General features: G+C 42.9%; 2 protein-coding genes across 2 annotated transcripts; both read right to left on the bottom strand.

Moving 5' to 3' along the window:
- Positions 1 to 21,715: 21,715 nt before the first annotated feature.
- Positions 21,716 to 59,707, bottom strand: LOC124095270 (zinc finger protein 844-like). The gene is made up of 6 exons (XM_058580641.1): positions 59,626 to 59,707; positions 52,507 to 52,592; positions 24,330 to 24,456; positions 23,806 to 23,851; positions 22,292 to 22,329; positions 21,716 to 22,005 (listed from the first exon to the last, which is right to left on the bottom strand). The coding sequence occupies exons 1-6, from the start codon at positions 59,705 to 59,707 to the stop codon at positions 21,839 to 21,841; spliced, it is 546 nt and encodes a 181-aa protein (XP_058436624.1). The 3' UTR covers positions 21,716 to 21,838.
- On the bottom strand, positions 22,200 to 23,095 carry LOC131424322 (zinc finger protein 844-like). Its single transcript, XM_058580640.1, has one exon. The coding sequence runs from the start codon at positions 22,967 to 22,969 to the stop codon at positions 22,319 to 22,321; it is 651 nt and encodes a 216-aa protein (XP_058436623.1). The 5' UTR covers positions 22,970 to 23,095; the 3' UTR covers positions 22,200 to 22,318.
- Positions 59,708 to 72,089: the final 12,382 nt, after the last annotated feature.

The following is a 72,089-nucleotide window of genomic DNA, read 5'->3' as shown; positions in this document are numbered from 1 at the left end:
AATCATCCAGCAAGCCAGTCTCATCAGTAAAAGTACTGGGTTTTAACTTCAATGTCTATAACTTTATTGTCTTTTATCCCTTATATTTAATTGGGGTCTTCCCTGTAGGTGATGGCTTATTATCTCAAATTAATCTAGGTTGTGTGTTCTTGAAGTAGTACCTCTGAAAAACCTTAAGAGTCAGCAGTTATTGAGTTTACAAGGAAAATAAAAAATGAAATTACAAGAGAAAAACATGTTCATGGCTGGGCATGGTGGCACACACCAGTAATTCCAGGGGTTTGGGCAGCTGAGACAGGACGATTGCAAGTTCAAAGCCAGCCTCAGCAACAGGGAGGTACTAGGCAACTCAGTGAAACTGTCTCTAATAAAATTGGGCTGGGAATGTGGCTCAGTGGTTGAGAGTCCCTGAGCTCAATTCTCCATACCAAAAAAAAAAAAAAAAGAGTAAAAACATGTTCAGTGTATATACTATCTCTCTTGAACTTTGGCTGCCTTATACTTTATATCCCTGTTTGAGACCATGGTAATCTTTGTAAGAAGCATCAATCTTCAGAACGCAACCTTAAATGAACAGAAGTTTGGTCTGTTTTGGAGCCATTGCAACATGTAATAAGGTGGAAGGCAAGGCCTTATCTCAGGTAAGTTATGGCTCTTGATAAATTTTAGGTAAAATGTTTTAGTTCTGAAGCTGATTTTGTCTCTTAAATGTCATTTTACAAAGTTTGTACATATTGTTTATTGAGTCTATATGACCATTAGTTAACATAACATTGTATTTAAAACATGAATTAGAGAAAGACTAAGAGAGCTTTTAACTTTCCTTTTGTGTGGATATGTGCATTAATGTTTTCATGTTTTACATTACCTTTAAACAGATTATGCTCTCCATATTTTCTTTTAAAAATGCATTTTAATACCAATTCTAGTGTGAAGAGTAACAAAAACTTGTATATATAATGTATTGATAACAGTTTACTTTATCCAGCTATAAAACATTAAATGAGATGAATTAATATCAATCCAATTTGTTTTTTCTATATAAGTGTGAGATTTTTGTTACAGATAATTTTGGTTTGGAGAATATTAATGTGGCAATGTGTTCTCCTAAGCCTTACATTTAATTAAGTTTAAATTTCAAAGCACAATTTAGAATTTAGAGAGTATGGTAACAATAATCATGGGTCTGCATGGGTTAACAAAAATCAAAAGATACCCTGAAGTTTCTTATACATTTAGGAAACAGTGTTAATGATTATAAATTGATTTAGTCAAAGTAAACTGATATGAGTCAGATCTTCAAATAACAGTGTGGCCTTTTTATGGCCATGTATAAAAGAAAGTACTTAGGGTTATCTTCTGGTAAACTTAGTGCCTGACTGTTTAGACTCTGTAACATATAATTGAATAAATATCTGTATACTTAGAATTTCTTTCATATATTTTACTTTAGACAGACCAACCTTAATTGTAACATTATATATTTATACAGAGGATTGTTTAAAGATGAGATAGTGAAACATCTTTCTATTAGGCAGGTTTTTACTTATAGGTGGCCCATTCAATCAGATATTTAAGAGACTGCTGATAAGATCAATGTAATATAACTCTCATCCAAAAGGGCCAGTAACAGATATGAAAAACAGATAAATAAGAAAGGATTACCAAACCCAGTGCTTACAGGGAAGAGAATGTGAAACAAGAAATTGTACATGATGTTTTCCTTAGCTTAGATAGTGAAGGATACACAGCATGTGGAGGAGTGGGTGCCACTGCACCTGGCTCAGATACCCCTTGCCCAAGTCAGGAGTTCAGGAGTGTTGACCTTCAGGAGCCTAAAGTCTGGTGACATTGGATCCAAATAAAACAGTATCCTATCATCCTGAGAGTATTTTAGAACATGCATGAAAGTAGAATTTTAACCCATGCTTTCAGTGAAGACCAGAAAAAAAGCAATCTTAAGCAACAATTTTAAAAACCATATTTATGATGTTTGTCCCATTTATGTTAATCTGATTTATTCACTTTTAACTTAGATTACTCATGAAAACCAAGTTTACCTAACATTTTAAGCCACCTTTTGATTCTGGGAGGGAGCACAGGTATATCTAGAAACCACAGGGGGAAGTCTAGAGGGATTAAAAGTGGAACTTGTCAACATTAGCCTCCCCATCTCAAGTCTGTAGCCTGGCATGTGCCTATAACTAGAGTTTCCCTGGGTTCAGACCATGATCTGGAATACTTTAGTTAAGGGACTCAAGTCTTTGATTGCACTAACACTGGTATTGGGCCCATTCTCAAAGGGAGGTCTGGAGCATGCCTCTGTGACTGTCAAACCACATCTTGTACCATGCAGATCTGGTTCTCTGTACATGCCCATGGGATATCTCTGGGATTTCTCCAGGATTCCAACAGACCTGTGGGAAAGCTAAGAGAAAAGTTAGAGATAATAACCCCATTACTGCAGTTCCAAAGGCCACAACCAGTGGGCATCTCCTCACTTCTCCCTGCCTGACACTAGTTTCTTTTCATCCTCAGATATCACTTATTAGTCTCTGTTGTTACTTAGTGGTGTAATCTAAGCCATGGTTCATTTCCTAGGAGTGCTGTTCTATTTCCATTCAGTCTCAATTGTTCAATAGAGCACAAAGACACATAAACAGGTCATAAGTGGTATGATTCTTTCCTTGCACCCATTCTGTGATCAGTTCTGCCATGTCCTAGATGAGATGTCTAATTTCTCAACTTTATGGTCCCTAGACACAGGGAGTCCAAGATGTTCTGTAAACACTTGTAGCCTGTGCTTCATTGAGGCCCTTGCTGTATCCCTTGATAAAAGTGCATTCCCTATGGGTACCCAGGTTTCACAACAGTGCAGCTCCCAGACTTGTGGATGTAGGCTTCCTTTTTTTTTTCTTAAATTATTTATTTATTCAAATTTGTTATATATGCTGGCAGAATGTAATTCATTTTACATTACACATATAAAGCACAATTTTTCAAGTCACTGGTTGTACACAAAGTATTTTCACACCATTCATTTCTTCATACATGTACTTAGGGTAATGGTGTCTAACTCATTCCACCATCTTTCCTACCCTATGCCCCCTCCCTTCCCCTCCATCCCCTTTGTCCTATCTAAAGTTCCCCCATTCCTCCCATGCTCCCCCTCACCATTGCCATTGTGAGTCACCATCCTCATATGAAAGAAAACATTCGGCCTTTGGTTTTATGGGATTGCCTAACTTCACTTAGCATTATCTTCTCTAACTCCATCAATTTACCTGCATATGCCATGATTTTATTCTCTTTTAATGCTGAGTAATATTCCATTGTGTATAGATACCAATGTTTCCCTATCCATTCATCTACTGGAGGGCATCTGGGTTGGTTCCACAATTTAGCTATTGTGAACTGTGCTGCTATAAACATTGATGTGACAGTGTCCCTGTAGTATGCTGTTTTTAAGTTTATTGGATATAAACTGAGGAGAGGGATAGCTGGGTCAAATGGTGGTTCCATTGCAAGTTTTCCAAGGAATCTCCATACTGCTTTTCAGATTGTCTGCACCAATTTTCAATCCCACCAGCATTGTATGAGTGTGCCTTTTCCCCACATCCTCACCAACACTTATTGTTGTTTGTATTCTTGGTAGCTGGCATTCTGACTGGAGTGAGATGAAATCTTAGAGTAGTTTTGATTTGCATTTCTCTAATTGCTAGAGATGTTGAACATTTTTTCATATATTTGTTGATTGCATATCCTCTTCTGAGAAGTGTTCGTTCAGTTCCTTGACCCATTTATTATTAGGTTTTGGTTTTGGGTTTGGTTTTTTTTTTTTTTTTTGTGTGTGTGTGTGTGTGTGTATGTGTGTGTTAAGATTTTTGAGTGCTTTATATATCCTAGAGATTGGTGCTCTATCTGATGTGCTTGTGGTAAAGATTTGCTCCCATATTGTAGGCTTTCTATTTACCTCACTGGTTGTTTCTTTTGTCAAGAAGAAATTTTTAGGTAGAATCCATCCAATTTATTGATTCTTGGTTTTAATTCTTGTGCTATAGGGGTCTATTAATGAAGTTGGAGCCTAGTCCCACATGATGGAGATTTAGGCCTACTTTTTCTTCTATTAGGAGCAAGTTCTCTGGTTTAATTCCTAGGTCCTTGATCCACTTTGAGTTGAGTTATGTGCATGGTGAGAGATAGAGGTTTGATTTCATTTTGTCACATGGGATTTCCAGTTTTACCAGCACCATTTGTGGAAGAGGCTACCTTTTCCCCAATATGTTTTTGGCACCTTTGTCTAAAATGAGATACTGAAATTATGGGGTTTGTTTCTGTCTTTTATTCTGTATCATTGGTCTACAGGTCTATTTTGGTGCCAATACCATACTGTTTTGTTATTGCTCTGTAAGGTCTAGTATAGCAATGCCACCAGCTTCACTCTTCTTGCTAAGAATTGCTTTGGCTATTCTGGGTCTCTTGTTTTTCCAGATGAATTTCATGACTCCTTTTTCTATTTCTATGAGGAATGTCATTGGGATTTTGATTGGGATTGCATTGAATCTGTATAGTGTTTTTGGTAGTAATATTGTTTTTGACAATATTAATTCTACCTATCTAAGAGCAAGGTAGATCTTTCCATTTTCTGAGGCCTTCTTTAATTTGTTTCTTTAGCATTCTGTAGTTTTTATTGTCGAGGTCTTTCATGTAAGGAATAATAATAAAGAGAGACAGAGACAAGATGCAGAGGCAGGGAAGGTGGCAGAGTGGCTGGGAGACCAAGCAGTCAAACTTTCTTTACATCAATAGGTAACATTAGGTCATTAGTACCATAACCACATTATTGTTTAGAGTATCAGTAAGGTTGCTTATTTTGTAGTTACATTTCACAGTTATAATATGCAATGTTAGGAGCTTCGTGCAGTTCTCAAGAAAGTCCATTGTCTGAAGTCACTGTTAGGTGGGCAGATCCAGGAGCAGCGGAGCTTGGTGAAACATTGTAGTTATCAAGCAAGTAAGTTCCTTTATTCCCAGGAGTTATGTGCCTAAGATTAAGGTGGAAGCTGATAAGACTCAGCATAGAGGGCATTACCATAGCAACTGGGCATCCTATGCCTTTGCACAGAAACTTTCCCAGGCACCAAGCATGCCACAGCCCTGAAGTCATCAGGGACCCCAATCCCAAACACAGAACTCCTATAATTTCACCTCTTTCATTAAGTTGATTCCCAAGTTGTTGTTGTTGTTGTTGTTTTTGAGGCTATTCTAAATAGGGTGGTTTTTTTCAGTTTCTCTTTCTGAGGATTTGTCACTAATGTACAGAAATGCCTTTGATTTATGGGTGTTGATTTTGTATCCTGCTACTTTGCTGAATTGATTTATTCGTTCTAGAAGATTTCTGGTGGAATTTTTTGGGTCTTCCATGTATAGAAACTTATCATTGGCAAATAGTGATAATTTCAGTTCTTCTTTTCCTATCTGTATACTTTTAATTTCTTTCATCTGTCTAATTTCTCTGGCTAGGGTTTCAATAACTATGTTAAAGAGAAGTGGTGAAAGAGGGCATTCCTGTCTTTTTCCAGTTTTTAGAGGGAATGCTTTCATTTTTTCTCCATTTAGAATGATGTTGGCCTGAGGCTTCACATAGATAGGTTTTACAATGTTGAGATATGTTCCTGATATTCCTAGTTTTTCTAGCATTTTGAACATGAAGGGGTGCTGTATTTTTTCAAATGCTTTCTCTGCATCTATTGAGGTGATCGTATGATTTTTTTATCTTTCAGTCTATTGATGTTATGAATTACATGGATTTCCATATGTTGAACCAACCTTACATCCCTGGGATGAACTGTACTTGACTGTGATGCACTATCTTTTTGAAGTTTTTGTATTCAATTTGCCAGAAACTTATTGAGAATTTTTGCATCTATGTTCATTAGTGATATTGGTCTGAAGTTTTCTTTCTTTGATGTATCTTTGCTTGGTTTTGGAATCAGGGTAACACTGGCCTCATAGAATATGTTTGAAAGTGTCCCTTTTTTTCTATTTCATGAAATAGTTTGAGGAGTATTGGTGTTAGTTCTTTAAAGGTCTTGTGGAACTCAGCTGTGTGTCCATCCAGTCCTGAGCTTTTCTTGGTTGGTAGGCTTCTGATAGCATCTTCTATTTCATAACTTGAAATTGATCTGTTTAAATTGTGTATATCATCCTGATTCAATTTGGACAAATAATATGACTCTAGAACTTTGTCGATGCCTTCAATATTTTCTATTTTATTGGAATACAAGTTTTCAAAAAAATTTCTAATTATCTGCTGTATTTGTTTTGTCTGATGTGATATTTCCTTTTTCATCATAAATGTTATTAATTTGAGTTTTCTCTCTCCTTCTCTTCATTAGCAATGGCTAAGAGTCTATTTTATTTATTTTTTCAAAGAACCACCTTTTTGTTTTGTCATTTTTTTCAATTGTTTCTTTTGTTTCAATTTCATTGATTTCAGCTCTGGTTTTAATTATTTCCTGTCTTCTATTGCTTTGGGGGTTGATTTGTTCTTATTTATTTAGGCCTTTGGGAAGTAAGGTTAGATCATTTATTGGTTGACTTTTTCTTCTTTGAAGGAATGTACTCCATGCAATGAACTTTCCTCTTAGAATGGTCTTCATAGTGTCCCAGAGATTTTGAGATGTTGTATCAGATTAATTCAGGAAGGAATAAGATTCTTTCTGCCTAACAAAAGTCTTATATAAAAATCTTCAAATATTTTTCAATATTTTATTAGACTTAAAAACAAATTAAAAATGAGTCCTGGCTCCAAAATCTTCAAGAATAAACTATTTCTTCTGTTTCCTTCTTGCATTTCTGCTGGTCAAAATATCTAAATTCACAAATCAAGAAATAGCTTTAGGTCTGGAAATATAGCTCAGTTGATACAGTGCTTGCTTGCCTTGCATGCACAGGCCCTGGGATCAATCAGCACCACCCCCCCACACACACACACACACACATAGTTTTATGTTCTCTTATAAAGGAAAGATTAAATTTATTTATTATAAGGTAAAAGAGAAGTTTTCTCTGCAGAGATTTACAATATTTTCAGACATCTTAAAGCAAATCTGAAGAATTACTCTATACAAGTATAAAATCTTTTCCTTCCCACAGATTGCTTTACCAGCCCAGGTCACACTATTTTCTAAGAGTCATTAAAGATTAACAAATTATATTCCATGCTTTCATAATTATGTCAAAGTGAGTCCTATTGTTATGTATAACATAAAAAAATTAAAGTTACCCTGATCCAGAGAAAGTTCTCTTCATTTCTTACTTCATGCCCACAGTAGAGCCAACAATATGAAAACTGATTCACTGAAGCATTTTCTCTCCGGGGCTGCAGCTCTCATGTTTTCTGTGAAGCACCTCTGTGAATTCTGCTTCTCCTGAACCTATTCAGGTGAAAATTTTCAGCAGGACTCTTCCTTGAATATGTATGTGACTTCAGGTCAGGGGATGAAACTGTCATAAATTGTTACTTGCCAAAAACTCAGATGATTAAAAAAAATTCCCATTGCCTCAATGACACTGGTTGCAAAGACAGGTGTTCTCTAAACATCAGAGATGGGTGGGGAGGAAATGAAACCAATATCCTTCTTACTGTGGGACCACAGGACTTTCTTTCTACATTGAATTAAAAGGCAGGTTTAGATGAATACTTATGGGTGGTTACTGATGACATCAGTTGGTTGTACTTGGTAGCAAATACACTGAATCAGCACTACATAGTACTCAGTATACCAGCAACTCTGGACTGTGTCTACAAAGTAACACACATATTCAATACATGGATACCTATAATATCTATACAGTCAGCTCTATGTATCCATGAAATTAATTTCCTCAAATTCAACTAACTATGGATTGAAAATATTCAGGGGAAAAAACTGTCCATATTGAACATATTAAAACTTATTTTCTTATCATTACTCCCCAAATAATACAATACTACACATACTTAATAGCATTTGTGTTAGTTACTGTAAGTAATCTGGCAATGATTTAAAGTACACAGGAGAATATGTGTAGGTTCTATGCAAACACTGGGCCAATTTATAGAAGGGACTTGAGCCTTCATGGAATTGGAATCCACTGAAATCCTGGACAGATTCCCTGGAGTACCAAGGGATGGCCATACAGTTTTATATAATTATACATCTATATAGAGTGACTTTAATAACTCAGTGGGATCCAGAGACTATGAAGAGAATTTTTTCTGCTCCATGACATCTTTAAAGTAGGCACTTACACACACACACACACACACACACACACACACACATTGCTCTGTTTAGTCAACTGGGTCAAAGACCCATGATGATTGTCCTCTTGTTTGCAAAATTACAAGTACTCTAAAGAGGATCATGAAGAACCTGTCTGCCCTCCTCTTACAATTCAGTTGTTGACTTTATTTCTTTCCTGCCATCTATGACCCACGCAGACAGCTAAAATAGAGGTCGCTCAGTGAACTTCCTAAGGCATCAAATAAAACACAGACACACAATTTACCTTTAAATCAAGCTCCTGAATGGCTCCTCTGCCCTCAGCCTCAAGCTCCCCAAACAGAAGAGCAAGGAATCTCATGAGAGAGAGAGAGAGAGAGAGAGAGAGAGAGAGAGAGAGAGAGAGAGCACGGTTCTTGGAGTGGACTTTTATTGGGGGGACTCTAGGTTCATTAAAAATTTCCATCCAATGAGGTCAAGGGGGGCAGGGTTCCAAGGACAGGGGAGGTGACTGAATCCCTGGGGATGTAGAAAGGCTCGCCCAAGCACCAAGACAAAATACATTTGTGTTTTTTCTACCCTCAAGATCAGGCTACCGACTCCGACTACTTAAAAGCAGCCAGATCAGGGGGTGACCCACAGTGCCTCAGCCGACCAGGAGGGGAAGCAATACTGGTCACATGCTAGGCCACCTCCCACCCTTTCCAAAGAGCTGTAAGATGACACCCAGAGCCTGAAAGTCTCCTGTTTTTAAGGAAGGAAGGTTCTCCATCTTCCCTCCTGTTATTTCTTAAGGAAGGAGGATTATAGGGTCTCCATTGAGTGATTCACTGCCCTGGTCTCAAAGGCTGTGGTGAGAAACGAGGTTAGGATTACAAAACAAATGTAATCTGGGACATAAGGAAACGCAGGAATTCTGGCCATCAGCCAAGCACTTCCTGGCAAGCCCCTTCTAGGGGTTCTCACTGACAAAAATATGAGACTGGGGCCTGGGGAAGAGGTAAAGGAGAAAACAGGGAAAATTTCAAACAGGTTCTTAAAAGGAAAATATTTTGAATGCATGTGTCCACATTCAAAGCAGGTTGAGAATAAGTTTGCGACAGCTGTTTAGTCATAGTTTGGAAGTCAGAACTTCCAGGTCTTTGCCAACATTGGTCTGAGAGTTCAGGCTGTTTGGGTCTGGGGTGGTGGACAGGTGACTACTAGGCTAGTGTGGTCAGTTCTGAAGGGGTCAAGCTAGTCATGTTTCTAAGGCAGGTTAGTCCAACTTGTAAACAGTGGGAATCTGTGTGTGGTGGCACATGCCTGTAATCTCAGCTACTTCCAACTGTGCAGGAGGCCAAGGCAGGAGGATCAAAAGTTGGAGGCCAATTGAGTAACTTAGTAAGACTCTTTCTCAAAACAAAAAATAAAAACCTTTGGGTCTATAACTCAGTGGTAATAAAATGTCTGTCTAGCATGTACAAGGCCCTTATCCAATCCCTAGTAATGCAAAGAAAAAGATAAAGCTGCAGCAGGAAAAGATGAGGAATCTAGATAGGAGGGGTGGGTGAGGAGAGGAAGACTTAGAGAAGAAGGACAGACCTCAAAGAAAGCCAGTGTCACCAGACACTTAAACCAAAGGCAGAGCCACTACTTTCGCGTGAACAGCTCAGGCTTGTTCTGAATGAGCACCGACCTGCCACAGGCCTTAGCACCAAACCAGATGCCTCTAGGTCCCCAGTGGATTTTGTTTCTGCCTGGGATTCTTCCAGTGTCCCCCGATGATTAGGGAACATGGTATCATGGCTGGGAGGTGGGAAGAAGTGAAGGAGGCTGAGGGCAGAAGGACCCACCTTTGACACAGGTATTGTTTCTCAGCTGATAGCTCTGAGGGCAGTCACACACCAGGTCCCCAGAAGGGAGAACACTGCTGGCCACTTCCACTGGACACCTGCAGCTTCTACTTCTGTTGGCCTTGGGCAGGCACAGCAGGCTGCAGGGCCTGGACACAAAGGCATTGCCTCCAGGAGAAAAGATACACAGCAGCATGCTGGGTTAGAACACGGCATGCTGTGCCTCCTCTCCCTACAGATGGGCGCCTCCTCTGCTCAGGACCCTGGGTCAGGACCTGACCCACACAGCCATGGTTTCTCCAGACATGCCTACCACATCAGCTCCACTGCACTACACAAGCCATGCATGCGGCACATGTTTCTCCTGGGAAAATGGAATTGGGCCTTTAAAAGCATAGAAAGCCATTAGGCATCCAGAGCTGGAAGAAGGGGTACAGAGTAGGTGTCAAAATCTCTCAAGCCAAAGCACTCTGGAGAAGCACTCTGGCCTGCAGATAGGAGACTTATGGGGAGAAAAGGGAACACCAGGGCCTCAGAAAAAGAGCATGGCTTTGCTACTCGCAGCTGCGGTTCCTCTAAGGCTCCCCTTCATCTCCCATCTTGGGTTCCTTACTGCCTCCCTTGATTCTGCCAATAACATTTTCCACTTGAGCTATGTTGAGTGGGTTCCTTCGGATGCAAAGGCCCTTCTTTAGAACAAGCATGTGGGTAATGCTGGGGCCTGGACAGAATTCCAGGTTGCCCTTATCAACTCCTTTGTGCCAGAGCACAGCTGAGGAACTAAATGAAGAACCAACCAAAGTACTCATTAGCCACCATCAAACAAACCCACAAAAGGACTAGAGTTGATCTATTTTAATATGTCCAATTTTTCCCCCTGGTTCAGCTTAGCAAATAGAGTGACATTTCACAAAAATTCCATCACTGCACTTGAGAGAGGCTATGTGAATAAACAAAAATGGCAAAGGTGTTTTCTGCTCCCTACACCTTTCCAGAGGGTAAAGTAGGGAGACTGCATAACCCACTTTAACAATTGGAAACATGACACAACTATGGGATAACACAGAAGCCAAAGACTTGTGAAATGTATGTTGCTTTATTTTGAGTTTTCATGTTAATTATGAAAACAAGAAAATAAACATTAAAACTTTGATAAAACTCAACTGCCGATTGTTCCATTGTGAGATCTAGTCAGACACCCCAACACCACCTTTATCATACAACCAAGTAATCTGCTTCCATCCAGTCAAGATATTCCAAATAAGCCCTGCCCAAAGAGTGAATGACAATATGGGTGATGATATGGGTAATGATACATTTGATAGCTTTGGATGTGTTGATTTTAAGTGACATTACAAATAAAAATAAAAGCAGCAAAGTTACTTTGATTCTAAGACAGTAAGAGACATTGCTAAATAGATAAAATAAGCACACTCAGATAAAGAGAGAGATCCATGTGAAGAAACATTCAAAAAACCTTCAGCAAATAACTTAGTCGATCATAAAAACACAATTACCATAATAGAATATCCAAGTGACCAGAGCAGAAGTACCAGTCAGCAGCTCTCCCTGGTAGTTGGTGAGCATCAACTGCTCTTTAGCTCAAATCACAAACCCATGGCTATAAAGGGGGATTCAAAATTGACTCTGAGCCACTACTAATGAGAAACAACTAAAAAGGGACGTAGAACATGTTCTTTGTATTCAGAGACAACATACCACTCAATTTTCCAAGACAATGAACAACAACAAAATATGATGCTATTTAAACATACTCAACTGTAGGATGATATTTTCATGTGGACTGCGTCTCTAAAATAATGTGATTAACATTTTCACATGCAGAGCAAATGTTCCTATGAAAACAAGGAAGCGCTGAAAGCACAGAACCCAAAATAGGGTGTCCTATTTCAGGAGGCCAATCCCGGCCAAGTTGAATGACACTGCAGGCTGTGAGGCAGTATCCAGGAGCAAATGCCAAACCAAGCCCTGCAAGAGATCAGCAGGGAAGGAGCACCTCAGCTACTATGAACCACAGAATAGAAAATTTGAGTATGAAAATTTGGAGAGAATGTGGCAGAGGATGGAAGAATTCAGCAGAGTCCCACTGCAGCCACAGACCCTTCTACAGGATGCCAACTGCCCCAGGTAAGCAAGGTATGCAGTCTGAAAACCCCTGGCCTCATGGGAAGAATGCACAGGTGAGAACTACGATCTTTAAACACGTCCCCATAGGAGACCACACACCTCCAGGTGTCTTCATGGGCATCTTCAGTACGTTTTCAGATTTCTCTGGTGGAAAATTCCTCCTGAACCAGTTTTGGAGCCAAAAATGCTATTCTCTCACTTAAGTATCTGAACACTTGGCAATTATCAAAATCAAATCTACACCAAATAATGAATATTCACCCTCATTACTAATGCTTAAAAGCCTGCAGTATCTGAAGAATCACAAGGTCTCTAAAATACCATAAGATATTGCAGCATTGATTTAATATATCAAAAATTGTACAAAATAACCTCTTTAAAGAGAAAATTACTTTTTACAAATAATAAATTCCACTGACACTCCTTGAAAATTAATCCAGGATCAAGACAAGAAATGTATTCACTATTAATCAAATATCTCAAGTTAATGAGTGTTCCAAGTCAACAAATATTTTATCATAAACCAGAATCAAGCAAAATTTAGTATTCTAATTTACTGTCACATTGCCAGAGTACTGCTGTTCCAGCCACAGACAGTAGAGGGACAGAGCCTGATGGTTTCAGTGAAGTTCAAGTTTTGAGGTCAACTAGGTCACGGCTCAAATCTTACCACTTACTGAGGGTGTGACCTGGACAGGTTACTAAACCTGACTTTTATGTCCTCATCTATAAAATGGGACTATTCAGAGTACATAAGGACTTGGGGAAGACTGAAAAAGCCCCCAAAGAACACCAGTAGGTACATATGAAAGCAGTCCCTTGATGAATGTGTTTATAATTATTTTACACTTGGCTAACAGAAAACCCTGTATTAGGAGCAGATACCAAAAAGAATATAGAAGGACTGGCGTTGGGGTGACCAGTATGCATCATGAATATGCGGTCAGTCCCCTCTGGGTGTCTGAAAAAGGCAGGCAGGTTAGAGCAAGCAGCTGGAGGCCGAGAGGCACCCCATGTACTCGGCAGCACTGACAGCCAGGGGCTGCTGCAGCAGGTGGCTTCACACAGACTGCCCGTCTCAGGGCCTAGACACTTGTTTCTCTGGCCTTGTGTGCCGATGTCCTGGAAGCCTCCTGCTCACAACCAAAGGAAAAGAGAATTGCAAAGGAGGTGAAGATGGGAGTAGAGATGCAGTCACTGGCACTGGGCCAAAGGGATCAGCCTCAGCTGGCGCACAGCCCCAAATGTGGCCCACCTGCCAGCACACATTTCCCTTTGAACCGGTCTTTTCTCGATCCAGGTGCTATCCTAACCCACAGAATTGTTGTGGGGAGTGCAAATGAAGGTGACTCTTGAGGGTCAATCACACCTAAACTGAGATTCCGACCTGTCTGTCCAGCACCAGGAGATCACATCTGTACCTGCTCAGAGCATACACTCCCTCTCCTGCCACTCCTGGGTGCTGGGTGTGACACATGTCAGCTGGACATGGCTGGGATGAAATGGTCATCAAGAGGGAGGATGGCAGGAACAAACTCCAAACCAAGCCAAAGAGAGGTCAGCAAGCAGGAGCACCCCAGGGACCAGGAACTTCACCTGAACATCGTGCTGCAGAAGCTGCTGCATCACATCAAACACACGTTTATAAGCTGGTGGAAATGGAGCCTCCCTCTTCTGCACTAGGTGACAACTTACACAAATGCAGGCCCGGGAGGCAGAGCAACAGGGCTGGCTTCCTCCCTTAGACAGAGGCCCAGAGATTTTAATCATGGCAACTGAAAAGCAAGATTCCTGCATCTCCTCCAACTCTAAAACTGGTGTCGCTTCCATTTAGCAGCACAAATGTAACAAAGCCCTGCTCCTATACTAAGAGAATGTTTTCAGAAAGCTAATGTATAGGTAAGGTTTCATTTTCTCACTTACAGACCACTGATTGGGATACCAGCACTCCCCACCTCCATCAGGAGGGCACTTGATAGTCTCCAAAGGGTGTTCCCGTGCCGGCTTCCTTGGTCCCAGAGGGATAATAATAATATCTATAATCTTATTATTTTCCTTGTCAATTTTCTCTTAGTACAGGATAAGCCAAGACCCATAAAACATTAACAATCCAGTTAAAAACAGAAAACCTAGAATTTTGTCCATGAAGGAAAGTCAAGATGTTACTTAATCCTATAGAGACAAGAGGGATGGCTTAAAGGGACTGATATTCTCAGGAATGCCCTGATCTTTATATCATCAGTATGGCTGGAGATAAGCAAAGCTAAAGGGTGGATGAGGAAGGCAAGAGCCTTCCTCCTAGGAGTCTCAGCCTCCAGTGCCAGCAGGTGAAAGCTTCATTTAGCAGCTCCTAAAACCTTGACCGACAGGTCACGAAGACAGCAACCATCTCCACCCATGGTAGCTCTCCCCTGTCCTGCTCCTCCCATCTTTCAACAAATGTGAGTTGAGCACCTACTAAGGGCTAGTCACTGCTACTACAGAAAGAAAAAAAAACAGACACAATCTTTTCCTTCATGGGGTTTAGAAGTTGAGGGTGGGGTACAGGGGTGGCAGCAACCCAGAATGACATTTAGCATCACAACAGAGGTAGGGGGCTCAATGGGTATTCGACTGTCTGAGCCCCCAGCCAGCGCTGCTCCCTGGACATGTGCCAAGTGGGATTAAGCCCACGCTGGCTCTCCCAGCTGCCACAGAAGCCACACCACCAATCAGTGAGGGGCTGAGGGCAGGAGGAGGGTGTATTTACCCACCAAGCACCAGCACTCTAGGCAGGAAAAGAAATTAAGATGTCATCAGGAAGAAATTAAATAATGTGTATATTGTCATGACAGCAAAGATGCAGGCTGCCAGGTCCTGCTCTGAGTGAGATTGCCCACACACAGGCCCTTTCCTGAGATCAGCGCTGGGGAGACAAAGGAAAAGACTCTGCCTGACCAGTGCTCTTCCTCTTGTAGAAAGTCTTCATGTTCCTCCACCCTGTGAGCTGGCTTGCCAGAACCTCCATTTGGGACCTGCTGTCTGGAAGTTCAGAATATTCTGAGCTGTGACCAGTTATCCCGGTAAGTTTCATTCTAGAAAGAAAGCCTTTCCCTGTTAGTCCAGCTCTTTGGTGTTTATTCTGAAGCCTCTAAAAGAACAGGAGCTCCCCTATCCAAGGAACAACTAACAGTTATTGTCTGAATGACTGGTCTGATCAAAATTCCACTTGAATGCAAGCATCAGGGTTTTATGCAAACCTCACCATATCCACAAAAGAAACTCTCAGAGAAGCATTCAAGTTTGGCCACAGCCAATCTGCTCAGTTCCAAACCTGCTTCCCAAGGATAGACAACTCTTCTGTCCTCTAGAGTGAAAACAGACCTGAAAGGCAACATGTGTCAGGGCGCTCATCTCCAGTCAGTAGGGAATGAAGTGAGCAAACTCACAAGTCATGAGAGACAGAGCCAAACTGAGGATCCCAGCACTGGAGGCCAAGCTTGGAACAGTCCTGAGAAATTACCTAAACTCTCAGCCTTTTGAATTGTGAAGAGTGGTAACAGCCAGGACTCTGGCACCTCTATCTGGTATGGGCTGAAGTAAATTATTTCAAATTTAGAAAAGAACAGACTTCCTAGGAGTCAGCATCTCTGCAAGACCCTACAAGTCCCCAGCTCTGGACCTTAGTAGGCTCTTTACCCTCTCTGGCAGATTGCCTGACGGTGGAATAAATAAGGTCTCGCCCTGAAGACAGCAATGGCATGTGAGTTGAGCACCTACTAAGGGTGTGGGAGGTGGTCCAGAATGACTGAGTGCTGCTGGCCACTGAAAGTAGTCCATTTAATGCAGTCCAGGTAGGCACCGTCCAGTAGATCCATTGGTCATCCACAGAGATGCTGTTGGGCCACTTCACATCTCTGAAATGAGACGATGAGCAGCAGAGCCATCCATGTTGCTCTGATAAATCTCAGGCTTCAGGTCCCCCCAGTCAATCCAGAACATCACCATGGTCAAATTGAGCATAAACCACATAGCTCATTAAAATGGGAGAGAGGGGAGCTCAAATACTACTCTCCATACAGGTAAGAGCTTCCTCTAGAACAATCATTATTTAGTTATCAGTGATCATAATATTTGAAACCACTTAATTTGTTGACCAAGAAATTCCTCTACTAGAATTCACTTATAGTCAAATTAGGCAAAGATAATGCACAAAGAAAATGTACATGTACGTATATTGATCTAAGTGTTAATTGGTGCAGGAAGTGATACAGTACACACTATAGAACACTACAAAACCTGGAAATCTATGTGTTCACACCAAACTATCTTCAGAACATATGCTTTTTAAAAGTCACAAAACAGCAAATATACTGATTCTATTTGGTACACAAATGTGCAGCAGGTGGGGGAGCCTGTGACTTAAGGAAAAAGCTTGTACATGGGTAAAGTTATTCTAAACCATACATAAGAGACTACTAAACATCACCATCCCTAGTAGGTATAAAAGGGCGAGGGATTAAAAAGCACAGAGAAACTAGGCACAGTGCATTCTGACTGGAAATCAAGGCAGGTTTCCCAGACGGCCTAGAACCAGAGTCATGAAGATGCAGAGGGTGCCTCTGTGGGCAGAGGCTGATAGAGGACTTGGCAATGTGGGTCTCCTAAGAAGCTCAGAGGGATTCTAGCACCTCCAAGACTTCTAGCCACACATAAGTAAACAAAGGACAGAAATAGCAATATCAAAACCACTGAGGGGGCTGGGGATGAGGCTCAAGCGGTAGCGCGCTCACCTGGCATGCGTGCGGCCCAGGTTCGATCCTCAGCAGCACGTACAAACAAAGATGTTGTGTCTGCCGAAAACTAAAAAATAAATATTAAAATTCTCTCTCTTAAAAAAAAAAAAACAAAACACTGAGGTAGCACTTGGTAGGCTCCAGGCCCTCGGCATCGTGTTTACTTCTGTCAGAGTCCCTATGAGGGACACACTGTAACCATCTCCTCTACAGCCAGGCTGAGCTCAGATGCCACAGCCTTCCTTCCCAGCCATGTAATCACACCACCTGCACTTATGTTCTGTGACACTCATCACAACAGAATTGGTTTCTTTATTTTTCGTTTTGGTCCTCACAGAAACTTAAGGTCTATCAGAACAGGAACTTGCAGGTCTCGCTCAATGCATATCATTAGAACCTAAGATGAGAGCTGCCACATATCATGCACCAAAGCACTTGTCAAATAGCTGAGTTAATAAATGAGTCTTCACTTGACACATGGAGAAACTGAAGCTGAGGAAGAGAGTCCCTTGCACCAGAGCACTTAGCTGGCAGAGTCAAGCTTGAACTTGGAGCTCCTCTCAGGGTTTCTTTGGTCTCATAACTTCACCTGGCTCTGCATCTTTCTGCTTCTACTGTACTTCCCACTCTGAGAGCCTGTGAGCTATACTTCCCACGTAGCACCAGTACGATGAGCGACAGAGGCAGCGCCCTAGCCTCAGCACTTCCTTCAGGAATTGGTGCACCTATGTTCCTCAACCCAATGGTCCATGTCCCCCACTGCTGTGCTGGACCAACAGAGGTGACCCAGCTCCACAACACATGGTGACAATTATTTGCATATTCATGACAACTTGACCTCAAGGGTTATAATCCTCCAAGAGGGCAGGCTCTTTATTCTGTAATCAATGACAAGCCAAATGCCTACACAGGGGCCTAGTCCTGAAGTCCAGCTACTCAGGAGGATGAAGTGAGCCCAGGAGTTCGAAGCCAGTCCTGGAATGTCAGTGTCAACCTGGGCAACTTAATGAGAACTTGTAAAGTAAACTAAAATGGCCTGGAGGTGTAGCTCAGTGGCAGAGCACTTTCCTACTTTTCAGTCTCAAACACCTCAAAAAAATCACTGTACCCCAGGTGCTTTGGACGCTGAGACAGGCATGTCACACAGAGGTGTCTCCAGAGAAAGGTCCTAAGAGATCCTTAGTGAAGGGAGAACATGACTCAGGACCAGTGGGGCTCTTGGCACCCAATCAGAGGCACAGAATGAGGTTTATTTAGGAAGTAGAGACACATTCAAGGGAGAATCTGGACTACCTCCAGGGTGAGAGACATGACTTGGGGGTTCCTGGCTCTTCTTTTAAAGAATACTTGGTGAGGGGTGGTGTGTAGAATTGATATTATCATGGCGATCTCGGGACACTGTCTGGTGGTCTGGCCAATCTCAGAATCCTCAGGCTCACAGTGTCTTCATTCTCTCATTAAAGTTCCCTAAATTGTAGGTTCCTCAAGATATGTATCTGACTTTGCTTAATCTGTTTGTTGGAGATTAATCAGTAGTGCACAGAAATTTCCCAGGAATTTGGGAACAATAGGCTTGGAGGAGACAGGCTTAGGGATAACAAGGTTGGGAAAAGAATGCAGAAGTTCTGAATTAAATTCTCATTCTCTTGTCCTTCCTTTTGTATCCTTTCCACCAATTTCTTGTTTCTTCTATTCTGCCTCATATAACCCTGGGTAATTTAGCAAGAGCCTGTCTCAAATAAAGTTGTTTTTTTTTTTTTTAAACAAAGGGCTGGGGATGTAGTTCACCTGCAGAGCCTTGCCTAGCAATGCACAAGGCCCTGGTTCAATCACTAGCAAGGCAAAAAAAGAAAAAGGAAAACCATGAAGAGGAATCACCAGTGGCACCCAAAGAGCTCCTGATGCGTTCAAGGAGAAGGAAGCAAGCCATGGGCCAGACATGCACACCTTGTGATGCTGTGAAGAGGGTAACCCTGGGCATGTCATGCACACACCCACTAAGGAAGCTGGCAGGGGCTAGCAAGCTGCTCATCTTGTCCACTGCTCTGCTCAGTGCTGTGAACAGAACCATCCTCAAAAAAGCATGCCCCCAAAACCCAAACAGAGGCAAAGAATTTATCTAGAAAGATGCACACAAAATTCTGGAGGGGACCAATGATAGGATCCTCAACCATTCACCTGTAGAGGAGGGGGCATGTGCACATCAGCAATCAGCACAAGCCTGGTAAGGTTTTGCATCTTGTTTGCTTTCTCAATCCCAACTCAGTACCCAGAGGTGGAAGAAATAAGAGTAAGAGGGGCCAATCCTGGTGATGTGCACCTGCAATCCAGCAACTCAGGAGACTGAGACATGAGGATCTAAAGTTCTCAGCAACTAGGGAGACCCTGTCTCAAAAAAAAAAAAACAAAAAGGGATAAGGATTTTGCTCAGTGGTAAAGCGGCCCTGGGTTCAATCCCCAGTACAAAGAAAAAGAAGGAAGAGGAGGAGGGGGAGAGGGAGGAAGAGGAAGAGGTGGAGGAAGAGGAGAAAGGGGTCAGATGAGGAGGATGGAGGGGTAGGGAAGAGGGGAAGTGGGGGATGAGGAAGAGCAGAGAGTGGAGGGGGCTGGGGGAGTGCTGGAGGTGGGGGTACCTGAGGAGAGGTGAGGGAGAAGAGTGCCAGGGAGGAGGACAGAGAGAGAACGGCTGGGTAAGGTACTCCTCCTTCATTTCTTGCAGGCCAATCCCTTTCTCAGTGTGCAGAAGCCAACTCTCCAGGAGAGAGCGCAGGACAGAAGCCTCGGCCTTGCCCAACTGAAATCAGTGCTGTACCCCCGAGTGACAGCCAAGCCGGGAGCCCGGCGAGGTGCGCCCCCCTGTAACCCCAGCGCCCGTGGTTTAACTCCCCCAACTAAATTAACCAATAAAGTCAAGCAAGCGCTGCCCAGTGTCGGGCAGCGCGGTACAGGGGTGTTACCACCACCCGCTGCCACACCGGATGGACTGGCACAGCTGGCGTCCCCAGCAGGTGCCCTGCAATAGGCGCAGGAAGGACCAGGAGCCGTGGGCTGGGGCGCTGGGCGATCAAGGCTTGGGCGAGCAGACCTCAGACTACGAGCGCATGGACTGGGCACTGGGTGAGTGTCGGGGAGCTGGACTTCCCAGCCAGACACCTTGAGAGGGAACGGGAGGCAGGGGAAGGAATGAGATCGCTGCAGCCAATGTGGGCTCGAGGGTCACCATGGCGTGCGTCTCGCCGCCCTCTGGGGGTGATAGCCACCTAGCACGGGTGGGAAATGCCCCTGCCCTGAATTCCGCGTTGTTGGAGAGGAGCGCACAGGCCTCTTGGAGGAAAATACATGGCCTGGGATAAGTCTGCGCTCTTATCGCTCCCAGGTCGCTTCATCGCAGAATCTGCTGGTTCCCTTTCATCACTGTGATGGATGCATCTTGGAAACCCCTGCGGGGCATGGACACCTCTGGAGTCCGGAGCCCGGTCTAGGCACAGGGAACCGTCTGTCTCACCGGGTTCCGCCACCACTTCTAGGACCTCTGCAGGAGCAGCCCCAGCACCCTCCTACCTTTTAGCCCTGGATTTCTTCAGTCAACCTTTAGAAAAAAAAATCTAGACATGGTGGTTTAACTGGGATCCTCACAAAATCTCTTTCACAATTCATGTTCCATAAATGCTCTGCAAGACCTCTGAGGTTTCATGACCTGTTTAAACCTGCAACTTGCTACTTATGCCAGAAGTTTTGCCCTGTATGCCTCTGCCCCTCCAGGAACAATCCATCATTCTACATTAGGTTTATGTGGAGATGTAAACAGACACACCACACACACACACACACACACACACACACTCAACAACTTTTCCATGAATACTTTCATGTTATTGAAGGTGACTGAGAATATTAAATTATTTCTCTTTTTATTTATTTATTTATTTGCATTCAATGGGCTTTTCTACAATACAATTACTCTCAGGTTTAAAACAGAACCCAAAAATCAAGTCATTTCACGTTTTTTTCTTTAGTAAGGATTGTTTTCCTGCATAAGTTGTTTGATGTTTTAAAATGTTACTGTATCAAGCAAAGGTTTTCCCACATTGTTTACATTCACAAGGCATTTCTCCAGCATGAGTTCTTTCAAGTAAATAAAAGTGACTCAATGTAGTGAAGGATTTCCCACACTGCTTCCATTAGAAAGGCTTCTCTCTAATGAGTTAATTCACACATTTGAAGGTAAGCAGAAGTACTGAAGGCCTTCCCACATTGTTTATGACCACAAGGCTTTTCTCTTTTATGAAATTGTTCATGTATGTGAAGGCAAGAGGAACTACTGAAGGCTTTCCCAATTGTTTACATCCATCGGGCTTTTCTGAAGAATGAGGTCTTTCATGTCTGTGAAGGTGAGAAGATCTATAGAAGGCTTTCTTCCATTATTTACATCCATAGGGTGTTTTTCCTTTATGAGTTCGTTCATGTGAATGAAGCTGACTGGATCTACCAAAGACTTTTTTACGTTGTTTACATTCATAGGGTGTTTCTCAAGTTTGAGTTTATGTATTTAAATGTAAAGGAAGTAGTGAAGGCTTTTCCCAATTATTTACATTAATAGGGCTTCTTGACAGTGTCACTTTGTTTAGTCTTTGAAGATAAGAAGAAGTAGTGAAGGCTTTACCACATTACTTACCTTCATAGGGCTTCTCTCCAGTATGAGTTCGTTTATGTCTTTGAAGGTAAGAGGAACGTCTGAAGGCTTTCCCACATTGTTTACATTCATAGGGCTTCTCTCCAGTATGAATTCGTTCATGTTGCAATTGGTAACTCAAACAAACAAAGGCTTTCCCACATTGTTTACATTCATAGGGCTTCTCTCCAGTATGAGTTTGTTTATGTCTTTGAAGGTAAGAGGAACGTCTGAAGGCTTTCCCACATTGTTTACATTCATAGGGCTTCTCTCCAGTATGAATTCGTTCATGTTGCAATTGGTAACTCAAACAAACAAAGGCTTTCCCACATTGTTTACATTCATAGGGCTTCTCTCCAGTATGAATTCGTTCATGTTGCAATTGGTAACTCAAACAAACAAAGGCTTTCCCACATTGTTTACATTCATAGGGCTTCTCTTCAGTATGAGTTCGCTTATGACTTTGAAGGTAAGAGGAACAACTGAAGGCTTTCCCACATTCTTTACATTTATAGGGCCTCTCTCCAGTATGAATTCGTTCATGTGTTTGAAGATGAAAGGAATAAGTAAAGGTTTTCCCACATTGCTTACATTCATAGGGCTTCTCACCAGTATGAATTAATTTATGTCTACGAAGGTAAGAAGAACAACTGAAGCTTTTTCCACATTGTTTACATTCATAAGGCTTCTCTCCAGTATGAGTTTGTTTATGTGTTTGAAGATAAAAGGAATAAGTAAAGGCTTTGCCACATTCCTTACATTCATAGGGTTTCTCCCCAGTATGAATTCGCTGATGTCGATGGAAGGAAGAACAATATATGAAGGCTTTCCCACATTGTTCACACTGATAGGGTTTCTTTCCATTATGAGTCCATTCATGTGAATGAAGCTGACTGGATGTAGCAAACACTTTCCCACATCGTTTACATCTATTAAGCATCTCTCCAGTATGAAATCGTTCATGTATGTGAAGGTAAGAGGAACTACTGAAGGCTTTTCCACATTTTTTACATTCATAGGGCTTCTCTCCAGTATGAGTTTGTTTATGTCTTTGAAGGCAAGAGGAACGACTGAAGGCTTTCCCACATTGTTTACATTCATAGGGCTTCTCTCCAGTATGAGTTCGTTTATGTACTTGAAGGTAAGAGGAACAACTGAAGGCTTTCCCACATTGTTTGCATTCATAGGGCCTCTCTCCAGTATGAATTCGTTTATGTACTTGAAGGTAAGAGGAACGACTGAAGACTTTCCCACATTGTTTACATTCATAGGGCCTCTCTCCAGTATGAATTCGTTTATGTACTTGAAGGTAAGAGGAATGACTGAAGGCTTTCCCACACTGATTACATCTGTAGATTACCTCTCCAGTATGAGATTGTTGGTATTTTTGAAAATATATGGAACAACTACATTCTTTTCCACATGTCAGACATTCATAAGATTCATTTACAGTGTGCACTGATGCTTGTCTTTGAACACTTGTACAAGAAATTAAAGATGTTTTGTTCAGTTTAAGTTTATATGGCTTCCCTCCATTCTCCTCATTCTTACATGCTTTCTTTGCAGAGTGAGATATAACGTGCCTATTAAGGAAAAAGAGATATATGAAGACTTGTCCAAATTCTGATGAAGACTAGGCTTTGGAATCTCACTAAAAGTTCTTCCACAATAAGTGCCTGTTTATATTTTTCCAGAACCTACCATATGACTTCTGTAAAAACATTATATGGAAACATTATATGGCTCATTAATGCTTTTATATTCATTAGTTGATTTTACACTTACACTATTACCAGTGTCAGGGAAAGTATTACTTTTCTGTCATGTCCAAACTGTTTGAAACTAAATGTAAGGATGACTTTGTAACATTGATTCTCATAGCTAGTACCAAAACAATGGTATCAGGACAGCATTTTTCAACATTGTCAACAAATGACTTATTTTTGAAAACACTAAACATGTATCTTACATTAAAGCTCATATTTATGGTTAAATAAGAATAACTATAATTCATATCATGGGTATTTTATCTACTTGTTTGTAAAATTATAGGACATGTTACAATTCCCTCCAGACACTCTGTTTCCTCTAGTGGACACAATTACCTTAGATCTCTCATGGGATTTCTGTTCTCATCTTCCCATTTGTCTCCTAAAATGTAGACATGAAACAATCATTATGAATTATCAAGATTTCAGAAGAAAATTATGAGGTTAAAACTATAAACAAACCTAATGCAAAAATGAAAATGAAGAAAAAGGAAAAAGAATATGCGATTTATGCTGCAGAGTGCAAGACATTAGGCCCAATATATTCCCCATGCATTATCATTCCACATTCCAAATTCATGAGAATGGAACTCCCACTTGCCAGGCCTTGGGGCCAATGCCTGTAATTCCAGCAGCTTGGGAGGCTGAGGAAGAAGAGTCTCAAAGTCAAAGCCACCCTCAGGAACTGATGGAGGCCTTGTCTCTAAATACAGTACAAAAAAAGGGATATCGATGTGGGTCAGTGATTAAACACCCATGGGTTCAATCCTTGATTTGGGGAAAAACAACAACAACAACAACAACAAAACAATCTCCCAATTACTCAGTGTTTGGTTATATAATGAAAAAAGCATCCTTACGTATAGAAGCCAGGTTGCTAAGGACTTCCTGCATCACATCTCTGTAGAGATTTTTCTGGGAAGGATCCAGCAAAGCCCACTCCTCCTGGGTGAAGTTCACAGCCACATCCTCAAAGGCCACCAAATTCTAAAGTATTCCAGAAAAGTGTAGTGCAGGCCAGGAGAGATTGACAGCATTAGGGCTCTATTCTCATCATGTAGGATATTCTCACATTTCTGTGGTCTCCAAATATTTATTCTATGATTTTGTCATCAAAACATGTACTCTTATTGTGCACTCACTTACCTAAACAGAGGGATTCCAATTTAAGGCCTGAACTATCCAGAAAAGCATCAGCAGAGCAAACACACCCTTCTTGTTGTAGAGTCCAGTGAGTAAGGCATGCTCCTGGTCACCCCTAAATCCTCTGCAGGTTATCTAATACATGGAATATTGAAGGTCTCCTACTTCATGTGCAGAGAAGATCTAACATTAGTATCCTGAGAGTATCTACCCTAAGAAGTCCCTACTGATAAAGCTTGGCTTTTTCTAATAGAGAGAGCTAAGGACGTGGAAGGCATCCCACCAAACTAACCAGTAACACTGGTCATAGTGCTGAGACTGTAGGTAAACATACTCATTACTGAACCTCCGGCCTTCCTTCAGAAATCTTATTATTTTGTTCCACTGTTACCTTAGAACCTAAAGAATCACCCATCTGAAAATAAACAAGTGAAAAAACAAACCCTATACTCAAGGAGATTTGGAGCTTCCTAGTAGACAATATTTAATCCAGGTAGTCACAATGTGTTCACTGGGGACTGAGAAAAATTAGAAGACCACAACTTGTTTACTCCAGACCAAGTCTAAGCAAGCAGCACACAAGAACAATAATTCTTAAACAACAAATTTTTAATAGTACTAATAATATCAAAGCAGAATAGGGTAAGTGGAAAGATGCATGTGTCGTAGGAATAACTCAGTGTCAACAAAGGTCACCTCTTTCAAATGATAGCCTTACAGAATTTTAGAAATCTCCAAAATAGACTTCATAGTGGTCAAGAAGTAATTTGCCAAGCCTAGTAGGTATAAAAAAATTGTGTAACAATTGTCAACATTGTCTGAACCAGAGACTGCTGGTTTTCTAACACACAGTGAGGAGCCACACAAAAATGTTTTCTTCACAAACATGTTTGGTCACATAGGCCACATATACAGGGTTGTCTGTAGTAAGGGGACTCTGTGTGTGCAGTGATGCTGGTATAACAACTAATGCACTGTCAACTGCAGGATTTGGTAAAGCAACATGCTGGGGAGGTTTGTGGCCCAGGAACCACTGATACCACAGAGCCTAGGTGTATAAGAGGCTGTGCCATCCAGGATCATGTGAATAGAGAGATGATTGTGCAATCATGAGGTGGCCTGGTGGAGGTCCACAGCAATCAGCACAGTGTCTTCTGTGTCCCAGCACCTCTGGAGGGACACAAAGCCAAAGAGTTCTCAATATGTCTCAAAATATAATGAAGTCTAAACTGAAATTCAGCAAGAGTTTTCATCAACTTGGCATGTTTTTACTATAAATAACTCTAATGTCTTTTTTTTTTTTGGTACTTGGTGTTGAACCCAGGGAAACTTATCCACTCAGGCACATCCCCAGAACTTTTTAATATTTAGAGAGGAACTGTTGAATAAAATGGAACAAACTATATTATGTGCTGTATAAATACATCACAATGAATTCCAATATTGCATTTATCTATAAAGCAGATTATTTTAAAGTCAGAAACACAGATAGGGTTGGTGCTGAAGGAACACAGACATGTTGGGCTCAAGGGGCAGGTAAGTTTCCTGCAGCTGGGGTTCCTCCCACCTGGTCCTGCTCACTGATAGTCTCCATGATCACCCTCCCAGGAGACCTTGATTCCACTGTGTGAAGCTTTTCAGGTTTGCATAGCACTGCACTGGGGTGGGTGATTCAGTTTTTGATCCTTCACAACTTGTGATAGAAATCACTGCTCACCTGGCTCCTCAGTACCAGCATCTACAGGCTGACTGTCTACCTGTCTCCAAGAAAGCAGAACAGGGCTCTGAGGAGACAATGTCCCAAGGAGGCAGCAGTCTAGATGAGGCCTGTTACAGGAGATTCCTCAATTCCAAGGCCCCCAGCTGCTCCTCTGAGAGGCTGCACCCCAAAACTCATGCTGTCCTCTAGGAGGAGCTGACCCAGGCTGAAATTCCCTGCACCTGCAGGACACAGGGCAACTGTGGGCACCTTGTGGCAGCCCCAGGAAAGGCCAGGATAGTGGCTCAGGACACAAGCCTTTGCAAAGTGTCCAAAGGGAACCTGTGCCCAAAGATATTAAGGTATCTGTCCTGGGAAAACAAAGGACAGACCCAAGAATTTCCACAGTGGAGCTCCACAAGACTCTTTTCTACTTTGCCCTCGTGGCAGATATTCACAAACAAGAAAGAAATTTTCAGTGAAAAATTAATAATTAAAATACTGTGCCCACTTGAATGTAGTGAGGGAACAGATGACGATGCTGTGAACTGGAGGAGGAGCTGGAGTCTGGAAAGGTGTAGACAGGGTATACGATTAGGGGTCTACCACCAGCCCTAAGAGGGGCTAGGCTGGGAGAGGAAAGGGAACTTGAGACCCTGTTTTCCACACATGTCGAAGATGGGGTGGGAAAGGTGAGTGACTCCTGGGGTAAAAGTGGGGACAGTGACCCCCTTGGCCAATAACTTTCCACATAGAAAGCCCATCCCCAAGTCAAAATCCCCTGAAAATTGCCTGCCTTCATTGCACACTGACAGAGTCCACTCCAGCTGGTTCCCACCAGTTCTAACCAGCCCACCCTCCCTGAGCAGTCCTGGCCCCACACACTCACCATTTCCTGCCTTCTGGGGAGTCCTGGCATCCTTCCTGTGGACCTCATAGCATCTTCAGGTCACAGGGAGACAGATCTGAGCCAGAGCCACTTGGGCCTCACACAGCAGAGAAGACACAGTCCTGGAGATGGATTCTGACCTGCACAGGGTGAGAGATGAAGGACTCTGAGACTGTGGAAGGCCCCCTCTCCCACCAGCTGCCTGCTGACTGGCCAGGGCTCCACAAGACCCCTCTCTCACCCCAGCCACATATGCACATATGGGGTTGTGAGTGACAGGAGATGTCGCAGACTCCTGGATAAAGAAAGCCAGAAGAACTGAATCTTGGCAAAAGCCCTTTTCAGGAAAATTTCCTCACTGCAAAGGGACCTATCCTAGTGAGGGGCGGGGGAAATATCCTTTTAGGCAGAAGAGACCCTGGCTTTCCAAACCAGGCCCTGTTTTCTTTCTGCTCTCAGGAGGCCCTTTCTGCATCTTGTGATGGACACAGTTACAAGCTTGTGTGAGGAATTACATACTTGGTGCGAAGGCAGCCAACCTCACCTAGGAGAAGATGGGTGTCAGGTCAGACCTGACTGGAAAGGAAGCAGAGAGACTTGCATCACTTGGGAAGAGCCTGCGGCTACAGGGCCAAGGCTACTTCCCATTTTAACTCTGTCAATTCATTTTTCCATCAAGAAAATTGAAAGACAACAAGGAAATATAATTAAGTGCATAGAAAATTTGGTATATGGCAATAAAAGCAATTAAGATTAAAGAGCAAACGATTAAACCAGCTCAGGTAAGGAGCCTGCTTCACCCATACTTCAGAATAAACCGTACTTGCAGTGGGGTAAACACATTCCCACGTTGGGAGCCAAACTCTGATTGCTGAAATATGGTCCTGACGGAATACACCAAGGACACTCACTGCCACAGGGCCCCAGCACACTCCCCAAATCCAATCCCTCCTCTGTGCTCCTCCTTCACTGATCAGACACCATCACTCAGACTCTAGGGTGAGAACTGTTAGTAAAATGCCCAGGTTCCCTTTCTTTGCATAGTAAGCCTTTACTAGCCTGTTTGGGATATCCCCATGACTGTTCCTGTGCTCAATGTATTTTTTTTTTAAAGCTGTAAGAGGGAGGCATTTTTTTAATCAACCCCTTCAACAAACTTTTCCAGGAAAAAGGGCATTTTTCTGCCTAATAACCATTTGATGATGTTCCCTTACCCTCCAGTGATTCTTAAATCCACAGAACAGAGGAGTGTACAGGTGTTTTTTTGTTTGTTTTTTGTTTTTTGTTTTTTTTGGTTTTGGGGTGTTTTTTTTTCCCCATCTTCTTCTTCTTCCCGCTCCCTTTTGGTCAGTTTTCAGAATTAGAAAATATATAGTGCAGTGAGAAGATCAGTAAATGCCCTTAACTCTGAATTCTCCTGGGTCTCTGGCACAGTGCAACTGAGAACTCTAGGACCTGCCAGTCCAGCCACCATGAGGATTGGCAGGTCCAGGTGCTGAGAGTTGATGTGCCAGATTGACAGAAGCTCATGGAGAGAGGTCTCCAAAAACCCAGATGGGAGGAAGCTTCGATCTCAACAGTATTGCCAGGTTCATCACTAGTTTGCATCCTGGGAAATTAAGATAAGTTTGACCCACAGATGATCAAGAAAAAGTGCCGGGCTGGGGATGTGGCTCAAGCGGTAGGTAGCGCGCTCGCCTGGCATGTGTGCGGCCCAGGTTCGATCCTCAGCACCACATACAAACAAAGATGTTGTGTCCGCCAAAAACTGAAAAATAAATATTAAAAATTTTTTTAAAAGATGGGAGAGAAGATGGCGGCAAATGGAATGCATCACCCTGTGCGGGTGAATGACGAGTTAGAACGGCCAAAAGCTATCTTGTTAGGAATTTCCAGCAAAATTGGGGTGCACCGAAACCTAGAGGAAGGATTTCCATCGCCCGAGGATCGGTTACTGGGGCTCAACCGCGAGTGAACTGTCCGCCCGGAGATTCAAGCTGTTTGTTCAGCGGCCCACCCCGCTGTTGGGAAACGGCGTGCTAGCAACGCAGAGAAACGGTGCTGCAGATTCTATGGGCTCCTGCCAGCTGTGCCCTCACTGTGCTCCGGGCTGAGTTCTGGGTTTGAGACGGGGAAGGAAGCGGTCCAGTTCTGTCCTCCACAACGGTCAGCCCACCGAGGAAGCCAGCGGCCACCATCTTGGAGAGCTGACATCACCATCGCCAGTTTGACAGATTGCAGCTCATTCAGCGATAGAACAGGTCTGTGTCATTTAGACCATCTCCCATACAACGGGGAAATCACATAAAATCTCTCCCCGGCTTTCCAGGGGCGTGATTAACAGAGTGAGCGTAAATAGAGGTGTGGGGAAAGGTAAAGGCACCTGACCTCCAACTCCCCCCTCCCACCAGTGGCCAAAACAAAACCTGTCTCGCCAGCTCTAGGAGGAGGGGCTAGCAGAGGGAATCAACACAATAAGGTGCTGGTTCCCAAAAGCTGCGCTCCACGTCCAGAAAACTGCAGGCACAGAATGTAGCTTAAACTGTTGAGAGGTATCACACTGGGAAAGGCCTGGCTGGCAGGAGAAGCCAGGGGACTAGAAACCAGGAATAAACCTAAGCTACAGGTTTTGAGAGACACGGGGGGCGGGGGGGGGGGGAGCGGCCTCACACGGATTGTTTCCTACAGCTGGAGGGCAAAATCTTGGCCCGGAAGGCACAGTACCACCTTCTAGAAGCGAAGAAAATAGAAGCCTAACAGTGTCCTTTTTCTTTTCATTTTTTTTAAATTTTTTAATTTTAATTTTTTTCTTTTCTATAATTATATTATTATTTTTTTAAATGTAATTTTTATTTTACTGCATTTTATTATTATTTTTTATTATCATTTCTTCTTCTTTTCTATTCTTTTCTTTCTTTCCTCTCTCCCTCTCTCTTTCTTGGTTTGCTTCCTTACCTTTTCCCCATCTTTCCTCTTAAGCATGACCACCCAGATTACGTACAACTTACTAAATGCAAATAGATAAATACTACGAATCAGTCCATAGTCCACCTAAGCCCTTAACTACCCCCAAGTACTCCTGTCTATCCTCTTGTTAATACCCGCCTTCATTTGAGCAACCCCCCAAAGTAGCTAACATATACTAACCTCCATACCATCAAATCACCCGACCTCAACATAAAATCCTAAGTTCAAACCTCAATTCTATACATGCCATCAAATTCTGTAGGCCTTTAATGAAACCAATGAATTTACTGTAAATCACAATTAAATCCAGCATCTCTAAACATTGTCTCCCAACACAAAGGAGAGACATTGGAACTATAAAAACCAAAACAAATTTAAAGAAGAAAACAGAAACAGCAGTCAAACAGAGCTGGAAAGTAACGTGAGCACCATGAAAAAACAAGGGAAAAAAGGATTACAAACAATGCAGGACAACTTAAATTCACAGGAGAACCTAGCGGCATCAGAAAAATGGACAGAGAAAGAACTCAAGGCATACCTGACTCAGATGGAATGGAATCTTAGAGAAGACATTAGACAGCAAGTCCAAACAATGAAAGTATACTTTGAAAACGAATTACATAGGCAAATTCAAATGGCAAAGAACGAGCTCTACTAGGAGATAGAGATTTAAAAAAAAATCAAACAGTAATCCTAGAAATGCAGGAAACCATAAACCAAATTAAAAACTCAAATGAGAATATTACAAATGGACTAGATCAAATCGAAGTCAGAACATCTGATAATGAAGACAAAGTTTATCAACTTGAAAAGAATATAGTCAACACAGAAAGGATGTTAAGAAATCACCAGCAATCTATCCAAGAGATATGGGATGTCATAAAAAAAAAACAAACTTGAGAGTCATCGGGATAGAAGAAGGTATAGAAGTTCGAACCAAAGGAATGAACAATCTACTGAATGAAATAATCCTAGAAAACTTCCCAGATATGAAAGATGGAACGGATTGCCAAATCCTGGAAGCCTACAGGACCCCAAACATACAAAACCATAATAGACCAACTCCGAGACACATAATTATGAAGATATCCAACATACAGAACAAGGAGAGAATATTAAAAGCTATGAGAGAAAGAAGGCAGATTACATTCAGGGGTAAACCAATTAGGTTAACGGCTGATTTTTCATCACAGACTTTGAAAGCGAGAAGATCCTGGAACAACGTATTTCAAATGCTGAAAAATAATGGATTCCAACCAAGAATACTGTATCCAGCAAAATTAAGCTTCAGATTTGACAATGAAATTAAAATATTTCATGATAAACAAAAGTTAAAAGAATTCGCAGCCAGAAAACCAGCACTGGAAGGCATTTTGAGCAAAACACTACAAGAACAGGAATTGAAAAACAGCACCCAAAACTAACATTGGGAGGTAACTCAGTAAAGGGAAGAAAAAAAATAACTAAAAAGGAAAAACGAGCCATATTAAAATAAATAAATAAATAAGCATGACTGGAAGAACAATATATCAATAGTAACCTTAAACGTTAACGGCTTAAATTCACCAATCAGGACACAAAGGCTAGTAACCTGGATTAAAAAAGCAAATCCAACAATATGCTGCCTTCAGGAGACTCATGATAGGAAAAGACATACACAGGTTGAAAGTGAAAGGTTGGGAAAAATCATACCACTCACATGGTCCTCGGAAGCAAGCAGGAGTGGCCATACTCCTATCGAAAAAAATCAACTTCAAACCTAAGTTAATCAAAAGGGATAAAGAAGGACACCATATACTGTTAAAAGAAACCATCCAACAACAAGACATAACAATTATCAATATGTATGCACCAAACAATGGTGCTGCAACATTCATAAAACAAACTCTCCTCAAGTTCAAGAGTCAAATAGACCACAACACAATAATTATTGGTGACTTCAACACACCGCTCTCTCCATTGGACAGATCCACCAGACATAAGCTGAATAAAGAAACTATAGAACTCAATAACACAATCAATAACCTAGACTTAACCAACATATATAGAATTTATCAACCATCATCAAGTGGATACACGTTCTTCTCAGCAGCACATGGACCCTTCTCAAAGATAGACCATATATTATGCCATAGGGCAACTCTTAGTAAATATAAAGGTCTGGAGATAATACCATGCATCTTATCTGATCATAATGGAATGAAACTGGAAATCAATGATAAAAGAAGGAAGGAAAAATCCTGCATCACCTGGAAAATGAACAATATGTTACTGAATGATCAATGGGTTACAGAAGACATAAAGGAGGAAATAAAAAAATTCTTAGAGATAAACGAAAATTCAGACACAACATACCAGAATCTATGGGACACAATGAACGCAGTTTTAAGAGGGAAATTCATTGCCTGGAGTTCATTCCTCAATAAATGAAAAAACCAAAAAATAAATGAACTCACACTTCATCTCAAAACCCTAGAAAAGGAAGAGCAAAACAACAGCAAATGTAGTAGAAGGCAAGAAATAATTAAAATCAGAGCAGAAATCAACGAAATTCAAACAAAAAAAAAAAAACCACTGAAAAAATTGATGAAACTAAAAGTTGGTTCTTTGAAAAAATAAATAAGATCGACAGACCCTTAGTCATGCTAACGAAGAGAAGAAGAGAGAGAACTCAAATTACCAACATACGGGATGAAAAAGGCAATATCACAACGGACACTACAGAAATACAGAAGATAATTAGAAATTATTTTGAAACCCTATATTCCAATAAAATAGAAGATAGTGAAGATATCGATAAATTTCTTAAGTCATATGATTTGCCCAGATTGAGTCAGGAAGATACACACAATTTAAACAGACCAATAACAAAGGAGGAAATAGAAGAAGCCATCAAAAGACTACCAACCAAGAAAAGCCCTGGACCGGATGGATATACAGTGGAGTTTTACAAAACCTTCAAAGAAAAATTAATACCAATACTTTTCAAGTTATTTCAAGAAATAGACAAAGAAGGAGATCTTCCAAATTCATTCTATGAGGCCAACATCACCCTGATCCCGAAACCAGACAAAAACACTTCAAAGAAAGAAAACTACAGACCAATATCTCTAATGAACATAGATGCAAAAATCCTCAATAAAATCCTGGCGAATCGAATACAAAAGCATATCAAAAAAATTGTGCACCATGATCAAGTAGGATTCATCCCTGGGATGCAAGGCTGGTTCAATATATGGAAATCAATAAATGTTATTCAGCACATCAATAGACTTAACCATAAGAACCATGATCATCTCGATAGATGCAGAAAAAGCATTCGACAAAGTACAACATCCTTTATGTTCAAAACTCTAGAAAAACTAGGGATAACAGGAACTTACCTCAACATCTTAAAAGCTATATATGCTAAGCCTCAGGCTAGCATCATTCTGAATGGAGAAAAATTGAAGGCATTCCCTCTAAAATCTGGAACAAGACAGGGATGCCCTCTCTCACCACTTCTATTCAATTTAGTTCTTGAAATACTAGCCAGAGCAATTAGACAGACAAAAGAAATTAAAGGCATAAAAATAGGAAAAGAAGAACTTAAATTATCACTATTTGCGGATGATATGATACTATATCTAACAGACCCAAAAGGGTCTACAAAGAAACTACTAGAGTTAATAAATGAATTCAGCAAAGTGGCAGGATATAAAATCAACACACATAAATCAAAGGCATTCCTGTATATCAGTGACAAATTTTCTGAAATGGAAATGAGGACAACCACCCCATTCACAATATCCTCAAAAAAAAATAAAATACTTGGGAATCAACCTAACAAAAGAGGTGAAAGATATATACAATGAAAACTACAGAACCCTAAAGAGAGAAATAGAAGACCTTAGAAGATGGCAAAATATCCCTGTTCATGGATAGGAAGAACTAACATCATCAAAATGGCTATATTACCCAAAGTTCTCTATAGGTTTAATGCAATGCCAATCAAAATCCCAAGGGCATTTCTTGTAGAAATAGATAAAGCAATTATGAAATTCATATGGAAAAACAAAAGACCCAGAATAGCAAAAGCAATTCTAAGCAGGAAGTGTGAGTCAGGCGGTATAGCGATACCAGACTTCAAACTATACTACAGAGCAATAGTAACAAAAACAGCATGGTACTGGTACCAAAACAGGCGGGTGAACCAATGGTACAGAACAGAGGACACAGAGACCAATCCACAAAATTGCAACTTTCTTATATTTGATAAAGGGGCTAAAAGCATGCAATGGAGGAAGGATAGCATCTTCAACAAATGGTGCTGGGAAAACTGGAAATCCATATGCAACAAAATGAAACTGAATCCCTTTCTCTCAACATGCACAAAAGTTAACTCAAAATGGATCAAAGAGCTTGATATCAAATCAGAGACACGGCGTCTGATAGAAGAAAAAGTTGGCTATGATCTACATACTGTGGGGTTGGGCTCCAAATTCCTCAATAGGACACCCATAGCATAAGAGTTAATAACTAGAATCAACAAATGGGACTTAGTCAAACTAAAAAGTTTTTTCTCAGCAAGAGAAATAATGAGAGGTAAATAGGGAGCCTACATCCTGGGAACAAATTTTTACTCCTCTCACTTCAGATAGAGCCCTAATATCTAGAGTATACAAAGAACTCAAAAAATTAAACAATAAGAAAATAAATAACCCAATCAACAAATGGGCCAAAGACCTGAACAGACACTTCTCAGAGGATGATATACAATCAATCAACAAGTACATGAAAAAATGCTCACCATCACTAGCAGTCAGAGAAATGCAAATCAAAACCACCCTAAGATACCAACTCACTCCAGTAAGACTGGCAGCCATTATGAAGTCAAACAACAAGTGCTGGAGAGGATGTGGGGAAAAGGGTACTCTTGTACATTGCTGGTGGGACTGCAAATTGGTACGGCCAATTTGGAAAGCAGTATGGAGATTTCTGGGAAAGCTGGGAATGGAACCACCATTTGACCCAGCTATTGCCCTTCTCGGACTATTCTCTGAAGACCTTAAAAGAGCGTACTACAGGGATACTGCCACATCGATGTTCATAGCAGCACAATTCACAATAGTTAGACTGTGGAACAAACCCAGATGCCCTTCAATAGATGAATGGATAAAAGAAATGTGGCATTTATACACAATGGAGTATTATGCAGCACTAAAAAATGACAAAATCATGGAATTTGCAGGGAAATGGATGGCGTTAGAGCAGATTATGCTAAGTGAAGCTAGCCAATCCCTCAAAAACAAATGCCAAGTGTCTTTTTTGATATAATGAGAGCAACTAAGAACAGAGCAGGGAGGAAGAGCAGGAGGAAAAGATTAACATTAAACAGAGACATGAGGTGGGAGGGAAAGGGAGAGAAAAGGGAAATTGCATGGAAATGGAAGGAGACCCTCATTGTTATATAAAATTACATATAAGAGGTTGTGAGGGGAATGGGAAAAAAAAGGAGAGAAATGAATTACAGTAGATGGGGTAGAGAGAGAAGATGGGAGGGGAGGGGGGGATAGTAGAGGATAGGAAAGGTAGCAGAATACAAGAATCATTAATATGGCATCATGTAAAAATGTGGATGTGTAACCGATGTGATTCTGCAATCTGTATTTGAGGTAAAAATGGGAGTTCATAACCCACTTGAATCTAATGTATGAAATATGATATGCCAAGAGCTTTGTCATGTTTTGAACAACCAATAAAAAAAATTTTTTTAAAAAGTGCCTCATTTCCTTATGCTACCAGGACTCACCTCAGTAATCACTGCCATGAGAGGAGAAGGCCTTAAGGAATCACCTACTAAGGGAGAGAAATCAGGGGGACCCCCTAAACCTCCATCTCCTGCTGGTATCTATCAGCAGTATCGGCAGTCCTCCTGTCCTCCAAACCCTGGCCCCAAAGGCACATCAAACATACCACCTCTACAGGTGATGGCAAGGGGAGGATTTGGACCAGTTAGAGCACAAGCACCTTTCTCCATACAAGACTTAAAACAGGTAAGAATAAATCTAGGAAGGTTTTTCAAAGATCCAGAAAAAAAAATATATTGAGGCATTTCAGAACAAAGGCCAGGTGTTCGACCTCACCTGGAAAGAAATAATGCTACTACTTAACCAAAAGTTCACTTCCAATGAGAAGGAGGTACCCTAAAAGTAGCTAAGGAGATAGGGGATGGCCTTCTTATTCATGACCCAGCAGCACCAACTAGAAGCAAACCTAATTATCCATCTCAAGGACAAGCAGCTGCCAGAACAATCTTGACTAAGATCTGAGTGATGAACAGAATGCCTGGAATGTCAGTCATTTCCAGATGATCATCACTCATGCCCTCAAGAAAAATCCAAGAAAAGCCCAGTAACATTTCCAAGGTAAATTAAATTGTACAAGGCCCTCAAGGAAGTCCCCCTATTTGCATGGAGAGACTTGGAGGCAATAAGTTGCCTCCAAGCTGGCCCTCCTTGGATCCTGAATCCATAGAGGGCCAACTACTTTTAAAGGATACATTTCTCATTCAATTGGCCCCAGACATTTAGAGGAAATTACAAGAACTGGCATATGGCCCTGGTTTATCCTCAGACGATATTGTCTGGCTTGCAACTTCTCTCTCTGATAGCAGAGGTCAGAAGAATAAGAATGAAAGCAAGCATAGAGACAAGAAAAAGCCTGAGAACTGGTCATAATCCTAAGAGGAGTGAGCTACCTGGATAAGAAAGAAAAATGAAATGGAAAGCACCTCGAGCCACAGAAGGCACTGGTTTTATTGTGGGTAGGAGAGACATTTCAAACAGAATGCCCCCAGCAAAAACAGCAACTTCTGAACCCTGTCCTAAGTGTCAAGGTAACCATGGGGGAATGAATGTCACTGGGGGCACAAGTCTTCCAGGCTGAACTCCACACAGGTCTGACTGGGCCCCAGGTGGATTCCAAGGGCCCCCTAACTCCTGTCACCCATGAGCTCCATGGGGAGCCAAGAGGTCAGTTTCCTCTCTGACACTGGTGCCAGCTTTTCTACTCACCTCTTGGAATTCCTGCCTGTTCCTTGAACTCACCCTGACCAGAAGACAACCCTCTCTAAAACCTTAGTGGTGCCTCATAGATCCTGGCTCCCCCGACCCGATAACAACCCTCTCTGAAACCTCAGCGGCACCTCATAAACTCTGATGTTGGGATTCACTCCCAACCTTGACATACCATGCCATGCAGATCATTAACCTACTAACTGCTTTGTGTTATGCTTGTCAAAATCCTGTAAGCTGTAAGTTCAAGACACCCCCCTTTGAAACGTTTTGTGCTATAAAACCTTGTTCCTGGAGAGCTGGGATGCTGATCTCTAGCCTGGGGTTTTCAGGTGAGACAGTCCTGGCCGGCAGCAGTGTACACAAATACAAGCTTCCTTCAATTTGATTTAAAATTTGACTTAAAATTGGAGTTGGTGGTCTTTTCTTTGTGTCATGGTTAAGAGATGGCTAATGCTGTTCAATACACTTGTCTAATATCTTGGGTTTTAAAATTAAATAAACTAGATCTGACATAGATAGGATTTATCATGAATGTGTTCATCAGAGACATCTAATTAATTTACAAAGTTAAAATGCTAACCATTAAATATCATCAAGTACTCTTAACTCCTTGAATTTCATAGTAGGGTCACATAATGTTAAGTAACTTAAACATTATTGGTGTTTTCATAAATTTGTTTTAAAAAAAAAGGTTTAACATTGTTTTGTGTGAATTATTTACTCTTTCTCTTAGTAAAGAGTCAACACTCCCAAAAGGTATAATTCTATATACCAAGGGTCCAAGTTTCAACTGCATTTCAATTAGAGTACTGTAAATAAAAAAGTATTTCATCTTATTAAAATGAAGTTATTTCTCCAAATTCATAAATTTACAAGGATTTTAGAGTCTGTATTTTTTAATAGGGAATTTGAGTTTAATTTTTTTAATATCTTTATTTTATTTATTTATTTTTATGTGGTGCTGAGGATCCAACTCAGGGCCGCCCATGTGCTAAGCAAGCGCTCGGCCACTGAGCCACAGCCCCAGCCCCTAGAGTCTGTATTTTTAAAAGGGGGTCCATGGCTTGGATAGAGGAAAAAAAGAAGTTTTCTACTTAATAAAAATATATTAAGTAGAAAAAAAGAAAATGTTTTCTTTCTGGAAAAGAAAGTCTCTTTGTGGTAAAGTTGTAATACATCTAAGTAAACAACAAAAGCATCAAAATATGTGATAAAAAGGTCTGTGTGAATTTTGAAGTGCAGGGAAATTTTAAAATGTTCGTGTATAACCGAAGTGGTTTTATATAAATAACACAATCATGGGCTGGGGTTGTGGCTCAGTGGCAGAGTACTCACCTAGCACACGCAAGGTGCTAGGTTCGATCTTCAGCACAACATAAAAATAAATAAAATAAAGTTATTGTTTCCAACTATAACTAAAAATACATATATATTTTAAAAATAACACAATCAGTTAAAGCTATTCAAGATTAACACTAGGGTCAAATATTAATGTACTCATATAGACCAAAGTTTAGTCTATGTGTTGAAATGACAAGAATTTCTTAAATTAAGAGAAATTAATTTACTCTTAACATTGTGTCTGTTAAGTTTTATTCTTTACAGCAACTATCTCAGAAGTAGGGTCTGTACAACTCAGATTAAAGAACTGTTATTCTAGTATACTGTATTATGTTACAGAGACTAAATTATTCTTTAAAAGCTAAATTTGGTTGATAGAAAAACATCAATGTAATTGTGGTGCTACTACTCTTATTTGTATATTGAATGTGTTTATACCTTCCAGGTATACAAGTCTTTAAAGTAGAAAGTTTAAAAGACCATGTTGTCAAGCTGGTGTTCTCCAACTAAAGTTGTCTGTAATAGTTATGTTAGACTTATAAGTAGAGCAAATTATGTTGGGGATTTGTCTATATCATTTAATGTTCAGTAATTTGACGTGTTATCAATAAGATGGATGTAAATTTCTTTGTTCCTTTTTTCACTGGGGTAAAAAGATTAAATGCATTTTTCAAAGAAAATGAGAGCCTTATCTACTTAAAGGTTAATATTGTGACACATAAAAGCATTTTGCCACTTTTCCACAAAAAGTTAGAAGCTCTCTTAGCCTTTCTTTGATTCATGTTTTACATGAATGTCACACTGTATTAGCTACTATTCACATAGACTTAAAAAACAATGTATGCAAACTTCATAAAATGCTATTGAAGAAAGAGGCAAAGATCAGCTTCAGAACTAGAACACGTTACTCAAGATTTGTAAAGACTTCCACCATACCAGAGATATGGCTCTATTTCTTATTCAGTACATGCTAGAATTACTCCAAACTAGGCCAGACTCAAGTTCATTTCAACTTGTGTTCAATTGTAAAGATTACTGTGATCTCAAACATAGGATATAATGTAAAAGTCAACCAAGGTTCAAGATTATGTACAAACTAAACATGTTTTTACTCTTGTTAATTTCATTTTGAATTTTCCTTGGAAACTTTAAATGTTATTTGTTTTAAATGACTTACAGAAGTACAAATTTCAATATAATAACCTAAGTTAATTTGAGATACTAGGCCACCATCTGTAGAAAGATAGTATATAATGCTAACTTCCAGTACTAATACAGACCCCAGTTAAATAAACAGGGTAATATGATTGTGAAGTCATAAGCATTTAAGTTAAAGGCCAGCACTGTTACTTTAAGACTGGTGAGACAAGCTTGCTGAATGTTTAAGACCAAGGCTTAAAGATTAAGGTTGAAGTAACAGGGCCAGGAACAACAGTATTTGGCTCTTGCCCTCAGAGTTAGCTTACAACTGTGGAACCCGGGAACTTCCCCAAGAGCTTTCCACTCTAGGCTAAATGAATTCCCAAGGGCGGCGGGGGGGGGGGGGGGGGTAAGGGGGGGGTGGTCACTGAAAAAACGAAAAGGCAGCCAGTGCACTTGCTCAAAGAGGAGGGTCACTGGAGAAGAAAGACATCCCTGATGCTTCCAAGGAAGCTACATCATCAAGGGGACCCTGGCACCCAGCAGATGGCACTAAAAGAACTAAAAAGCTGCTCTCAAGTTCCCCAAGAAAGACCCTTTTGGGAACTCAGCTGACCCTAAACAACAGATTGGGAAAAGGTCAATTTGACCAGCTGGATCTTAACTATGTAGCAAAACAGTTAAAGACCAAAGCACAGTCATCCCTGGGTATTTAAAAGAAGAAACAATAGTTACATTTTTTCTTTCTGAGGTGCTGGCATTGAACCCAGGGCCCTATTCATGTAAGGTAGGCACTCTATCAACTGAGCTATACCCTCAGCCCTAACAGTTATTTGATGGACCTTCACATGTACACCTGTCAGCCACACACCAAGGATAAGCAAGACTGGAGTCTACACACGAGAGGTTCCTAGAAGATGTGCCTGATAACTGTCAAGTGAAACTGCCAGAGTCAGAAATTTTGTTGTTTGTTGTTGCTGTTTTGTTTTCGGGGGCCAGGGAGTGAACTCATAGGTACTCGATGTGAGCATGGCTTTAGGCCTGAGCCTAAGCAACTCCATCTTAAAAACTCCAGTTTGAAACCTGCAGTCTCACCAGGCACACCTAAGGAGCCCTCCAGTGTGGCCCTTAGGCACAAACAAGTCACTTCCCCTCACACCATAAGCAGAGCGAAGCCTCTGGCAGGTTGTCCTCCCCTGATAAGAGGGAAAGGTGAGAAGATCAGGGGGAGACCACCAGACCAGGTGTTTCTGACCCCAGGGTAAATGATGTTATGGAGAAATCCAGTGGTAGCTGCTAAGGACTGAAAGGGGAATCAAAGGCCCCCAAATATAGTATAAATAATAGAGCAGATGAATAGACATTCAGCCAGCCAAAACAAGGATGCACTCAAGCTGGAGAGCCTGATGAGGATCTGGACTGACATCCATCACTTGTCATGTGTTTGCCTGATCCTCTGCATGATCCTCACAGCTCTCAAAGTCTACAGCCACATCTTGACCCTGGTGAAAGCCACAACTTCTCCCTACCTCTCCTCAGCTGGCCATCAGCTCCACCCCAGGAAAAGCCTGGCTTGGCTCCTGATCTGATCACCCTGGTGTGAGTGAGTGTGCATCTGCTGGATTTAAAGCCTAACACTTGAGTTTTTGACCTGACACTTGAACTTAGCACACAGAGGGAATGTCTGTCATTAGCCTGTCAAAATTAAGTGTGTTTGCAGTGCTTAGAATTAATCTAGAACTGTTTGCTGTGAGTTAATTAATCTAGAATTGTTTGCTATGAATTCTGTATGTCTATGGCAGTGTCTAGCATTAAAAATTGTCATTTTCTTGATTAAAAACCTATAGAGTAAAATGGTATTGAGTCATTTGAGTGAATAAAGCATTGAAAAGGGCAGAAGCATGTGGACATTCTTTATTTCTCCCCTCAACTGCATATGTCACAACTTTGCTCCTCACAACACTCAACCACTGAGCCACACCCCCAGCCCTCTTTTGCATTTTACTTAGAGACAGGGTCTCACTGAGCTGCTTAATGCCTCAATGTTACTGAGGCTGGCTTTGAACTCAAGATCCTCCTGCCTCACCCTCCAGAACTGCTGGGATTACATTTGTGTGCCACCATGGCTGGCAGAATTTTTTACTCAGTTTAAGGCCTACAGATCTGCCTAATCTCTAACATAGGTAGGTTTATTCGATATTTGCCCGTATAATTATCTAGCCCTAAGTGACAGAAATAAAGGAATCTCTATTAAACACAGAGGTTATGCCAATAAAATGATGTCCTACAAAACTCAGATGACATTAAGTAGCTTCAATGTTATATTTAACTTTCTAATTAACTCTGGCAATTTTAAAGATGTACATTCCCAGGTAAGGCCTGTCCTGTCTTGCCTTATCTGGGGACAACTTGTTAGCTCTTACACCTTCTGGTGAGAGATTATTGATTTCTATTCTTCATGATATTCATTGACGTGTTCCAGATGCCATAACACTTACTTTGCCATTAATCTCATTTCAGCACTCATATTTTTTTGTTTCTCCCTCATAGAAGCACCCACCCCAGATGATGTTACAACCTTTTCTTCCTGAACCAGACTTTTGCCACAGACCTCAGACCAACCTAATTTTCCAAAGGGAACTGCTTGCCCCACCCCATGAACTGCCCTCTCAGCTCAAAGCACCAAGAGCCATCATCACCAGTTTCCTCACAGCAACAAAAATTGCCTAAAATGAGAGGGGGGAATCAACCAGGAATTAAAGACAGGCTGTCAGTGTAGATAGGTGATTAGGAAGGACACAGAAGATGGAGGCTTGTGGGTCTGGAAAGTTAGACTTTGACCGAAAGACAGCTCCCATTTTGACAAAAACACTGAAAACATTGGGGACAGAAGGAACTGACCTCAGCATCATAAAGACCATCCCATACAACACCACAGCGAACGGAGGAACACTGAAAGTATTTCCTCTAAAATTGGGACAAGGATATCCACTCACACATTCTTATTCAATAAGAGCCAGAGTAATTAAGCAAGAGAAGGAAATAGGAAAGAAATCAAATCACCAGTTTATAAGTGACAGGATCTTAACTGACAAGATCCACAAAGCTTCACCAGAAGACTGTTAGAGCTAATAAAAAATTCACCAAACTAGTGGGTTACAAAATAAACATGGGCACACTGCCAAAGGCGCCCCACGGATTCAATGAAATCTCATCAAAATATTAAATACTTCAGCAACTAAAACCACTTGGTGGTTGTTTTAGTCAGCTTTTTCACTGCTTTGACTAAATTTAGGACCTGACCAGAAAAACTCTAGAGGAGGAAAAGTTTATTTGAGGGCTTGGTTTCAGAGGTCTTAGTCCACAGAAGGCTGACCAACTCCTGGGGGCACCAGGTAAAGCAGAACACCATGTGGCAGGGAGCAGCCTACATTTGATCAGAAAGCAGAGAAAGAGTCTCCATTGGCCAGATGCAAACGTATACCCACATGTGGCTGGGATCTAACTCAGTTGGCAGAGTGCCTGCCTTGCATGCACAAGGCCCTGGGTTCAATCCCCAGCACCACACATACACAAAAAAGTCTACAAAACAAATATATACCCACAGCCATACCTGAATTTCTACCTAATCTGTCTGACCGGCAGGACATCAACGAGGGCGGCGAACCTAGGCGGGGAGGAATGAAGGGACAAGAGACACGAAGGATGAAAGCAAGACAGGAGTTCTGATCAAGCTGCAAATTTTTATTCACACAGAGGTATTTATATCCTGGGGAAAGGGAAGCTCTCCTATTGGCAGTTGCTGGGCTTAGGTTGTGAAACTGCACGCCCTAATCCCAGCAGGATCCACCCTAAACCCCGAGCCACCCTAATCACCTTTCAACCCAAAATGCCATGAGTTATTCCTACTTGGCTATGGCTCTCAGTACTAATCCAGCCACACCCTACCACTTCAGTTACCACTCAGTTAACCACTATCATGGTATTAAATCACTTATTGGGTCAAGACTCTTATAATCCAATTGTTTCTCCTCCAAACCTTCATGCACTGGCTCAGATGTGAGCTTTCAGGGGACATTTCACATCCGAACCATAACAGTACTGACATAAAAACAGGCGCATGGACCAATGGTACACATTAGAAGACACAGAAACAAACACATTTAGATACAGTTATCTGATCCTTGCAAATGTCCAAAACCAAACACTGGAAAAAACACAGCCTCTATAACCAATGGTGCAGGGGATTTGGATTACCCATATGTTGAAGAACCAAACGAGACCCTCATTCTTCATCCTGCACAAATGTCAACTACAAATGGACCAAAGACCTGGGAATCAAACCAGAAGCGATGAAATTCCTAGAAGAAAAATATAGTGTCCAGGGCACAGGGCAGCAGTGGGCATGATATGGGAGCCCCAGGCAGTGAGGACATGCAATGCCAGGACAGTAGCTGAGGACACAGCATCCAGTACAGTTTCCAAAGGGCAACCTCTGCTCAGAGACACTGATACAGTGTTTGTGCCTAGGGAAGAAAGGCATAAGGACTGCTTTAAAAAAGAAATCAATATTTTCTTCATCATGTTCTGTCTTTTCTCCTTCCTTCTGGTGGAAATACCAGGCTGTTCTGAGGGATCACACGGGCACTCGGAGGTAGCTGGGCAAGGCAAACATGACTTCTGCAGAGGAGCATGCTACTGAACAAAGTCTGGCAAGCGAGCTTACCTGGGTGGGAAGGAAATCCACCTGCTTTGACCCTAACGCAGCACTGACCCTTGCTCTGACTGGAGGAACTCAGGTCAAGATCCACACAATTGGCTAATTTAAAATTGTGGAGGGCAAAGGGAAGGTGTATAGGTAAGACTGGATCACTTGGGATGCTACAGTGATCCATAGGAAAAAGGAAGATTATACGTGGGGGTGTGACCAGGGCCAGGGTCAGGGTCAGCATTACTGCCCACATGTGGACAAGCTGTTCATATTGGGCAGCTCAAGATGGCTACATTTTAGCCATAAGGTTTTATAACCCAAATTGGTACCACCTAACCATACATTGTAAAATTTAACTTTTTGGTTACAATAGACAAGTTTTTTGTTACATATTATAAAACTCACCACACTAAAGGGTAACTTTCTGGGCTGGGGATGTGGCTCAAGCCGTAGCGTGCTCGCCTGGCTTGCGTGCGGCCCAGGTTCAATCCTCAGCACCACATACAAACAAAGATGTTGTGTCCGCCGAAAACTAAAAAATAAATATTAAAATTCTCTCTCTCTCTCTCTCTCTCTCTCTCTCTCTCTCTCTCTCTCTCTCTCTCTCTCTCTAAATAAATAAATAAATAAAATAAAATAAAAAATAAAGGGTAACTTTCTTTCTTGTTTTGTTTTGGTGGTGTTGGGGATTCAACCTAGGGCTCCCGGCTCACTAGACAAGGGTTCTACCACTAAGCTACTACCCTGGAAGGTAGTCAGGTTTAACACTGACAAAAAAGAGAACATTGACCTGACACTTTCTTCCTTCCTTTTTCATTTCGTAAGTACTTTATGGTGAACTTCCAGTCATTCTTTCCACTCACAAGAAATCTGCACTCACAATTACCAAAAACAAAAGAACTCTAGCTCATCTTGCACAAACATGCTCACAAATATTTCAAGTCAAATTGGAAATACATACCGTTTATTCAAAGCCAGTTTTGAAGGAATATAAAGATTTGTTTCTATTTTTCATCCCCAGACAACTCAAGTGACAGAAACTTACGTAAGAGAAAAGGCAGCAAAGTGAGAAAGAACAGGCAACACACACGTGCAGATTTACTTCCCTGTGCTAGACAGAGCCCAAGTCAGTGACACTCAACACATGGAGGAGGAGCAGCCCTCTCAGGCCCAAGGAAGTTCAGAGGCAGAACAACCTGAGGATGCAGAAGTCACCTCAATTTCAGCCTGTTTCAGGAACTGGAATGTTAGGGGATTGCTGCCAGCCCTGAGGAGTTGCCAGGCACCAAATGGAAAATGGGTTGGAGACCCTGTTTCCTGCACATTTGGAAGAACGTGAACAGGTAAATTCACTACTCCTGGGAGAAATGAGGGACAGGGACTCTGCATGCCACTGCTGCTTCACACAGACCCCAACTGCATCCAGATTCCCTGAAAACGTCCTGCACTCCTGTACACTGGGAGACCTGGGCTGTGGGAGCTGAGCTGGCCCTGAAGTGCACTGCATGCTGCGAGACACAGGAGGTCCAGACAGTGCTGACTCAACCCCAGAAGGCAGGCTAGAGGCTGAGGACAATTGGCCCTGTTAGTTCCCAAAGGGACACTTGACCCAAAGTCACTGAAGAGGGAGGGGTCCATGTCTAGGGAAGATAAGAACCAGAAGCACAAGCCCACCCCTTCCTCGTGTAATGTGGGTCCACTTTATGCTTCAAAATAACCCTTCATACTCTGCCATTGAAGCATTTTAAAAAACGAACTTCTTTTCCCTTTCTCTTTTCCCTCTCTATCACTAATCTTGGAGAAGCAAGGCTACTCTTATGCTCAGCCTAGGCCACGTTACCTGTCCTTGAGTACACACACCACAGGTCTGCAGGGATGGTGCCAGAAGAACTGAGAAACAGCCATCTACAAAGTCTATGAGTGACTTATGACCCAAACAGGGCACCCTGGGAGGTAGTCTTTGAAACACCCCTTTAAAAGTCTGCTGCCCCCGGCCCCCAGTGGGCAGAATCACAGCCTCTAGACAGTAGTCTCCTGTGTTTTTCCTTTAAAACCAAACAAAACCTTCTTTTTTCCTTTCTTAAAAAAAAAAAAAAAAAAAAAAAAAAAAAAAAAAAGTCCTCATTACTAGACTGGCACTGGGGACAAGAAGAAACAAGCTTCATTAACAAATTGGAGCCCATAAAGGGCCCAGCAGTGGCTCTTGCTTCAGTTTCTTGGGAAGATCTGGTCCTTCAGGCAACCCCCTTCCATGCTAAAGAGACAAAACCCCTCATGCCTGACAACAGCCAATGCTGTGCTTTTCCTCTGGCAAGTGGACCCATCTGATTTCAGCCCTGGCTGCTGCCCACAGAGCTGAGGTACAAGGATCTCCTGGAGTCCCCAGGTATGCAGGCACCTGCCCCATGGCCCTGCTGGTTTCTGCAGACTGAGGTCCTCAACAATCTCAGTATGGTCATTGTGACTTTCATGGGGCCTTTAGTAGATGCCTGATGGGAACAGAAATTAAAACCAACTCTGTTTTGTTGGCCAACCTTGGAAAGGAATCTTCAAGGTAGCCTAAAGAAAAGGATGAAAAGGGCCCTCTCCATGGAATATCAATATGCCTGTTAGAAGAAAAAGATCCAGAAAGCACCTCTAGGTACACCTGATAGTGGGGAACCAATTAAAGTTGATGGCTGATTATCTCATACTCAAACCCTTGAAAGCTACTTAAAAAATAAAAAGGATTTAGGTACACTTTTTTTCATTTGTTTTTTTGGTACTGCAGATAAAACCAAGGGTCACTTAAACACTGAGCTACATTCTTGGTCTTTGTAAGATGAATCTTGAGACAGGGCCTCAGGAAGCTGCTTAGGGCCTGGCCAGATTGCAGAGAATGGCCTTGAACTTTGCACCTTCCTGGATTATCTTGCCTGGCTGGGATTACAGGCATGTGCCACCACACCCAGTTTAGCTCAGTTGTCCAGTGTGTGGATTGTCCAATGTCTTCTAGGAGAAGACTGGCTTTGTGAATTTAATTCTTTTTTGGGGAGATGGTTATCATACCCAAAAAGCAGTGATTCCATATACAAGTGCTTCCAGTTTTGATCAAGGAAAAGGAAATTGCCTGATCTACTGAAGGTCTAGGAAAAAAGCCATTCAGGGTGAAAGGACCTGGAAAGCACAATTAATGTTATCCCAACCAGGCTTTGGCTCAGGAGGAGGTAACTCATCCCAGGAATAAATAACACCCACCCACCCCCCTTGGGAGAGAAGCACTGATAGTCATCCATTCTCTTCTGGACAAAATTTTAAAACACAGATTGGACTGGTTTTTCCACAACCTATAATGGGCTGGGAATACACCTCAGTTGGTAGAGTGCTTGCCTTGCATGCATAATGCCCTGGGTTCAATCCCCAGCACCACAAAAAAGAAAAAAAAGAAGAATATAATAATAAATAAATAAAATAAATAAACAAATACAATAAAGGCATTTTATCCTTCCACAACTACAAAAAAAATCAAAAAAATAAAGAATACAGGCAGCAATAAATGTTGGCGAGGATGTGGGGAAAAAGTTACATTCATACATTGCTGGTGAGACTGCAAATTGGTACAAACATTATGGAAAGCAGTATGCTGATTCCTCAGAAAACTCAGAATGGTACCACCATTTGACCCAACTATCCCACTCCTTGGTTTATACCCCAAAGACTTAAAATCAACATAACATATTACAGTGATGCAGCCACATCAATGTTTATAGCAGCTCAACTCACAATGGCTAAATTATGGAATCAACCTAAGTGTCTCATTCATATATATATATATATATATATATATATATATATATATATATATATATTTGCTGATAAATGCATGGAGTTGGAGAATACCATGCTAAGCAAAACAAGCCAACCTCAAAAAAACAAACACCGAATATTTTCTCTAATATGCAGATGCTAATTGACAATAAGGTGGGGGGGCACTAGAGAAGAATAGAGTTAGATTAGAGGGAGGGAAGAGGAGGGGATGCAGGAGAGGAAGGATAGTAGAATGCAACAGACATTATTGCTTTATGTATATATGTGACTGCAGGACCAATGTGATTCCACAACATGTATATTCAGAAAAATGAGAAATCATATCCCATCTATGTATGATATACCATAATGCATAAATGCAGTCTACTGTCATACATGACTAATTAAAACAAATTTTAAAAATTATTCTTGAAAATCTCCAAACCAAAATGAAACTGCCAAAAGGAATCCTGGGGGAAAAAAACTATAAATAAAGAAAACCCCCTCCTCTGCATGCTGCTACAGCAGTACCTGCACAAGAGACCCCCTTCCTATTAAGACTCAGAAGATGCTCCCTTTTTAACCCAGGGCAGACACACCCTGATTCTGAAAATCCCAACCCTCATAGGGATTTAGCTGAACAGATTTCTCTTCAGTGCTCAGAAAAAACCCTCATGAATCAAACCGAAAACTCTGACTTACTGGTAGCTGGAGACAACATGGGACCCCCCCACTCCCTCACCCCTCCATAGAACAGGCTCCCATTGGGTGAAACATCCTCTGACCTGGCATCTGACCCTGCCCCCCCTCCTCAATGCCCTCCCCAACTGTGTTGCCCCTCCCTAGGAAAGCAGCCCATTTCTCCATGAGCAGTGGGTGCTTGCAGAGCTCACCTGTGGTTCTCCCCACTCCTGCAGTGCTCCTTTAGCATAAAGTTGCTTCTCACCTGAATCTGTTTCATTGCACACTCTGGGAACAGCCCTGGGCAATATCAACTGCATCCTCAGAAATGGCTTCTCCTTACTCTTCCCATCTGGTCATGATCACATCTGCCTGAGGACCCAGCTTTCCAGAGCTCTGGAGCTTTTCAATCTAAATGGCTCCTTCCAGGGTTGGTGTGAGCAGCTGGGCCTCCGTAGGGGAGGCTGCCCAGGAAGCTCTGACTGGACCTTCAGTGACCTCCTTTTCAGGATCCAGTCTGACCTTGGATTATACTTACTGGGATTAAGGATCTCAGCTTCTCAGTCAACGTTTCAACAGAACAGACTTGTATTTAAAGAACCCAGTAAAAACACTCAAATTCAGTGTTTATGTTTATAGGAGAAAAAAATTTAATTCACTTAAATTTAATACTTCAGTAGGAAAATCAAAATTACCCATCTCACTTAGAAAATGAACATGTTATTTAATTACTATTTCCAAGATAAGATTTGCTAACAATCATCTCAGGTGACTAGAACTAGAAGTTTCTCAGTCTCTGAAGAATCAGTGTTAAACATTCACCTGAGATAACAGGACACAGAACACAGCCATCCACTGCTTCAACCCTGCAATTTAGGATTTGGTGATGATATAACTAGCCTAATTCTCTCTTTAGATCAGAAGCCAGCTTGTCACAAGTTATGAAGGATTCATTTCTGTTTTCTGTAAAAATATTAGGATGTCTGTATGGCCTGGCCATTAGTTGATGTTGTAAAGCTGCTTGGAATGCCTGCCCATGCCCTGAACTCACCCATGTCTGGTTTTCCCTGACCAGATAACAACCCTTTCCTAAACCTTAGTGACGCCTCATAAATTCTGGCCTTCCCTGGCCGGATAACAACCCTCTCTGAGTCTCTAAGATCTCCATAAATTCTGATGCCGGGGCCAGCAAAAATGTAAACTTGTGTTATGCTCCTCAGAGTGTTGTTATCTGTAACCTCCCTTTGTGTAACTTTTTGGGCTATAAAACTGGGCTGCAAGGAAGCCTCGCAGCTGTCCTTGGTTCCCACGATTTTGATGGGCAAGGCAGCCCGGCCGGTCGAAATAATAAGCTTGCTTTAATTTGATTTTAATTGGAGTCAGTGGTCTTTTCGTGCATCGTGGTCTAACAGTGAATCTTTGTAATAAGGAAACTATCTTATGTACTTTCTTCTGGAAATGCATTAATTTCTGCAGCCACACTGAAACAGAGGTTTTCTTCATTTCTATTCCCAGGAAGCATCACCAAAGAAAAGCCATGGAATTCTATTTTAAATTAGCAACATCCCCCAAAGGGAAAGGGGCGGGAGGGAGAGAGATAGATAAGAAAAAAGGAAGAAAGAAAAAGAGAGAAAGAAAAAAAAAGTATCCGAGAAACATAGTAAACTCACTCTAGGGAAGAAAAACAGTACAAAAGAAGTTTCAATTAATGGTATACAAGACCAAATGATTCTTTGTTTCTTGTCCATTTCTTTCTTTTTTAACCTGACTTATTCCTCTAACTTGCCCTTTATGAATATTTTCTAATCTTTCATCTCTACTAATAAGTTACATTTTACAATTAATTTAAAAAAAACAAACCCAGGAAGGTCAGCACCACTGGACACAGAGAGGTCACACTTCAGCTTCAGGTCAGTCACCTGTCACCAGGCACATCCTCCCACCCCCCTCCTGCTGCTGAAGAGCTTTGTAGGGTTTTGCTCCACCTTGCTGGGGTCAGTTTCCCCTGCTCTTTAGGATAACTGTTCTTCCTTCACAGCTCTGAGCCCATCCAGAGGGCACTCTCCACACGAATGCAGCCTTGGGAACAAATGTTGACACCCACAGTGCCCTGGTGTGTGTGAGACACATGCTCACCTGTGCAAACCCAAACTATGCTCTGCAATATGCGGTAGAGCAAGAAGCGAGGCATTTGCAAGATGTGGCACAGCCACAGCTGTGACAATCAGCATTTCATCCCCAGGGCAGAAGGCCCCTCCCCCACCCCTTCCTCATTAGCTGAGGACCTGGGGCCGCCAGTGTCCTCTGAATGTCAGCTAGGTTTTACTGTCTCCCATTGGGTTAAAGAATTGCATCTTTTCTTGCCACACCTCCCTCTGTTCTCTGTGGCAGGAAGGTCTTCTTGGGGTGAATGAATTTGGCACAGACCCAGTTCGTCTTTACCCAGTTACTATTTCTAAAAAGAAAGGTTTCTTTCTAAAAGAAAGGTGTTTCTTTCTAAAAGAAATGTTTTCTTTTCTTCAGACCTCTCTGGTCTGAACTGCTCCTGGAACATCCCATTTATCAGAGGCTGGTCAGGTGCATGGACTTTGATCTGCCCATCCACAGGCTGTGGTGCTGTTGTGTGTCAACTGCTTGGAACCTTTCCTTCTACTGCTTCCCCTCAGGCTGCCTTTCTTTATCCCAATTTTACATTGAAGGATAAATACTGTATTCTGAAAATGAAGCCCTGGACTTTCTATTTCTCACGTAGTGCAGTTGGCCTCTGGGAATGCTGGGAGAGAACTGTAATTGTAGGGGTTTGCTGCCAGTTCCGAAGGAAGCGAGGCTCCAGAATGGTAAACTGATTTGAGACCCTGCTTGGTGCACATTAGGATGCATGTGTCTTTGAGGAGTGCAGGTCATTCCTGTAGAGAAATCAGGGACAATGGGACCCCACTGGGGTCACACTGAGGATACACCTGGGGATCCCTTGACACTCTCCTGGGCTTAGAATAGGTCACAATAGAAACTTGGCAGCTTGAGAGATCACAGGCTATGGTGTAGCACTTGTCAACAGCAGCTCTGGGAGGGGACATTTTAACCTCAGGATCGTGAAGAACCTCTGCAGCAAAAGCAGGGAACAAAGGAACTGGGACTGAAGAACTCCCCTTTGGTCTTAGTGCAGTAAAAGTCCCTAACTGTATGAGCTAAGGGTCCCTAGGTTGAGGACAAGCTCCAGCCCAAACAAGGACTGTAAAATGCATCCTCCAATAGAACTGCACCAACTCCTCGGCCTCCATGTACTCCGAACTTGTTGATGTATAACAGGAAAGGCCTGCTGAGCTCGAGGCTGTTGTCCCTCAGGCACCTGGAGCCACTAACGCTCCCTGCTTCCAGCTCTCAGGTCCTCGCCCTCATTTCCGCGACGTGCTCACCACACAGTCTGGGAACGGCTGCAGGACCTACCTAGAGATGTCGCCAACAGGGAAGGGATAGGACGCCAGGGACCAGCCCCATGGGCCCAGGGGTCAGGGGCCCAGCGCCACCTGACACCGGGACTCTGCCCCACGCAGCAGCTCCCCGCACTCCAGGTCCCCCGGGCTCGTGCTGACTGGTCACGCTGTCTTCTCCGCACACTCACCATTTGGGGCCTTCGGAGTGACCCGCCGTTCTCCGGAGGGACGTCTCGGGACTCGCGGGACACAGGCAGCGCGGACTCACCTGGGACTGGTGGGCAGTGGACGCCCAACCGGAGGAGGAAAGAGCAGACCAGGTTGAGAAAGACAAGGCTGCGAGTTTGCAGAAGCCCGCCCTTCCTCTCCCCTGCACACCTGATTGGACAGTTCCACCCTGCGCCCCCCCTGGAAGAGCACAAGCACTGCTGAGTGACAGTGATGCCATCCTATCCCTGGCTGAAGTCAGCCCTAGCGACCGGCACGCGGCCCAGGCCTTTTCAGGCAGGACTTCAGGGCTTTGTTGGAGCCTGACCTTGGCAGGAAGCCCTCGTGTTGGCCTGGCATAGAAGGTGGTGACTAAATAGGACCAGCGAGTGTCGCTGCTTACGAAATAGAAAGTCCGGTGATCCATTTTCAGAATACAGTTTTTGCGTTAAATGTAAAATGACAGGATGTTGAAAACGCAGCTGGAGGGGAGAGCTGGGTGTGAGGCGACAAGCAGGCGACAAGAGTGGTTTTCATAGTCCCTGAAGTTCACTGGCGGGAACGTCTCCAGCCAGCTCCTTTGTCCCAAATCCAGAAAATAGAAGGAAGGTGAGGATGAAGCCCAGGACGCATTCTTCTTTTTTTAAAAAATTTGTTCTTAGTGGCCATACATGACAGTGGAATGTATTTGGACATATAAAATATATATGTCCAAATACATTTTTCTCATACCCACATAGGAAAATTATGTTCTAAGTTGTTTCCTCTTCTCCCCTCCCTTCCCCACATTCCCCCAGAATACTTTTTCAATAACCACTTTGGAAAGATTTTGTTCCATTCTCTGCCCAGAACCGTATATAAACTTCTAAGCTCACAAACTAAATGAGTTTTTCTGCTATCAGGCCCCCCCCTCCTGAACGGCGGAAGTTCTATTTCTTGTTACTTAAACCAGCTCCTTTAACACTTCCCGTCAGTGATTGTCTTTGGATTTTTTTTTTCATGGATTTTATTCTTCAAAATTTGCAACACAAGAACCCAAAATGTGTCTGGGGAGGCTGAGGCAAGAGGATCAAGAGGTCAAAACCAGCCTCAGCAATGGTGAGGGGCTGAGCAATTCAGTGAGACCCTGTCTCTAAATAAAATACTAAAAAAGGGCTCAGGATGTGGCTCAGTAGGCAAGTGCCCTTGAGTTCAATCCCCAGTACAAAAAAAGAAAAAAATCCAAAAAAAATTTGGCAAAGTGGGGAATCTACACTCATTTCAAAACTACTTTTCACCGCCACCTGACCAACAGAGATGAACTGATGTGCCAAAATGCACTCAAGTTGAGATTGGGATTCAGAATATTGAGAGAAATAAGCAATCTTGAAGGAAACTGTTAGCGCAAAAAAGACTGGAATGAACTCAGACTTGACAAGTCAGCTCAGCTCTCCATTCAGGAATGAAGTTTCATGCAGGAACAAGGGGATGCAGGGATGATGCCCTGGGACCCACTTTCCTGGTGGAAAATGAGCCCCCCCCCCCGAACAAAGAAAGGCCCTGGGCTTATATAGGTTATCCTATGAGGTGACTATCACGAGCAGCGCTATTGATAATTATTCAGAGGCAGACTGTCTTTGAATGCAAGTCAATCAAGAGGTCAAAGCCAGCCTCAGCAATGGTGAGGGGCTGAGCAATTATAAATTGCTCAATATCAAATATAAACAATTAATACAAAAATTGTTGGGTATGCTGGGGCACCCCAACTAACCATCAACACACACTAGTTAAACACTATAAGCAAATCACACCATACTAGGGCAATTAAACAGTACAAGCAAATCACAGGATCCTAGGGCAACCACAAGCCCCAAAGTACCTCCGATGCCTTGTGACTTCTCTTAGAGGAAGAGCAGAAGATGTTGTTGTCTGGTGGTAATCTCCAGCTGATGATTGGATATCAAGGAACACCATTTCCTAGATCTGGGGATGAAAATGAGGCAGCCAGTCTCAGTGATGTCATCAAAGCAAAACTCTTCAGTGTGGCTGTTGTAGGGACAGATAAGGCAAGGCACCAAATGTAGCAGAAAACAGTTTATTTGGCTGCAGCCAGGTTCAGAGGGTACAGCTTTTGCTGTAATCAATTAATCCCCTGGACCCCAAGGTCAGGTAGTTTGGGAAATTTATACCCAGAATGTAAGGGGAGGGGCTCAGAAGTTCACAGTCTGCAGAAGTTCACATAAAATCAGCTTTTTCTTTCACCGTTCTGGGCAAGTTAACCCTTCAAGGACAACATCTGAGAAGGAGAGAGCTGCTTCTCCCCTTTCTTTCCTCCCGCTGCCAGCTGTTACCATGGAGCCCAATTAGTAACTTCTCTCATCTTAGAAATATAGACATCTCGTGAAGCTCCAGCTCAAGGCCAGAGGCCTTGTTAAAGGATTTGTCTTTTTATTATCACATTTTGCATTTGCAAACACACTTCTAAAAACTACTGTACTGGATAAATGTTTGTGAAAAACTAGTAAAGTGGCATTCTGCACCTGGATTTCTTCCAGATCAGTGGCCAAGTAAAACAGAGCAACGGGAAAATAGGAAGTTTACCTACATTGAATTCTTTTGTAGAGACTCTTCTGCTAATAGTCCTAAGATCAATTATGGTGAAGATTTCTGGAGAAGCTTAGTTAAAATTTTCTGTGGAGGAGGGGGTGCCTACATAGCAGGACAAGCACTTTAAATACCAAGTTGGTGGTGTGTGCTGATGACTTATTACACCCAGTGAAAGTCATTGTCACTGGTTATGTCTAATGAGATGATGTAATTGCAATTGGGCATGTTCTTTGCATATTTCCATGGAGCTGTGCTGCCTATCAATTGAAACCAATCATTGTTAATCATGCCTAAGGCTAGTTCCCCTTACAGCTCCTTATCAATTGAAAGCAGACATGAGAAGCATGCCAATGGCTGCTCTTCCTTATGGCCAGCAACTTAGTGAGTCCCAGCATGTCCCAGCATGTCTATGGCAGATGCTCCTTACATGGCCTAGTAAACATATCAGTTCTCTTGGGCACCCAGTAATTTGGGGGTTTTCTTATCAATCATTGTACATGTCAGTGTGAGCTCTTAGGAATTTGGGCTTTTGGGTCAGGGGTCTGTGCTCTGCATCTGGAGAGGACTTACTCCAGAGATCAAAGTGCTCAGAGGTTATCACTTTAGGCCTGATAAGATAACTCCTTCTGGCCTGCAATTAGCATCTAGAAAGCATTTGTCTTGGGAGATGAAAGCTGTCAATACATGACTTTCTTTTTTTACTCCTTTTTCTCAGACTACATTATTTTGGAAGTTTTTCATTTCCCATATCTATTAGAAACACCCTCGGGGCTGGGGATGTGGCTCAAGCAGTAGCGCACTCGCCTGGCATGCATGCGGCCTGGGTTTGATCCTCAGCTCCACATACAAACAAAGATGTAATATCCGCCGAAAATGAAAAAAAAAAAATTAAAAAATTCTTTAAGAAAAAAAAAAAAGAAACACCCTCAAGACATTGAAATGCAGAATGAAGCCATTGAGATACAGAAAACTCAATTGCAAGCCTTGACCATTGCCCTTGGCCCTTACCCTTATAAAATGAGGTAAATACACCATGCAGGAAAACTGGCAAGAAATTGTGCAGCTCCACCCTAGATCTGCCTCCATTCTGGCCCATCATACAGCCTTTTTATAAATATTGGACCCTTACCCCAGTCAGGGCTGTTTCTCACTCTCTCCGCAGCCTGCATTCTCCCTTCAATGTGTATCTGCTGATGAACCCACACAAATTCTATCTTAAGATTGGGAGCCATCTCATCACAAAGTTATGAAAAGTTCATTTCTGTTTTAATATAAAATACTAAGATTTCTATTTGTTCTGACAACTTGATGTTTAAACTTGTTTGAAATTTCTGCCCATGCTCTGAACTCACCAATACCTGGCTCTCCTTGACCAGAAAACAACCCTCCCAAAATTAAACTTCTGTGGTACCTCATAAATTCTGATGTTGGAATCTCGATTTATTCCCTATCTTGAAATGTTAAGCCAGTAGATCATTAACCTGCCATCTGCCCTAGTATGATGCTTGCCAGAATCCTGTTAGCTGTAAGTTCCCAAGACAACCCCCTTTGTAATTTTTTGTGCTATAAAACCTTTTACCTGGATAGCTGGGTGCTGATCTCTAGCCCAGTTTTGGGAGAGACAGCTGCTGGTCACCTTTCTTTGTGTACTGAATATAAGCTTGCTTTAATTTAATTTAAAAATTGGAGTTGGTGGTCTTATCTTTGCACCATGGTTCAACATCTGCCTTCCTGAATAAGCCTGTCTATGCCTCTGTCTGGCTCCTGCTGACACTCTTTTCCATCAGCCCCACTGTGCTGAGTTGAGATCCCCCTCTCCTCTGGGACTCCTTGAACCATTTTCCAGAGATATCTCTTTGTTGAAGCTGGGGACAAAAGACAGTCTGTACATAACCAATAATTGGGTCTGTACCAATAATTCGGTCTTCCCAGAAGGTGGGAACTGGGTGGAAAGGAAAGGAAATCAAATGCTGCCCTTTTCTCCTCCTCCTTTCAAAGCACTTCCCCCAGCTCCACCTGTTGCTAAGGTAACCAGACCCAGGAAGTGTCCTCCAGGCATGAGCTGTTAATTATGCCTCCTGGCCTGCTACCTGCTCAGAGGTTATCACTTTAGGTCTGATAAGATCTGTGGATCACACCATATTTGGCCCTCCCCGCGCCCCCCCCCCATTTACTTCCCACCTTTTGGTTCACCCTAGCCTCCTATGTCAACTAACCAGGGAAAAGGAAGGGGAAAGATAAGGGAGAAGGGGGCAAGACAACAAAGAAAATCTAAGATGTATAAAGAGGCAGGACATTCCTGCTTCTTTGGATACCTGCTCTGGCCCCTTCTTCCTCCTGGGAGAAATTTGTTTATTACTCTTTAAATAAAACTTGCTTTCTAAGCTTGCCTCAGTGTTTCTTCCATGTTCAACCTTCAAAACCTGGGGAAACAGAACTTGTTAGCACAAAAAGACTGGGATGAATGCAAACTTCACAAATCAGCTCAGTGATTTATTCAGGAATGAAGTTATGCACAGAAGCAGGGGATGCAGGGATGAATCATGCTGTGGTGGGACCCACTGTCCTGGTGGAAAATGAGCCCCCACAGAAAGAAAGGGCCTGTGCTTATATAGCTATCCTGAGAGGTGGTCTAGTGAGCATATCAACTTTCTTTGGGCACCCAGGAATTTGAAGCTTGTTCTATCAATCAGTGAAGTAGTCAATTTTAATGCTTAAGAATTTGGAGTCTGTTTTACAGGACAAAATGGGAGGGAGTCTAGGGTCAGTGGTTGGTATCTGGAAATGTTGTAGTGTGAACTGACAAATACATCAAGAGTGTAAGTTATAGGTTATAGATTAGTAAAAATATATAGATTATAAATATAAGATTTTTATAATTGAGATAAGACAATTATAAAGCAAGAACTGTCATAGCCAGTGTTGGTTGGTTTGAGGTGGCTAAGGAACAAAGCACCAGGCAACCCAATCAGGTGCCGACAGACAAGGAGTGATGGTGCCTCCTAGCCACCTGTCAATCAGCAGGGTCTCTGGCCAATTCTGGAAGGACACGGATCTCAGCAATATCCCCCCACCAACCCCAGGAGGATAAGGGACTCTAAAAACCTCCCTTTCCTGTCCCAAGCCCTCCCTTCCTGCCCTAAACCCAATAAAATTCCAATCCATCTGAGCCTGGGTGCAATTCTCCTGGACCCGCTCTGTTGGACTGGAAGGTCTCGCCAGGGAGTGAATCTCAATAAAGCCTTGTTCAGCTGCTTTTAATTTGCCTCCTTTTGGTCAGCGGTGCCTGACCACACATCTGGTGCCAAAAACCAGGAGGGCTTTTTGAGCCTCCCTCATAGGGGTTGAGGTCTACTCTTTCCTTCAAATGAACCAGGAAATTCCTAAGCTGCTCTTTCTTTTCTTCTCCCTTCATCCAGGCCAACAGGAGTGGGTAAGTTCTCTCATTTCGCTGACCCTCCAGCCCCTCTCCGTCCTCAGTGCCATAGACCCCCATCTGTTCTGCTCAAGGGCCTGGGAACTGTGGAGATGTCCCCAGTACTCCTGTGGGCCCCCACTGGGTTGTAGGGTCACCTCAAGCCCCACCCAGCCCTTACCCATTGGGTGAGTGTGATCAGAATTTGGGATGTCATTTTCTGTTCCCACCCATGCCTGAGGGTGCAGGAAGGTCATGGGAAACACCAAGTCCTCAGAACCCCAAACTCCCTTGAGTTATCTATATTCAAATTTTCACTAAAGGCCTACGCCTTAACCACCTGGTCTTTTACTCCACTGTGGCCTGGCCCCAGTGTGACTTAGACAGTGGGTCACAATGGCCCTCAGAAGGAACTTTTGATTTTCAAATCCTCACTGATTTGGACAATTTTTGGCACCAGACAGGGAAGTGGGCATAAGTCCCTTATGTCAGGCTTTTTGGGATATTTGCTGCCGTCCCACCCTCTGATCTATCTGTTCTACAGTTCAAGTCTTCCTGGCTAGGGGAAATCCCTAATCCCTTCCCATTGTTCTCCCATACCCCCTTCCTCATTCTCAGATCCATCTGAGATGCTCACAGCCCCACCTTCCTGTCTTCCCCCTCCCTACCTAGACCAACCCTCTCCCTCCTCAACTCCCACACCTGCACCCTCCCCTCCCCCTCCTCCTGCTACCACAGCTTCTCCTCCCCCACTCCAGGACCCTCCTTATCATCCCTCCCCCTCCTCTCCCTCCTCCTCTCCTGCAGCCCTGACTCCTTCACCCACCTCTTCTACTGATACAACCCTTCCCGTCACCCCACCCCTCCTCTCTTCTCCTGTCAGTGCCCACACCCAGTCCCACCAGGCCCTCTTACCAGCTAACTCAAAGCTTCTTTGTCCTCTCAGGGAAGTGGCTGGAGCCGAAGGGATGGTCGAGTACACTTTCCATTCTCACTTCAAGATCTCTCCCAGATTGAAAAGTGTCTTGGGTCCTTCTCTGCTGATTCTTCTACTTATACTAAGGGAATTCTGATACTTCTTCCAGACTTAGGATCTTACCTGGCATGATGGCTACGTCATTCTGCCCTCCACCCTTACCCCCAATGAGCAAGCCCGCATCCAGCAGGCTGCACGAAAACATGCTGATCATCTAACAGATATGACTCTCCCCACAGGTGAAGCAGCTGTGGTTCCCCTAACCAAACCCAACTGGGACCACCAAGATGGTCAACAAGGTCACTGTCACTGTGTTCGCATGGTCCAATGTCTTATAGTGGGCCTGCACGTGGTTTCCAATAAGGTGGTTAACTTTGATAAGCTGAGAGAAATCACCCAGGATCCAGGTGAGAATCCAGCCTGACTTCTCAACTGTATTACAGAAGCCCTCACCAAATATACTAAGCTGGATCCTGAGTCTCCCTCTGGGGCTACAGTGTTAGCAACCCATTTCATTACTCAATCAACCCCTGATATTAGAAAACAGCTCAAATGAGCTGAGGAGGACCCTCAGACCCCATCTGAGATCTGGTGAAAATGGCCTTTAAGGTCTATAATGCCTGGGAGGAATCAACTGAACTAGCCAAGCAGGTTCCATTACAGAAAAAGGTAACACTTCAAACACAGGCCTTGGCAGTGGCCCTGAGGCCTAAGGCTCCAGGGGAAGCTTCATGGGGGAGCCAGCATTCCTCTCTGCCAGGGGCTTGCTACAAATGTAGATGCAAAGGTCACTGGGCTTGCCAATGCCCAACCCCATGGCCCCCCTCCAGGCCATGCCCCACCTGTAAGCAGACAGGACATTGGGAGAGTGACTGCCCCATGGCTGGCCCTTCCTCAATGCCTCCACGCAGAGGTATGACCAGCCAGGCGGTCCCTGCTCTTGAACTATTGGAGTTTGCAGAAGACTGAAGAAGCCCGGACTCAAGGACCCCCATCACCCTCGCTGAGCCCAGGGTAACACTCCAGGTAGCGGGTAAGTCTATAACCTTCCTGTGGACATGGGGGCTACCTATTCTGTCTTGCCTGCCCACACTGGGCCTCTGTTTCCTTCCCAGGTCTCAGTTATGGGTATTGACAGCAAACCCTCCATATAAAATAGGGCTAGGGATGTGGCTCAGTGGTCAAGTGCCACTGAGTTCAATCTCCAGTATGAAAAAAAGAAAAAAAATAGATTAAAATTCTCCATACCCTGAACAATGCCAAGAAAAATCAATTAGGCTACACTGAAGGAAAATATTGCTCTAAACTGTAAAACTGCAGTGCAGGACATGGTTGGACATTTAAAGAAACAGGTTCAGAATTTAAAATATATATTTATGTATACACAAACTAAATAAACTTTTTCAATTGTTTTTCTCTAACACTAGGTCAAGAAGTTAAGAAAACTTTGTCACTTTAATACAGTGAATTAGATATTTTTTAGAAAATGATCTAGAAATGATTTTAACATAGAGTCAACTAGGAAACTCACAAAATTCCTCTTACAAAATTCATGTTGCATAAATGCTTTGAAACTTCCTCTGAAGTTTCAGGACCTGTTTAGACCTAGAACTTGGTGCTTATGACAGCAGTTTTGCCCTGTACTACCTTCTGCCCATCCAGGAACAATCCATCACTTTATTTTAAGAGCAAATTTTTTTCTACCACACATGATTGTTACAAAAACATTGTGGGTTGGGGATGTAACTCAGTTGATTGAGTGCTTGCCTAGCATGTATAAGGGTTCCATCCCAGCACTGTTGACTCCACATCATGTAAAAACTGATTCTCTCATGGGAAAGCCCTGCCTCTGTACCTATCAATAGTTGCTTAGCATAGCATGTCTGGCAACACAAAGTGGCAATTCTTACAAGGTACCCTATCAGAGATTGATTGTCTAGATGTTAGTAACCATTCTTTAACTTGTACTCAACTAGGGATGTTTTGACACACTCCCTCTTCTGCTTATGATTTTATATCTCATCTTTTGTTTATGGTTTTGAATCACAGCAATAGCCACTTGTGATTAATAAGATTTTAGACTATAAAAGGCATACTCAAACCCTGAGAGGGGGTTGAAGGGCATAGATTTGTAGACTACTCCTTGGCCCGCCAGCTGGTGAATCTAGAGCACAAACTGGTAAATAAAGTTTCCATCTCCTGCTTTAAGACTGACTTGGTGATTTATTGCAATCTCACCTTAATAGCACCATTAAAAAAAAAAACACATCATTATCAACTGCAACTTTCCTTACAAAACATGTTCACCTTACAGATACTTTTACTCATCTCTTCTGCTTACTGCTTACCTGCTGCTTTCTTTTATTTTTACATCCATGCTATAAAAAAATTATAAATTGGTTATTCTTTTTTTCTTGACAAGTTTTATTTTCATGCTTTTAACCATATCTTTATTATGTAGTATGTATAGAAAAAAATATATATATACCCATTATAAAATCACCACTCTTAGTTGTAGTGAAGAGAGGAAATTAGTAAAATGTGAAGGGTTTTCCATATAATAATAATTTAAAGGCCAGGCATGATGGCGCGTGCCTGTAATCCCAGTAGGGAGGCTGAAGCAGGTGGATCACAAATTCAAAGCCAGCGTCAGCAATGGCGAGGCGCTAAGCAACTCAGTGAGACCCTGTCTCTATATAAAATACAAAATAGGTCTGAGGATGTGGCTCAGTGGTTGAGTGATCCCAAGTTCAATCCCTGGTACCCCCACCCCTCAAAAAAATAATAATTTAAAAATACATATTGCATAAATGCTAGAACCATATGCTCCCTCACAACAATTTTTAACATGGAAAAGGACACATGAGACAATAGTTATGAATATATTTGTTTTTACAAAATTTTAAAAAAACAGAATGAGTAAATTCCAAACTTATTATAGTTAAAAGTTTAGTATTTTAACTCAGACATAGCTGCATTTAGGTTTTATTACTTGTAACAACTTTAAGAAAATAAATCACATTATTTCAACCCAATTTACAGTTGCCTATTGTACTTAGAAGACATGAAAACAGTGAGCTGAAACAAAAACAGCCATCTGTATCTGATTGCTGGCCCATTCCTCTCCCTCTTTATCTCCTTTCTGCTGCCCTGGTGTAGGCTGCTCTGCTCTGTTCACCCAGCATGATGTTGTAAGTCACCTCAGACAACAGAGGTGCCCAATTACGGACAGGAAACCCCTGATCATCTTTCCTCCCTTAGGGTGACTTTACCTTTTGTTCTGACACAGCAATGGAAGACTGAGTAACCTATGAAGAGAATTTGAACCCCAGAAGCCTGTATAATGTTTACTTACATGGGTTTTTTTTAACTTTGTGAATCATTTTTGAGTCTTTCAAAGGAACTGAGAAAACTGGAAGCTTTTCCACATTCCTTACATTCATAGGCTATTTCATCATTAGAAGTATATTCATGGGTTGGGGGTGTGGCTCAAGCGGTAGCGCGCTCACCTGGCGTGCTGCCCGGGGTTCGATCCTCAGCACCACCTACAAACAAAGATGTTGTGTCCACTGAAAACTAAAAAAAAAAATATATTAAAAAAAATCAGCGAACCCCCACTCACACAAAAAAAGAAGTATATTCATGTACAGAAAGAAAAATAAAACATGCATTCACCTGAATGCATGTTTCTGGTGAATGAAATGCTTTGAAGACAACAGAGAATACTGAATGATTTTATATATATATGGATTTTACTTTCTTCATGCTCAGCTTTTCAAGGAGTCCTTTTGTGTATTTGAAGGTGACAAGATATTACACGATTTGTCAAGTTTTCCATTCAATGCACTGTTCTCCAATAGAACTAGTTTCAGGTTGAAAAGTGAAGTGGAATAATGGAAGGCATTTCACATTTTCTTTATTAACAGAACTTCTCTCCAATATGAATGTTTTGATGTTGAAGAATGTAGCTGTAAAAGTGAAGGCTTTCCCACATTGTTCACACTCACAGGGCTTCTGTCCATCATGATTCCTTTTGTCTGTGAGGGTGGGCAGACAGGTGGAGGCTTTCCCACCCTGCTTACATTCACAGGGCTGCTCCCCCTTAGGAGAATTTTTGTGTCTGTGCAGGTAAGTGTGACAAGTAGAGGCTTTCCCATACCACTTATATTCACAGGGCTTCTTTCCAGCATGAGTTCATTTATGTTCTCTCCCGGCTGCTCTTACTCAGCACGTTCTGTGAAAGATCCCCAAGAGTGAAATAAGGGTGCAATGGGTTCCAAGGTGCAAAGGGTTCATGTGCAGATGTAGCTCCAGAATCCTGAGCAGATCCTGTGATCATAGTGAAAACTGACCCCCCCAAAAAAATCCCCATTTCTCTGTTTGTAATGATGCATTCTGAAAAAATAAAATTCATTTCAGATGTGGAAAAATCAAAACCAACCAAAGTAAAGTAAGGTCAGAAACCAGAATCTAGGGGTTTGTGACTTGTCCATGAGAACAGCCAATGTACACTTAAAAGAAAAACAACTGCGTCCCTTGAGCTTCCAAAGCTCCCTTCAAGAAAGTACAGCAGGGGCTGGGGATGTGGCTCAAGTGGTAGCACACTCACCTGGCATGCGTGCGGCCCGGGTTCGATCCTCAGCACCACATACAAAACAAAGATGTTGTTTCTGCCAAGAACTGAAAAATAAATATTAAAAAAAAAAATCCTCTCACTCTCTCTTTAAAAAAAAAAAAAGAGAGAGTACAGCAATCTAGACACAGGCACCAACTCCAAACCTAACTGACCACAGGCGTTTTCAAACTGATAAACTGGAGGGTACCTGAGAAAATGAAAATCCTCAGTAAGAAGCCAATTTCCCTGCAAGGTACAAAGAGAACAGCCAGTTAAGGTGAAGAGGCAGGAGAGTGGAGAGCCCCCTCTATGGGTACAAATGGCAAAGGAGCTGCCCAGTCCAAGCACAGGAGAAAAGGCACAGAGAGAACAAAAAGTCCCCACACAATGGAGGTCAGCTGTCCACCGCCATCCAGGCCAGGTGACCACCCAAACCCTGTACCAATCTCCCAGTTCAGTCCTGCAGCTCCAGCCTGGATGGCCTGGGGCAGTGCTGGCCCCGCTCAAGGCCTGGGATGCAGGCAGCTTCCCTCCCATGTGTGGGGAGAGCACAGGGCAGCCTGGTGGAGCGGTTCTCCCAGGCTGCACAGAGGGCAACCATTTTCCTTTTGCCCAACACAGTACCTTCCAGTACAGTAGCCACTCCCCACAGGGGGCCACAAGAATCAAATCCAAGCCAATTAAAATCAGTAACTCCAGCTGTCTTCATAGCATTTAAGGGCTCAGTAGCCACGTGTGGGTGCAGTTACCACCTGTGGGTGCAGTGGGCATAGGAAAGAGAATGGCCATCCATCCTTGCAGAGAGCTCTGCTGGTCCATCATGCTCTGACAGCTCTCGTTGCCAGGAAGGGCTTGAGATTGTTGTGATAGGAAAGAGAAAAGTTGTTGAAAGTGTATGTACTATTATTCATTTTTAAAATGCCTGCTTGTGAAATAGTATTAGATTGAAAAAAAGGAGATCTACCATCTATGACGATTTGAATGACCTTGGAAGCCATTATGTGCTACATTTTGAGGGTCACTATCCCTTGAGGGTTGGTATCCCCTCCAAATTCATGTTGAAAACTAATCCCCATGGAGTAGTAGGAAATCGTGTGTCGAGTGGGAGGGGAGTGAGTTCTGAGGGGACTGATGCCTAATACAAGAACTTGAGAAGCTCCTTCCAGCTCTCTCTCTGAGGCCACAGCAGCAAGCCACACCTCAGGAGGAGCAGGAAGCCTCACAGACACCCTCACCTGCTGGGCTTCGATCGACGAGGGCCTCCAGCCTCCAGAACCAGAGAAATGCATGGACATGTTCATGAACAACCAAGACAGGTTTCTCTCATTGACTTGTGTTTGCTTTGCTTTCTGTGGTGCTGGGAATGAAGCCAGGACCTAGTGCCTGCTGTACCCGAGTCACAGCCCCAGCCTCCAGTCTGAGGTGTTTAATTAAAGCAGCACCAACAGGTGAAGACGCCATGCTACATGAAGTGCGCCAGACACAGAAAGAACAACTCCACATGCTCTTACTCACAGGTTGACTCTTGAAGCCAAGGACCAGAAGCCAGGTGCTCTGGCCAAGTCAGCAATCCCAGCTACTAAGATTGAGGCAGGAGAATTGCAAGTTCAAGGCCAGCCTGAGCACTTGGCCAGGCCCTGTCTCAAAATGAAAAATATAAAGAATTGGGAGTGTAGCTCAGTAGCACAGCAAGCCTGGGTCAATCCCCAGTTCCACAAAAGGTGAGACACAGAGAAACGAAGTGGGGTGCTGCATTCAAGGCTGGAGGGGGGAGGAACACAGAGCCAAAGGCCACAGGGCAGTCACAGTTCTGTGGTGCACAAAGGCTGTCCTTGATGTGGCAGTATAATTAGGAGTGTGTAGGCTGGGGGACCCTGAGGCATGGCTCTGCTAGCTGGGCGAGGCCCTGGGTTCAACCCCCAGAGCTAGAAAAGCAATACACACAAACTAAAAGCAAATTGGTTGTGGTATCATTCACACAGCCTTCCCAAGCCTGTGTACACAGGAAAGGGCAGCAGTGGGTTGATGGATATGTGCATGCATTTTAATGCAGCCATCATTTGTTACATATTCACATACATATACGTGTACATGGAAACATCATGCTGTTTACCCAAACCACATACAATAAAAGGGGAAGTCTCTCAATAAAATAAAGCCCACACTAGCAGTTAGGAGCACATGCACAGAGAATTCTAATGGAGCTGGGCCTGAAGCTACACACAAGAAGGGAGAGGACACAGTTGCCTTTCACTTCTGTAGTACACAGTCTGCAACTGAATTCTGCTCCAACAAGCATAGATGACTTTGAAATTTAAAAAAGAGGAGGAACTGTTGCTGGGCACAGGTATCACACAGGGCTGTGCTAACCACTGGTCCTTCATGCTTTGCCAGCCCCAGAGTGTGCCAGCCCTTGGGCAGTGCTCTGTTCTGCCCTCTTCTGCCCAAACACATGTGAACCCTTCCTCCACACCCAGCGACTCATGCCTGGGCAGAGATTGCAAAAGACTCAGAAAGTGGCACCAGCAAATGGCAGGTTAGGAAGTATGCCTCCATCCACAGGCAAGCAAACATCTGCCACCAACTTCTTGTGAAAGACAGGACCTGTCCTAAGGTCCCTGTCCTTCAGGCCACTGAGAAAGCATGATGGGCTGGGCACACTCACACTCTGAATCTGCCCCCAATAAAGTAAGCCACCAGCTCAGGAAAGGAGTTCCCCATCCTCCTTCTCCCTGACATAAGGTGACTGACACCAGGCTCCCCACAGGACAGGGTGGTGTAGGCCGGCAATCACTGCAAAGGCGGAGACTGAGGCAGGAGGATGAAAGTTGAAGGCCAGCCCAGGCAACACAGTGAGACTCTGTCTAAAATAAAATTAAAAAGACTGAGGATGAGGCTCAGTGGTGGAAGGCCCCTGGGTTCAACATGAGCACCAACATGAAATTTTAAAAATAAAAAATGAGAAAGGTTCCCCATGGTTTGGCTCTTAATTCGCCAACTCTGGCAGAGTTTTCCCTTTGACTCAGAGGAGCTTGTTAGACCAGGACGAAAAGAAAAGACCATTGACTCCAATTAAAATCAAATTAAAGCAAGCTTATTATTTCAACCAACTGGGCTGCCTCTCCCACCAAAAACCGGGGGAACAATACAGCACTGCAGCTTTCTTCCAGCCCAGCTTTATAGTCCAGAAAGTTACACAAAGGGGGGTTACAGTTAACAAAACTCTGAGGAGCATAACACAAAGGCTAGTTTAGATTTTTGCTGGCCCTGACATCAGAATTTATGAAAGTCTTTATAGACCCAGGGAAGGCCAAGATTTATGAGGCGTCAAAGTTTCAGAGAGGGCTGCTATCTGGTCAGAGAGCCAGGCATGTGAGTTCAAGGCAGGGGCAGGCATTCCAAGCAAGTTCAAAATTTGCAGTAATTTATAGTAAAGCCAAAATTAGCTTTTCATGTCTTTGTGGCGAGATGGCTTCCAATTTTAAGAGGGAATCAGACTGGGTCTATCAGAGTTCTCCCTGCGTGGCTTCCCAGCAAGCCAAACACAGATGAGACCAGAACCATGGTGTGGGGGCGCTGTGAGGGACCTGGCTGCAGGACCCGCCAGATGCTTTGAGTCCAGCCTGAGGTGAACCAGACCCCTGGCTTGGATGCAGTCCCTTTGTCCTGGCCATTTACAAGCCCTTCTTCCCCATAAGCTCCTCCACCCAGTACCAGTGACCCACCTCGCCAGGACCACGACCACACCTCTGCCAGTGAGTGACGCCCCCAGCAAGCCGCGTGTTGTCCCCTCCCTCCTGCGTCTGCTTCCTCCTCAGGCCAAGCACCTCTGCTCACTCTGGGATCAGGACACTCCCTGGGTACAAACTCAAGGACTCAGTGAGTTTCCACCCCCTGAAATTCTTGGAACCAGAAGCATTTCAGCGAGGGAACGTCTTCAGGTTTGGGCACGTCTGCCGATGTGCGCCTAGGCGGTTCAGGGGTGTCACCGCCGCCGGCTGCCTAGGTAGGGCTGCGACCTGGCCCCCTACCCGCGCCCTGAGCTGCGCAGGGCGGACCCGGAGCTGCGGGGTGGGGGCGCCACTGGCGGCCGAGGTGCGGGCGGAGCAGATCTCGGACTAGGAGCATATGGACTGGGTGCTGGGTGAACTGTAGATGGGGGTCTGGGCTTCCTGGACAGACACCCCGAAAGTGGAAACGGGAGGAAGAGGAAAGACTAGGAGAGATCACTTTGTAGCCACTCTGGGGTCGCTGGTCGCGATGGCGCGGGCTTCGCCGCCCTCTGGTGGTGACAGCCAAGTGCGGCTGATAGGAAAATACCCCTGTGCTAAATTCCGCGGCGCCAGTAGGTGGACTTCATTCCCTGAGAGGAAAATGCAGGGCCTCGCGATTGGTTTTTTATTTTATATTTTATTTTTTTAAGCCTGCGCTTGCAGCTCTCACGGGTCACCCTTTCGCCGAAGGCCGACGTTCCAGCTGGTCATGGTGATGGGCCCGTCTCCACGACCCCTGCGCCGCTTGCTCACCTCCGCAGCCAGGAGTCCGGCTCCGCACCGGGCGCCGCCCGCTCTCTCCGGTCTGCGCCGCGCCTTCCAGGACCTCCGCACGCGCAGCTCGGAGGCCTTCGGCTTCAGCCTGGGTTTAGTGGTCCACCCTCAGCCTCGTCTGCAGGGAGGTGGGCTTTCCTTTCGCCCCAGGCGAGGGTTGGGGTTCGCCGCACACGAGCTGCGGGACATTCCTAGTCAACCTCCTTTTCAGCATTTATCGCACCTAAGAAACTTTGCCTTTAGAATAGGCTCTTCTGACTCCTGTAAGGGCTCGCATGGGGGTGGGGGGGAGCCCATTAGAAATCGCGGGTTGAGGGTGCAGCTCAGGGTGGGGCGCTTGTGCTCCTACCTACCAAGCGCGAGACCCTGGGTTCGAACCCAAGCGCTGCAAGGAAAAGGAAAAGAAAAAGAAAACCACTCCCCCGCAGGACACCTGCGCGCCTTAGCCTTCCTTGCCTAGGGCTCCCATCCCGGCTACTGCCCCTCCCCGCCTGGACAGTTTTTCTTCTGCTGTCTCTGATGAAGGGTGGAGAGTTCCCCGTGAGAAGGGGAGGTCAACTCAGGACCTGCGGGTTCAGGGCGCACCTGCTGCAGGTGCAGGTCCAAGGCCCACACTGTTCATTTAGGAAAGCTGGTACCTATTCAGGGCAGAATGGGGCCGTCTCCAGAGGAGGGCAACTTGTGCCAGGGTGTTTATAGCCGAGTAGGGGCGGGGCTAGAGGTGGAGTCACAGGGTTCACAAGGTTCCTTGAGCCTGTGCCTCGCCCTAAGATGAGGCCAGGATTTAAACTTGGTCGTGGTAATGTAAGGAATCGGGTTCTGATCAATACTCTCAATTTTTAGAAGAAAAAAAAATCTGGAAATGATTTCGTTTACCTTAGAGTCACCTGGGAGCCTCGCAGGATCCCTCCTACACCGTTCCCATTGCATAAAGGCTTTGCAGCCTCCTCTGACCAGAGAATTCTAATGGAGAATTCTGTTTACACTCAGGCCTCTGCTTGTGCCTGCAGCATTGCCCTGTGTCTTCTGCCCCTCCATGACGGTCCGTCATTCTACCTCAGATTTATTCTGTCTCACAACATTGTGGATTATCAAAAATTGTAATTTACCCACAAAACACCCTCCCCTTACAGACCCTTTACCCCTCTCCCTGGCTCACTGCTTCCCTGCTGCTTGATTATATTTTTATATCCACGCTAGGAATAATTCTGGTTGGTTATTCTGTTTTCCTCAACAACTCATATTTTCCATGATGAAACAATAGTTTCATCACCAAACAGACGTCTTTATTGTACAATTTGTACAGAAAACTATATATACCATTAGAAAGATCAACACTCTAATTTGTTCTGAAAATTTAGGGAATTACCAGAATTTAAAGGTCTTCTAACAATAATTTTTTAATTATTATTATTAGTTGTTCAAAACATTACATAGCTCTTGACATATCATATTTCATACATTTGATTCAAGTGGGTTATGAACTCCCATTTTTCCCCTATCCAGATTGCAGAACTAACAATAATTTTAAAATACATATTGTATAAATTCTAGAACCATATACTCCCACATAACAATTTTTTTAATATTCCTTTTATCTGTAGATGGATGCAATACCTTTATGTTTCTGTGGTTGAACACAGTGCCTCACGTGTTTGCTAAAGCTCTACCACTGAGCCACAAACCCAGACCCTCATGACAGTACTTAGTGTGGAAGAGGACACATGTAACAATCCATATGTGTATATATATATATATATATATATATATATATATATATATATATATATATATGTTTTGACAAAATTTTAAAAGATGAGTGGATAAATTCCAACCTCATAATAGTTAAAAGATCAGCATTTTAACTCTGGAACAACTGCATTACATTATTAGTTCTGTTACTAATTAAAACAGATTTAAGACTACAAATTACACACTTTATACTAAATCACATTTATATCCACCTAATTTATTTATTTATTTATTTGTTTGTTTGTTTTTGGTACCAGGGAATGAACTCAGGGGCACTCAACCACTGAGCCATATCCCCAGCCCTATTTTGTATTTTATTTTGAGACAGGGTCTCACTGAGTTGCTTAGTGCCTCACTTTTGCTGAGGCTGGCTTTGAACACATGATCCTCCTGCCTCAGCCTTCTGAGCCACTTAGATTGCAGGTGTGCGCCACCATGCCCGGTTTCCACCTAATTTTTTGTGAACCATTGTACTTAGATGACGTGAAAACAGTGAGCTTGGTTGCTGGTTTATTCTTGTTCCTTGTTATTCTCCTATTTGCTGCCATGACATAGACAGCTCTGCTCTTCCATCAAGTCATCTCAGACGAAACCAACAGCCATCACAGAATCTGTGATCACAAGAGCCGAAGCAAATCTTTCCTGCCATTAGTTGAATTTCTCATCTGTTCTGACACAGCAACATCTGAACAGAACTACAATGCCAGATGCCTTTACAAGATTTAATACTTTGTATAGGTTTTGACCTGTGGGAATTTTTTGTCTTTTGAAGGAACTGGGAAAATTAAAAGCTTTCCCACATGTCTCAAATTCACAAGCCTTTTCTCCATTGTGAATTCTTTTCATATATGAAAGGACATTTGCAGAGTCCAAACAAAGTCCAAGGACCACACCACACACCAGAATCCCACTCAAGAGATGTATTGTCAGAGCATGGAGCCAACTGACAAGGCTTTCCCTCTGAGGATAGCATCAGCCTGTGGGCAGTCACAGAGCAGCTCTATAGCCTGTAAGGAATTTCACAAGCCTGCCTAGGGGTTATGTCATGGGCTGGGTGGGGTGGACCCTCTAGCAGGCCTGTGTTCTTATGGGAGGCTAAGCAGCATTGCCTCAGGATCTCTAGATAAAATGGTTGCAAAATGGAAACCTAGGAGTCCCTAGATAAAAATGGCTCATGACCTAAAAGGGAGGATCTAATGCCAATATTGATCTGATACCAATAAGATATATACACACACTCACCCACACACAAACACTCAACAGTACTTTGATGTTATTGAAGGTGACCAAAAATATTAGATGATCTGTCATGGCTTTTGCATTCAATGGGCTTTCCTCCACTACAACTACTTTCAGGTTTAAAACAAAACCCCCAAAATGGAAGGCATTTCACATTTTTTTCTTTAGTAGGGATTTTTTTCCTGTATGAGTTGCTTGACATTTTAAAATGTAACTGTAACAAGTGAAGGCTTACATTGCCTTGCTTACAGTCACAGGGCTTCTCTCCAATATGAGTTCTTTCATGTGAAGGAACGTGACTCGATGTAGTGAAGGTTTTCCCAAACTGCTTACATTTGTAAGGTTTATCTCCACTATGAGTTCATTCCTCTATGTGAAGGTAAGCAGAAGTAGTGAAGGCCTTCCCACATTGTTCACATTGATAGGGTGCTGGG

This window comes from Marmota monax, unplaced genomic scaffold (assembly GCF_021218885.2).
Source record: "Marmota monax isolate L192 unplaced genomic scaffold, Marmota_monax_Labrador192_F-V1.1 WCK01_AAM20220418_F8-fsc00327, whole genome shotgun sequence".
NCBI classification, from domain to species: domain Eukaryota; kingdom Metazoa; phylum Chordata; class Mammalia; order Rodentia; family Sciuridae; genus Marmota; species Marmota monax.
This window is presented reverse-complemented; position numbering and strand designations above follow the sequence as displayed.

What these genes read in the sequence shown, in the direction of transcription:
- LOC131424322 (XM_058580640.1), bottom strand. Translation starts at nt 22,969, where the DNA reads ATGAATGTAAACAATGTGGGAAAGTCTTCAGTCGTTCCTCTTACCTTC.
- LOC124095270 (XM_058580641.1), bottom strand. Translation starts at nt 59,707, where the DNA reads ATGTTTTCGTGCAGCCTGCTGGATGCGGGCTTGCTCATTGGGGGTAAG. An exon ending in CACTCCGAAGGCCCCAAATG is followed by an intron (nt 24,457 to 52,506) that starts GTGAGTGTGCGG and finishes GGAATACTTTAG; the next exon opens with AATTTGGTGGCCTTTGAGGA. An exon ending in TGGTGAGAAGCCCTATGAAT is followed by an intron (nt 22,006 to 22,291) that starts GTAAGCAATGTG and finishes TGTTTGTTTGAG; the next exon opens with TTACCAATTGCAACATGAAC.